This window comes from Tamandua tetradactyla, chromosome 2, assembly GCF_023851605.1.
Source record: "Tamandua tetradactyla isolate mTamTet1 chromosome 2, mTamTet1.pri, whole genome shotgun sequence".
Classification (NCBI taxonomy): Eukaryota; Metazoa; Chordata; class Mammalia; order Pilosa; family Myrmecophagidae; genus Tamandua; species Tamandua tetradactyla.
The window spans coordinates 139,318,287-139,390,375 of NC_135328.1; the positions used below are offsets into that span (position 1 = coordinate 139,318,287).

The 72,089-nt window shown below is 42.1% G+C and overlaps 1 pseudogene across 1 annotated transcript; it reads left to right on the plus strand.

Annotated features, from left to right (window-relative positions):
• The first annotated feature begins 25,601 nt into the window (after positions 1-25,601).
• Positions 25,602-54,076, plus strand: LOC143673989 (cadherin-15-like; annotated as a pseudogene). Its single transcript, XR_013170811.1, has 9 exons — positions 25,602-25,828; positions 26,865-26,973; positions 49,253-49,351; positions 49,723-49,908; positions 50,593-50,847; positions 51,197-51,339; positions 51,424-51,622; positions 51,841-51,968; positions 52,131-54,076. The product of XR_013170811.1 is annotated as a cadherin-15-like (transcript).
• The last annotated feature ends 18,013 nt before the right edge of the window (positions 54,077-72,089 follow it).

Sequence of the window (72,089 nt, forward strand, 5' to 3'; positions counted from 1 at the left end):
AGAGTGGCATTTACTGAACCCATGCTGTCATGGTCAAGTTCATGTGTCAACTTGGCCAGGAGCTGGTGCCTGGATGTCTGGTAGGGTAAGCACTGGCCTGCTATGGGGACAGTTCATGGACTTAAATTGTGATCACATGGGCTGCGTCCACAGCTGATTGCATCTGTAATCAACTAAGGGGAGTGTCTTCTTCAATGAGTGATGGTTAAACTAATCACCAGAAGGCATTTAAGAGGATTCAGAAGAGACAGTCACTCTTCCTGCTTCAGCTAGTGAGCCTCTCCTGTGGAGCTTGTCCAGACCTTTTCATTGGAGCCACCAGCTTCAAGCCTGCCTTATGGATTTTGGGCTCTTCCATTCCCATGGCTGCCCAGTCAGATTCTCCTGAGAGTTCACTGAGGATCTTCATTGGAGTTGCCAGTTTGTGGCCTGCCTGACAGACCTTGGACTCTACATCCCCATTGTTACATGAGACACTGAATATTTCCAAGCCTCTTCTTTTAAGCTTCCCAATAATGAGCATGCTGATGTACCTTTTCTCAGATCTTTCCTCAACATAAACCAATTCAGGGTGGGACTTATTCATTCTTGAGTGATTTTATCTATTCCATCCCTATTTAGAGCAGTCTGTACTTTCCTTCTTTTTGTGCATTCTCTGCCCTACTTTCTGCTCCTGTTTGCCATGGAACTTGTCTGGCTTAACTTAACTGAAGATTGGGCTATTCTCTGTCTCACATGCATGCTGTACTTAAGGGTTTTGAATGGATTAATGTGCAATAATGTTTTAGCTCTATAATTATGGAGGTTGTGTAGCAAGATATGTATTTGTTGAACCATAAGTTCCCTATGGGAAGCTCATATTCTTCCTAAGTTATTCTATTTGAACATCAGAAAATTAATCATTTTCTTGTCAAGTGATCATTTCACATTTGAGCAATATCCATAGTGCCATAATGAATTTTCCAATTATAGACACATATAACAAGGATGTTTAAAACATCTGAAAAAATTCTGTTTTAGTGTTTCCAAAGTGAAACTTGGGAGATGTAATTTCCAAATGCAAATTTATATAGTTAAGTATCACATACCTGTTAAATTGTAAATAAACAAACAAAAGTCCTCCTGTGAAAGCTTTAATCTAGAAAACCAATCAACTGCTTCTAACCCTTGTGGGGAAATGTTATATATCACTTGAAATACTAGTTTTTGAACTTTCTTATAAATAGGAAACAAAACAGTTGAGGAATCTATGAAAAATATATATTTCCCTGCCAGACCTCCAAAAATCTAACATAGTAGATGTCTGTATTGAATCCCAGGCTGTTCATTTCTCCTAAACCCCAAAGGTAAAGAAACAATTTCTTATGCTATCTCTGTTATTCCTTTCCTCAGATCCTTAGCTTTCCTTCACTGCACTAAACATGCAAAATAAATATTTGAGTATAGAAGCATGAACTTAAGGAGTCTTTAGAAATCATCTAAAATTAGTCTTTCATTTTAACTATGAGGAAAGTGATTCCAAGAAATATTAAAAATGCCCACTCCTGTGGAAACTGAGTCAAGACCCAGGTCTCTTCCCTCATTCACTTGATGCTACATCACAGATAGTTTCTTTGTGAATAAAGTTAATAAAACATCCAGGGATTTGTTCCAGTCAAGATTGTGATATAAATGGAATTCAGAGTCTCTAGTCTTTTTCTAATTTTTTTATACTTTCTCTTTTCCATTCAAAGTGGTACCCCTCCAGATATGTTCCTTCCAGAAATCAACAGTCCTTCCAACATAAACTCATCAACAATAATCATTTTTCAAAGAAGCAAATCTGGATTTCCTCTTATGTTCAAGATTCAAAGAAATGATGCTAATTATTCTATGCAGTGTGAATTGTTGTAAAGTTGAAAGTTACATTAAAGTTAATGTCAACATTTATACTAGAGACATATTTTTCTGATCATCTGTTATGATTATGATCTTTACTGGATGCTTTATAATTATCACTCCATTTATGCCTCAGTACAGCTCTGCAGTGAATATTTAACTATTGACAGTATCTAGATGAAGTCACTAAACTTTAGAGAGCACAAAACTTTCAAAAGAATCTGCCAATGCAAAAAAAAAATGCTTTTTTGCATTTTCATTAATTTTGGGACTTGTAAATTGCTCCTCTTAAAGTTGTAATGGGGAAATGAGAAGATATTCAGCCCAGAGGCAAGGCCTTAAGCTCCTGGTAAAAGAGCCAGATTGATCTTTATATGTTATTATTATTTATTGAGAAATTTGTGCCTGGAACTCTCCCAGATTCAAGTCTCAAACTTTTTTCCCAGTGCTGCCTGGTGATGGACTGTGGATCCAAACTTCGGGTATTTCCTGTGTACAGAAGTTTGTCTCTTGAAGCTTCACTTGCCTAAAATTTGGTCCTACAGGGTTATAGTCATTATCATCCATCTCTGCCTTAACGTTAATTTGAGCCCAATTGTTTCTTCATCTTCTTCTAACTTTAATTTCCTTTCTCAATTCTAGGTTTTTCAATAAATGTTTATAACCAAGACCCCCACATAGTCTAATTCCATTGTTTTGTGTATAAAGAAAATGCCCAACCCATAATATATTTTAGTTATTTAGCCATCATCAACTTTTAATAATATATCATCTCCCTTCCAATTTTTCAGCACTTAAAAAGTCATCTGGGCGGGCCGCGGTGGCTCAGCAGGCAAAGTGCTTGCCTGCTATGCCGGAGGACCTCGGTTCGATTCCCGGCCCCAGCCCATGTAACAAAAACGGAGAAACAGAATACAATAAAACAAGAAAATGTTTAAAAATGTTTCCCTTTCTTCCTTCCTTCCTTCCTTCTATCCTTCCTTCCTTCTCTCTGTCTTTCCTTAAAAAAAAAAAAAAAAAAAAAAAAAAAAATTAAAATGGATGAACTCTCTCCTGCTTCTGCAAAATTAGTGAGTTCTTTTTCATCCAGGAACATGGCTCTTTCAATGTACTTGCTTTTTACTTGGGGGATTAAAGGTGTAGAAGAAACATATTTCAATCCTGCCTGCTCCTGACTCCCTAAACACACCACTTACTGAATGTAACTTGTTGGTCATTCTGCTCTATGTGATCACTAAATATTCCCCCTTTTCTCCTCAGTACTGACTGATGAGCACAAATAGCACAATACACAGAGTAGTTCACCATTCATAATAGTAATAAAGATGATACATATTTATAAATAGCTCATTGTTCACTATAATTTAATATTCTGCAAGCTTTACTGAGATGCTTTTGAGACTGCAAATTATGGGTCCAGATTAATTTAATTTGTGAAATGAGGAAAGAACATTGGTATTCCTGTCGCTTATTGGGATTATGTATTCGATGTATAAATAGCAGTCACTTCCCAACACCATTTCTAGATGCAGGTATCTACAAAACTTTATAAATAAAATCCATTAACTTCTGCAAATGGTAATGTCTTTCTGTTTTCAAGTCTTTCCAGCCTAGAAAAGAGAATCTATTTTTTTTTCCTGAAGTCTAAGGTGGACAGGGGAACCACTACACTTGTTAATTTATATTTAACTGAGCAAGATTACCGAGATTCAGGACTCCCTTGCATAGTTTTTCCCCTTACATTTTACCTCCATAATAACATGGGTATCTTTAAGCTTTGACCAAACATCCCCATTCCACATAGAGAAATTAAATTCTATCAGCACAGTATCTGCAGCTTCAATACAGAGGGTTCTACTCAAACTATCACTCATATAAGACACTGAAATGTGTGTGGTGGGGGGTGGGGTATGGCTTGTGAGTAAGACAGGAGAGTATGGAATGGGTGTGAATTCTCAACTACAGAGAAGCAAACATGAAAGAGACTAGTGTTCTCAAATATGCAGTCCTAGAAATTCAACAGAATTTCAGTTTTTGATGTGTAAGAACTAGAAAATATATGATTTTGAGATTATATGTGTCCGCATGCATATAATATAAAATTGTAATTTTTTTCTGATAACAGGCTTGCTTGCTCTTGCTTCTTGGCTTTAAACATATGTAGTGATTACAATTTCTACATAGTATATAGAAGGCTAGAAGGAGCTTCCTTTCTAACTTTTATATAAGAAATGCTGGATAATTTACAAAAGTCCCAACCTTATTCAACCCAACAGAGACCTGAGGTCACAGGAAATTTCAGGAAAGACAGGCACTTCTAGGGAGAGACATGATGCAAACATTTACTTATCTGGGGTAGACATGGTACCACATACAATCTGGTTAAATAGAATTCTACTAAAAATTTTAGTGAATTACTAAAAGCCATGAATGTATAACTGTAAGAGTAAAAAACCCATAAGTGCTTGTTCTAGTTTGCTAGCTGCTGGAATGCAATATACCAGAAACGGAATGGCTCTTAAAAAGGGGAATTTAATGAGTTGCTAGTTTACAGTTCTAAGGCTGAGAAAATGTCCCAATTAAAACAAGTCTATAGAAATGTCCAATCGAAGGCATCCAGGGAAAGATACCTTCGTTCAAAAGGCTGATGAAGTTCAGGGTTTCTCTCTCAAGTGAGAAGGCACATGGCGAACACAGTCAGGGCTTCTCTCTTGGCTGGAAGGGCACATGGTGAATACAGCATCATCTGCTAGCTTTCTCTCCTGGCTTCTGGTTTCCAGTTTCATGAAGCTCCCCAGGAGGTGTCTTCCTTCTTCATCTCCAAAGGTCGCTGGCTAGTGGACTCTGTGTCTCATGGCTACTTTGTTCTACTCTCTCTGAATCTCTCTCTCCAAAATGTTTCCTCTTTTATAGGACTTCAGAAACTAAGAATGACCCACTCAAATGGGTGGAGACATGTCATCCCCCAATCCAGTTTAACAACCATTCCCAACCAAATCACATCAACCAGGGAGATGATATCATTGCAGTTTCAAATATACAGTATTGCATAAGGATTATTCTACCTTTAAGAAATGGGATTTATATAGAAACATGGCTTTTCTTAGGGGGCATACTTCCTTTCAAACCAGCACAGTGCTTTAGACACAAGCATAGTGGGGTATCTAATCCCAATTTGGACCTTAGTTATCATGTATTTGGGTTTGTTAAAGTCACTTGAAATTCAAAATTTTTCACAGGATTTTCCTAAGATGGCTCAGCATGTGCCTCATGAGAAATAGTGGAGAAAGGGTGAGATTCAGGAGAAACGTTCCTCTGACATGCGGGTGTGGTAGAAGAGAACAGCAGCACCCTGGGAAAGAGCCATGCCTCAGTAAGACCCTTCTCTTATCTGTCCTGTGTTCTGTGTTATACCAATCAAAATTGCTGGGAAAGGGCTGCAAACCTTTCTTCCCAGTGAATACCTATTGCAGCTGCTTTAATAGAAAAGAAGAAAGGAAGGAAGGAAGAAAAAGAGAGGAAAGGAGGAAAAAGAAGAACGGAGGGAAGAAAGAGCAGATGAAAGAAAAAGGACTATTGCTGTTTCTTGGGGACAACTCCTACCCACAGACACTCTTGAAGTCCTCCCTGCTGAGAACCAGGTTAATGGGTCTGCTTAAGACTGAGGTTGAACCCAAACAGGAGAATACACATCTACTTCTAACACCCCCACCAGGTTTTTCAGCGTCAAGAGCAGTAAGAGTGCAAGATCAAGGAGAAAGAGTCTATGAGGACTCTCTAAAGCTGAAAGTGGAAAACCTCCATTAAACTAGTCGAGACCCTAAGCATAAGGTCACCACAAAGGAACTTGAATACTGCAATGAATGAGGCTGGCCATAGTAACAACAAAGCCCCAACTCAGCTCAATTCATTATAAGTTCCATCCAATTTCTCACATAAGACCTTGAAAAGTGTGCCCAAGTCAAAACATAAAATATTATTTTACTTCATTTCTATTTGTTTACACAAGATATACAAGTTTCAACAACAACAACAAAAAATATGAAACATCAAAAGCAGAACAATTAATAACACCAGACTTGATTATGACCCAAGATGATGAGTTATCAGACAGGGAAATTCAAATAATTATGATTATTATGTTAAAGGCTCTGGTGGAAAAGTGAACTACATGCATGAAAAAACTGGAAGTTCCAGAAGAGAGATGCAAGTGATAAAAAAGTATCAATGATAAATGGCATAAACAAAGACCATGGAAAGAAAGATGAATAATTCCTTAAATAGATTCACAAGTAGACTGGACACAGCCAAAAAAATAAATGATGAACTTGAATGAATAGAAATTACTCAACACAGAAAATAAAGAGAGAAAAGGAATAGGGGGAAACAAAGACAGAGCATCCAGTAATTCTTGGACAATATCAAACCATCCAGCATACATGTATTTGGTACTTCCCAGAAGAGACACTACAAGGCAAGAGAGAGAGAGAGAAAGAGATTTCCAAAATTAGGCAACTTACCAAATTCCAAATTATATATCCAAGAAGCTTAGGGAAAATCAAGTGGGATAAATATAAAATAAGCAAACAAATAAAAAACACCAAAAAATAAACAAAACAAATCATAACATATTCAAACTATGGAAAACCAATATTAACAGATAATATTATAAACATCCAAAGGAAAACTAAAACTTATTGCACACAGAGGAGAATTTTATGCCTAGCAAAAAAAAAAATATTATTCAAAAAAGGAAGGAGAAATAAAAATTTTCTAATACAGTCAAATACTGAAAGGATTCATTATGGTAAAGCTGCTCTGAAATAAATGTTAAAGGAACTTCTGTGGCAGTTGGAATATGATACACACAGGAAATTAGATAAATGCATAAAAACACTGTGCTGGTTTGAAAATATTATGCACCCCAGAAAAGCCATATTTTAATCCTGATGTAGTTTTGTGGGGGCAGCCTTATCTTTAAATCCTGATTCAATATTGTAAGCAGAAACTTTTTATTAAGTTATCTCCATGGAGATGGGCACACCCAGGTGTGGGTATGACCTATGATTAGATGGAGATGTGACTCCACCCATTCCAGATGGATCTTGATTAGTTTACTGGAATCCTTTAAAAGAAGAAACATATTGGAGAAACAACAGAGCTGACAGAGAGCCAACAGAGAGAGAGAGAGAGAGAGAGAGAGAGAGAGAGAGAGAGAGAGAGAGAGAGCTGACACAGATGCTGACACTTGGAGAACAGAGAAACAGAGGTTTGGAGATACCTGGAGACTGGCAGATGTTGCCATGAGATGTTAAGCAAGTCAGGACCTGGAGAGAGCCAAAGATGAAAGCCAACCCAGAGAAGCAAAGTGAGGAACCCCCACAGGAACAGAGGCTGAAAGCAAAGAAGCCCAGGAGTAAGGGAGTAGCAGATGCCAGCCACATGGCTACCCAACTGACAGAGGTGTTCCTTACCCAGCAATCCTCCTTGAGTTTAGGTACCTATACCTGGATGACTTAGTTTGGACATTTTTGTAGGCTTAGAACTGTAAACTTCTTACGTATTACATTCTCTTTTATAAAGGTCATTCCAGTTCTAGTATATGACATTACAGCAGCTTGCAAACTACCACACACACACACACACACACACACACACACACACACACACACACAAACAACAAAAAAAACCAACTGCAAAGCACCCAATTGTGTAGATGAACGCAAATATAAAATTATTTTTCTTAGCTTTAATCACTCTATTGAACCTCTATATCAAAAGGAGTAGCAACATACTGGGTGCTTACAGAACAGTGAAAGTAATGAACTATATATATATATATAACAATATATAGTTATAACAGAAATATAACAAAGAATGTGTGAGCAATTAAGAGGACATTGATGAAGGTCCTTATTTGTACATGTGAAGTATTATATTATTTGAAGGTTAACTGTGATTATTTAAAGAATTACTTTTTAAACTCTATGGAAGTCACTAAAAAATAGGAAAGCAGATAAAAGTAATAAATAAATAATGAAGATAAGAAAGAATCATAAAATAATACTAGAAGATAAAATAAAAGAGAAAAAATAAACATGGAAAACAAATCACAAGATTCACAATTTTATCCAATCACAGAAATACTGTATTAAATGCAAATGTTCTAAATTCACTGCTATAAAGATTGATTGTCAGATTGTATTAAAAATCAAGACCCAAATTTAATAAAGAAATTCACTTTAATATAAAAATATATAATAGTAAACTAATGTAAACTGCAGATACTGTGAATATTAATCAAGACAAAATTGTAGTAGCTATGTTTATATGAGAGCAAACAGACTTCAAATCAAGGATTAATACCATGGTTAAAAAGAGACATTACATAATGATAAAGGGACCAATTACCAAGTGTGCCTAGTAATCCTAAATGTGCATTCACTTACCAATACAGCTTCGAAATAAGAGAAGTAAAAAAGCGATAGAGATGAAAGGAAAAAAAGGTATATTTGGGATCTTAGTACTCTTAGACAGTAAGTCAGCAATTGTATAAAAGATCCAACACTAACAAACAATTTGACTTGACAGTTATAAGACACATATACATCAAAAACAAGCTATGCATTGTTTTCAAAGCTAAATGGAATATTTATTAATGTAAATCGGGCCATAAAACAAAGCTTTAAACATTTAAATAATGGACACCATAAAAGTATTTCTTGGACCATAACAGAATTAAGTTAGAAAATGATAACAGAAATATATGTGGACAACTATATTTATAAATTTAAAAACACAGCATATTCAAATTTGTTAGATGTAGTTACAATTCATCTTAAAAAGAAATTTACAGCTTTAAATGTTTATCTTGGAAAAGAAACAAAAAAGCCCCAAGTCAATAATCTAAGCTTGTACTCTGACAAACTACAAAGAACAAGACAAATAAGCCAGAAGCAAGTAGATAAAAGAAATTTTAAAAGGTAAAAAACAAATCAATGAAAACAGGAAAAGTAAAACAATATAGAGAAACAAAGAAACCAACAAGCTAGTCTTTGAAAGACCAAAACTGATAAAACTTTTGGCAGATGTGCCAAGAAAAAAACTGAGAATATGTAAATTACCCAGACCCCGAGTACTAAAGAGGAGACACTGTGTACTGTTATCTGAGGGGCCTGGCTTCTTGCCAAACTTGGATGCCACAGTTCCGGAGGGACCACAGGCCATTACAGAGACTTCACCTCCCCCGCCTCACGGGAGAAGCTGCCCCGCCCCATCCGACACGGTGAACGGCCCGCGGATCGCAGTTCCTGAAAGGATTTGCAGTAAAGGACTCAGCTCCCGGCTGATCAAGCCCTTACCCATATCCAACTTCCTACCTCCAGGCCTTTTCTGGTCATCTCTGCTGAGTCCGTGTATGGGGGGAGGAAAAGAAGAATGAAGACATTTTTCTCCGCTCAGTGTATTTCCACTCCAGTGTCTGGGCTCGTAAAATTGCAGAAGCCTTTTTTCAGGTCTCCCACATCAGTGAGCCTCCCCACACCTGTGCGCACCCGCGGATTACCCAGGAGGCTCCATGGAAGGGAGGCGGATGGAATGGGAGGAACCAGGACTTTTTCTCCACGTTAGCCTCTCCACGACAGCCATGGTTACCTGCAGCTCAACTGAGCTCTTGACATTATTCATTAAGAGTATAAGAGAATGTTTTATCAACTTTATATCCAGAAATTCATCAATTTAGATGAAATAGAAAATGCCCTTGGTAGACAAAATCTACTAAATCTTACTTATGAAAGTAATAGTTGTACATTTATTATAAAAATCAAAAGTATGGTAAAAAAAAAAAAAACAACTGGCCAACAAAGAGAACTCCATGGCCAGACGGCTTCATTGGAAAGTTCCACAAAACATTTACAGAATAAATTATAGCAAGTTACACAAACTCTTGAAGAACAGAGAATAATTCATTCTATGAAGCCTTGCATTACTCTGATTTTTAAAAATAAGCATATAAATACATTTTAAGTAAAGAAAACTACAAACTAGGTTTCCTTGAGACATTAACATAAAATTCCTCAAATTTATTTTCAAAAAGAATTCAGCAATATATAAAAAGGATAATACCTCATGACCAAGTGGTATTCACACCAAGCATGCAAGACTGGTGCAACGTTAGAAAATAGATCAATGTATTCACTGTATCATTAGATAAAATTTAAAAATAGCTTATAACTTTTTTACTAGATGTAGAAAAGTCATTTGACAATTTCCAACATCAATTGCTAATAAAAATCCTTAATCCTTAATCAGAGTCACAAAAACAAAATTTAAAAAATATAGTTTTATTTTTTTTCATTCTACAGGGTGAAAGATTTAATGTTGCCTTCCTAAAACTTAGATCAAAGAAAGGATGTTAATGTCACAACACCTATTCGACACAGTACTAGAAGTCTTAGCCCACACCATAAGGGAAATGAAGCAATAAAGACATATAAATTAGAAAGGAAGAAATGAAACTATCTATATTCACAGGTGACATGATTTTCTTAATAGAACATCCTCCTCCAAAAAGCAGCACTAAGAAACTACTGGAATGAATAAGTCATTTCAGCAAAGTCACAGGGTACAAAGTCAATATACAAAATCTATCACTTTTCTATTTTCTAGTAATCAACAAGTGAAATAAGACAATGAGTATTGAATTTTTTTAAATCATGTATCATTTAATATAGAACCAAATAATAAGAAATAGTTACAAATAAATAGAAAAATATGTGCAAGTTCTGCATGTTGAAATGTAAAAAAAAAGAAAAAAAATGCCCAACAATATGAGAAATCTTAAAAGACGCACATATGGAGAATTATACTGGTATTCATATTTTAGAAAGCTCAACATTGTTGTTATGAAATATTACTAAACTGATCTATAGATTCATTATAACTCCAATCAAAACCCCATCATAATGTATAATTTGACAAGCTATTATGAAAATTTATGTCAAAAGGCAGGGAAACATTAATCAAAACAGCCTAGAATGGACAAAATGTTGGATTCACACTATGTGATTTCAAAGCTTAATACAATGGTTCAGTAGTCAAAACAGTGTAGAGTTGGAAAAATTATAGCTTAGTGATTAATAATGAAAAAAATAAGAGAATTCACCTATCTACTGACTATTTTCACCACAAACACAAAGTTACTATAATGGAGGAAGAATAGTCTTTTTAATATACAATAGAAGAGTAAGTAGACATCCACATATAAATTGTTAAACATCAATCCATATATAATATCATATAAAATTAACTCAAAATGGGTCATAGTCCTTAATGTAAAATTATTTTTATTCATAAAGCTAAACATATATTTATCTTATAACCCATCATTTATATGACATACTTGAAAAGGCAAAGCTCTGAGACTACAGATCAGTGGTTTTCAATGTCTGGGATTACGGAAAGGGGTTGACCAATGAGAGACACAGGGAAATTTGTTGGAGTGATTGAACGTTCTGTTTCTTGATTATAATGGTTACAGTTAGGCAATTACACCATTTGGTGAAACTTACAAAACTGTCCATTATATGGACAAACTTTACTGAGTACCAATTATACCTAAAAATACTTGTGCACTTTGACTCACAAGTGTAAGTTTTCACTAAACATATCCCCCATTTAGTTTATAGTCAGTCTTTGATTTCTGTAGGATCCGTCTTGAGAGACCACCAATTAACATGCTTTCCTCCTTCCCAAATTATTCACCATATAAACTAATGGTAGCTTCATCTTTCAAGTTAAATCTCCTATAAGATTTTTTTCTCCTTGATTCCTCTCTTTCTGACATGTCCCATATCCCTTCTGTTCTGATGTTTTTTATCTATTGACTCTATATTCAAAGTATGTACAGAATCTGATCACTTCTAATCCAGCCCACCATTAGCAGGCTAATGGACTCCACCACATCTAATTCCTGGATTATTACAATAGCTTCATCTTAACATTCTCCAGTTTGCTTGTTTTTCTCTGTTTGTTTGCTTTGCTTTTATATTTTCCCACTACCCAACAGCCATAGTTGTAGTATTAGCAGAAGAGATTGTCATCACTCTTCTAAAACCCCCCACTCTGGCTTCCTTTACATTGAAAACGGAAGCCAGATTTTCCCACTGGCACATAAGACCCTTGCATTCTGGTAACTCCCTCTTCTACCAGCACTTTGCTGAGCTAGCCCTCCTCCCTTCTCTCTTCACTCCCACCATCCTGGTTTCCTTTACTCACTGAGCATGTTCCTGCCTAAGGGCCTTTGTTTTATCTTTTTCTGCTTTCCAACACTTTTCTTCAAGATGCCTGCCTGCTCACACCCTCACATCCTTCCAGTGTTTACTTACCTGTTACTTTTTCAGTAGGGCCATTCTGTACACACACTTCATGTTGAACCTCTTATACCATGGGATTCCTGATTTTTTTTCTCCCACTCTTCTTTTCTTTCCCCTAGCACATGTTCTTTGAAATTGATACTGTCTCTTAGTATCCTAATACTAAGCAACAAATAAATGAAAAAATAAGTTATCAGTAAATAAACTCAGTTGCTTCCTATCATGTCAATTAGATTGAAAGAAAATTACTATGTTAATTTGAATTTGTCTTACTGGTGTGAGTACATGCCTCAACTTCAAAGTTGGTTCATCTTGCATCAGGTTTACTTTCCTAGAACTTGGGAAATAATTCTGAAACTTTGAGATATTTCCAAGGGGAATTTTACAACTTCTCTTGTAATATAGTAGGTTTTGCCAGTTTTGTTTCTTTAAACTTTTTGCTCAAGAAGATTTCTTGTTATGCTATCTCTAGGTACACTTATAGCACAATAGCAGAACTTATTTTCCTTCTTCTCAGTGCTACATATTTTATTACCCATTTTACCATTATCTGGAAAGACATTTATTTCCAATCTCATCCTGATGAACATGTTTACCTTAAATTTATCTTAAGTCATTTTCATATTTCAGGGGGTCTATTATTTTCTATGATATTTTCCACTTCATATGTGTTGTCTTATATTAATTTTATTATAGGCAATTTAAAATAAACCATTTACATTCTTACCTTCTCACCATTTCATTTGTATTATTATATCATTTAATGAGTTAATTTTAATTAAATATACCAGTAACAACAGCTTCATAGAAAAACAACCTTTTGAAAAATTATCTCTGCTACAATTGAAAATATATTACTTATGTATTCAAAATATAATCTAATTAAAGGGAAACAAACTATTTTTAAATGTATGCATTTAAATGCTGGATACGGTAAATACCACAAGAATGTTGCAGAACAATTGCAATGGAATAAAGCAATAACTTTTTTCTTTGATAATCTGGAGAATGGAATAAGATAATCAGTTCTATTTCTAATAATGTGGAAAGATATATCTGATACAAGTAGCATTTACTGTCAGATTTAAAGGGAGAGGGAATTACTTGAGGCAGAAATAAAATTGAAAGAATGAACCCAGGCCAAGTTTATAGACAGGAATATAAAGAGTGTATTGAACAAACTATGAGTAGACCAACTGTGCTAGATCAGTACACTTTCAAGTAAAGTGAGCAATGCTTAACATAGTATGGATGCATATTAGGTAAGTGCTCAAACATATTTCATGGAGTACTTTATAATAGGATAATATGTTAAATATGAGGAAACTTTTAGCATTAATCCTTTGGAAGAAAAGGCAGAAAGAGATTGGCAACCTTATAATTTCTGTAAGTGTTGAGCCAATCTTGAACTAGTTCAGTGTCAAAGGCATGGAAAGGAATGTAAGATTGAGCCATTAAAGAATTCCACTCTCAAACCAAAAGCATGTAAAACCAATTGTGCACTTTTTACACAAGCTGCAAAATCTCTGAAAAAATATTTTTGGTTATCGTTTTTCCTTTAGAATTGTGATCAGGAAAACATATGCCCTCTATACCTTGAGATCTAAAGACTACCAGCTTGGCATAATTTTCCAGTCCAAATTATACTCAGTGCAATACATTTAGCCAGAAGCCTACCTTGGAAAAGACCATTCTACTCAACCCATTGCAGCATGTGCATCACATTATACTATTGATTTTTCAAAATTTCCGCAAAAAGAGAAGATTAAGAATTAATGTCAAAAGCGCAGAATCAAGCAATCATGGTGTACATTAAGTTAGTGCCTATTAAAGTGTCTAGGAAAAGAGTCCATTCTGAAAAGGCTTAAAAGAAACACTGTAAATATTTCTTTGATTCGGGTTCCTTCATAATACCTGTTTGTATTTACTAAAGCTGTCAGAGTAGAATATATCAGAAACGGGTTTGTTTTTGCAGTGGGATTTATTCGCTTACAAATTTACAGTTCTAAGCCTATGAAAATGTCCAACTCAATGCATCAGCAGGACAATACTTCTCTGAAGAAAGGTTGCTGGTATCTGGGACACCTCTGCCATATGGGAGGGAAGGCACATGGCTGGCATCTGCTGGTCCTTCTGTCCCAGGCTTCCCTGCTTTCAGCTTCTGACTTCAGTGGCTCCCTCTCTGTTTCTGTGGGTGTGTCCCTGTCGCCCAGCTTCTCTGGGGCTTCTGTCTAAGCCCTTTCTGGACTTTTTCTTATCCTCTCAAAAAGGACTCCATTAAAGGAATAAGACACCCAGTCCAGGGAATGGACTGGGTCACACCACAACTGAAGCAACCTAACCAGAAGTTCCCACCCACAGTAGGTCTGCACCTCTAGGAATGGATTAAAATAACATGGCCTTTTCTGGGGTGCGTAACAGCTCTAAACCACCAGAGTACCCAAGCAGTAGAGCTAGGGATAGGAATATAGAAAAACCAGAGTGAGGCCACCAATTGAGGTGAGAAAGGAGAGACATTATATGCCAAATTGTTCCAACTTCTCGACAAAACCAATGACGTTCTTTTTTCAAGTAAATCTACAATCTTGGATGATATGACCACTAATAACACTTTATTTGTAACATATTAAGATGTGATCATTTTAAAGAAATGACAATAGGAACATGATGAACTTTGACAGTATTAGAAATTACTTTGCACCACAAACATATTAACTCCTTCTTCTGTGAATCATATTTTACCTAAGGGACACTAACATCATCCAGGAAGTTGTCATCTACAATCCAAGTATTTCAGCAATAGCTTTTCAAGTAGCAAGATTTGTTCCTATTTGCATATCAAAATAGTTTCTTATTAAATTAGTAATCTATGTGAATCTTTAAATTTAGCTGTATTTTGATCAAATTTAATTGGTTATGAATCCAAGAGAAAATTAATGAACCTGTTTAGCTGCCAAACCACTCTTAATTTGCAGTATACCCTATTCAACCTGTTTCTTTTTTTAAAAATGCCTTCTATATTCCAGGTCTGAAGAAGAGAATTGATGTATAAAATAGTTATGCTTCTTGCTGCCATTGGCATTTGAGTATTATTGGGAGGGGAAGATATTAATGAAAATAATCAGTCAAATAATTCAATATGATAAAATGCCATGAAGAAAAAGCATGAAAAGAACACAGATGTAGAGGCAGGATAAGAAATAATGTTATGCTTGGTGTTCCATGAGAATAAAAGGCATTCATATGTATCTGAGGACAATGTCAAGGTTCCATAGCCTAGCACTGGACTGACAGCAATGTCAGGACCACTGGTGCCCCATAGTGCTACGTCTCATGTCAATGCAAAACAGGGCACTTTTTAAAGTGCTTTAATGTGAGATATTAAAACTGGGCAAAGCTGGGTGAAGTGTACATGGGACTGTCCCAGCAACATAAAAAGCCTGAAGGCAAAGCTATGTTTTAGGGCTCAGTACCATTAGGGAATCTAAATATATTTTTCTTAAGATACATGCACGTGTATTAACCTTGATTTTGTTTCCCTGAAAATAACCTCTCTGTAGCTATTTCAATTTATCAGAAGTAATTTTTTGAAAGTGTTAGAATAATTTTATTAGAATTCACTGTTTTATTGATAAGACTGTACTCCAGAAAGATGTGTGGAAGGAGTGTTCATAGATTAAACCCATACAATTGAAATCAGTGCAAGATAAACCAAAGACGCTTTTAATATCCTTACTTTTCTCAGATGTTTACAATATTTGACCATCTGGTTGGTCATCAATGATTGCTCAACAATTTTCAAAATTCAAAGCTATAACTGCAAGACACTTCCTCTAATCCCAAAGAAATTAGCTGCAAAATATGGTTTTAAAATCCTTGTTTATAAATGTTAAAAAAAAGCACTTAAAAATAACTCATGCCTCCAAGGAAATTTATTATGGTGATTGAAAATGTTTATAAAAAATAAAATAAAATATTACACATCATAAATTAGGAGATTAAGTAAAAAATATAATATTCAAAAATGAATATTAGCACACATACATACATACACAAGACAACATGTAAGAATTATTGAAATCTGAATAAGTCTGTAGTTCATGGTATTGTAGCAATATAAATTTTCTGATTGTGATATTGTGATGTTGTTATGTGAGATATTAAAACTGGGCAAAGCTGGGTGAAGTGTACATGGGACTGTCTGCACTATTTCCACTCCTTCTTGTGAGTCTCTAAGTATTTCAATTTTTTAAAAATCTGATATTACAATAGGAAAGTAGCTTAAATATAATATACTAAGAATAAAGCTTAAATATTAAACAACAGAATAAAACCAAAGAATTTAAAAAAGAAGTAAAAATGCATATGTTATAGTAGGATTAAATGAAATAGAAATTAAGATTCTATGTAGGATTAACAGACTCAAAAGTTGAATGTTTGAAAAGGCTACTAAAATTGAAAATTCAACATGAAATTGGAAATTACATACAGGAGAGGGTGCACAAATAAACTACTTTAAAAATAAAAATATACATTATCTGCAGATGCTAGACACTACAAAGAAAATACCTATGGGTCTAGTAATATATGAAAGTTTAGTAGATTAAAAAAAATCCTAGAAAAATATAAATTGCTAAAATAAATTCAATTAGAAATAGAAAATCTTCAACATAATTGAATGTTTAAAAAATCACATATTACAAAAAATAAACTCTTCTGGACAATTTGTATATTAAGCTTTATTAAGATACAATTTTCATATAATTAACATGTACCCATTTTAATCCTACATTTAGATGATTTTTGACAATTACATACACACATGTAATCCAATACTACAAAGCAATATAGAATAGTTTCATTGTCTTCCAGATTTTCTCACATTCTTTCCAAGTCAATGACTGTACTTTCCTCATTCCCTGTCCCCTCTCCTAACCTTACCCATATCTCCCCATCACTGAACCCCACCCCAGCTCCACTCAACCACTGATCTGATTTTAATCACCATAGTTTGGGTTTGTCTTATTCAAAGTTTCAAATCAATGAAATCATGCAGTATGTACTATTTTGTAATCAACTTCTTTTTCTGAGTACAATGCTTTGGAAATGTTCGATAGCTTGCTCATTTTAAATTGCTGAATATAGTTATACTACACAGATATAGTGTCTTTGTTTATCAATTCACGTGCTTTGGACATTTAGATTGTTTCCATTTTAGCTATTATGAATATAGATTGTTTTCATTTTAGCTATTATGAGTTGAGCTGTTATGTTCACAGATGGGTCTTTTTGTAGACATCTATTCTCATATTTCCTGGGTAATATCTAGGAAAAAATGAATTGCTGAGTGATAGTGTAAGTATATATTTGCATTTATTAAAAAATTCTAAAATTTCATATATGTTTCTACAATTTTTTGCACCTTCCTTCAGTGTATGAGAATATGGTTTCTGCTGCACATTCTCAGAAACCCTTGATATTACCAACCTTTGAAATTTAGACATTTTGGGGGATGGATAGAGATATCTCATTATGTTTTTAATTTGCATTTTTCTAATGACTAATGGTTCAGAGCGTATTTTAATGCACTACCTAACCATTCACATAATTCTTTTGAGAAGGGCGAACTCAAATCTTTACACCATTTCTTTTTGATTTATTCATTCTTGGTACTGATTTGAATGAGCTCTTTACATACTATATGCAAGTCTGTTGTGAAATATACATATTACAAGGGTTTCTCCCAGTGTGTGACTTCTAGTTTCATTTTTTTTAACTGTGTGTTTTGACTAGCAGAAGTTTACAATGTCAAAGGAGACCAAATAATCAATATTTTTATTTTATGCTCATGTGATTTTGTGTCCTAAGACATCTTTGCCTAGCCCAGGGCCTTGAAAAATGTTCTGATGTTTTAGTCTGTAAGTTTTACAGTTTGGGTTTTATATTTAGGTATATGATCAATCTTGAGTTAATAATGTTTGTGCACTGCAGCAAGTAAAGATTTTTTTTTTAATTTTCCATGTCTTGAACATGCTTTTCTTTCTATCATTAAATTATATTGCCAGTTTTGTTGAAAATCAGTCAATTCATGTGTGAGTATGCTTTTGGACCTTTTATTCTGTTACAATATTCTTTGTATTGTCTTGACATTTGGTTCGATTAGACTTGAAATCAGGAAGCTAATTCAAGGCCCTCTGAATTTTCCAATAAATTTTAGAATCGGCTTATAAATTTCTCCAAAAGAAAACAGAAAATTCTGGAGGAATTTTAATTGCTCTTTTATTGACTCGGTAGGTCACTTTGAAGAGAATTAATAGTACAACAATATTCAGTTTTTAATGCAAAAACATCGTATATATGTCTACTTAGGTGTTCTGTTTCTTTTAGCAAATTTTAAGAGATTTTAGGGTGGAAGGATTGCATATGATTCATTTTCTGAAAATAGGATATCTACTATTATGTATTATTTTCACTATTATAAATTATCTTTTTAAAAATTGAATTTCCATTTATTGGTTGCTAATGTAGAAGTAAAACATTTTATCATGAAATGCCTTATATTCTGGACTTTGATAAATCACTTATTTAATATTAACTTTTTTTGTGGACTTCCTAATGATTTTTATGTGCACAATCATTTCATCTATGAGTAGAGACAGATTTACTTTCTACTGTTCAGTCCAAACAACTTTTATTATTTTTCTTGCCTTGCTGTATTGGCTAGGAATTCTAGTACAACACTGATTAGAAGTGATAAGTAAGAAAATTACAGTTTTGTTCTTACTCTGAGGAAAACATTCAGTTTTTCACCATTAAGTATACTGTTTACTATAAACATTTCATAAATCTCCTTTACCAGGTTGACATAAATCTTATTTTATTGTGGAATTGACTTGCGCCCCTCTCCCTTGTTCTCTGGAGACAGCGTTTTCTAGGTCCATCATATAGCATTTGTGGTTTCTCCCCAAGTCAGACTGATGACCATCCCTCCACCTAATTCTTGAGACATTAGCTCTAAAGGGATCCTTATGTAACCTTCCACCCATCTGCCAAAATCACATCCTAGGAGAAGATTATATTTCATGTCTTTGCCACTTTCCCTGACTGATCTCTAAGTGTTTGAGAATCCTACTAGGCAAGGGAAGCAGAGAGCTAATTCTCCTGTTGATTTTCAAGAAGTAAATGTGGCTCAGACTTGAGGATGGCCGCTAGGTGATGAGTGATCCCCAACTAAAAACCACCAAGGAAACACAGGCCTCATCCTTACAACTGCAAGGAATTAAAACCTTTCAATCATCTAAATAAGCTTGGAAGAAGCCTCCGACCTCAGACGAGGCTGGCCACCACTTCACTTTCACCCTAGTGAGAAACTAAGCAGAGGACCGAATTAACTTGTATTGGGATTCCTAATCCATGAAAACTGAAGAACATTGGATGATAATAAATGTTGTTGTTTTTTAATCCATTATGTTTCTATTGATTTGTTATCTAGCAATAGAAAAGTAATAAAATATCCCTACATCCTCTGCTGTTCTACATTTCCTAATTTCTGGAGGAACATCACCAACATCTATGGAGTGCAATGCTCATCTTGAAATAATATGAAAATGCAGTTCTGGGTCTTGTATAAATTTAAATTTTAGATAATGAGAAATGACTTATTGTTATAATTTCTTACAAAATACTGTAAATTAAGTTAACATATGCTTTCTAAGTTGATGTTTCATACTTATTTTGAGACCTTAGCAGTTCCTGTTTTACATGTGACATGTGTTTTCTACTACTTTACAATTCACGCACAATGTCCTAATCCAAGCATAGAATAACAAAATCAGCATTTCCTATTATTTTGAAATTCCTGAGCAAATTTAAATGATAGGTGTAGAAATTGCATGACTGATTCAGAGAATACAAGATGGGAAGCTGTATACTAGTTGGCCCATAAGATATTTTCATTTCATCCGATTCAGATGGCATAGCCTTTAGAAGCACCTTTTATTAGCAAAATGTTTTAGACTGATATAAATTTGACTAAGTGGCAAAGCAATTTGTCATAACTCAAAATGCTTTTCTCCCTTCCTACTGAGACATTGAAGAACTTCTTGGATGTTTATCATCATTAATTTCACTCTGTAGTTATACCATAATGCGATAAAACATCAGGGAACCAAAATACCATATTGGATAAGTACTTAAAACATTTGCAACCTGTAAATTGAATATTTGTTTAAATACACTTGTCTGATTACAAAAGAGAATAAATGTTCATTGTAGTGAATGTGAAAACTGCAGATAAGCAAAATAAAGGGCAATAAGAACTTCTTAAAATTCAGTTTTAAATTCTTACACTATTATAGAATATATCTACAACACATTTGGAAATAAGTAATTGACAGGGTAAAAATAATGGTATTGTTCACATATGTACATATATATATTTGAGTAGTAATAAGTTGGTATTTTAATAAAATATAGCTGTTATGCATTTTTATTTTTTTTCTATTTCTAGAAATCATTTTTCTCTTAGTCTATTTGTAAATATGTTTAAACATTTTACTTTTTCCTAGTGGGTATCCATCATCAAATATGTTAGAATATTTCCTACTTGATTTTTACTATTACTTTGTGCTCATTGTTTTAACTTTGTGTGTTTGTGTATGTGTGATTTGACATTTAAAGGTTTTAAATATTCATGCATTTCAAATTAATCAATCTATTGCATTTTGGTTTTTGTCTTTGTTTTCATACTTAGCAAAACTTTCTCCCTCACAAATGTATATAAAATATTCTAGCATTCCCAGAAAAGTATGAGTAAATGGAAATCCCTGAAAGACCTTCAATTTTTTTTAGCCAGTGAATTCTTCAGTCAATCTTTGCAAGATATTCTGCCTCAGTGTCTCTGATGAAAAGGAAAGGGTTACAGACACACTTTTAACCTTTATCTTCGCATGCATGTACCTTATTTTTGTAACCTTTAAGTTGTTGATAAACCAGGAATTCAATGTGTGCCCTTTTTTAGTAATAAACTAGGAGTCGCACCCCTTCCACCAACATGTTTCTTATTTTTTAATTCTTTTTGTTTGTTTACTGAAAACTTGAATTCTAATTTAAATTCCCTAAGCATTACTTAAACCTTAATATTCAGATTTTCTATTTCTTTTTTTGGTAAATTTTCTTACAATTTCATTTTGTTTTTGTTTTTATTTATTTTTTATTACAATTTCATTTTAATCACCAATAAGTATAAGGGAGAATCAATGAAAACAATGCCAGATGGCTGTGTTCTAAACCAGAATTTTAAGACAAAGAAACATCCCATTTTTTGCCTCCATATCCCATCCTCAGAGCAGAGGCCAAATGGGTTTCTACTGGCCTAAGACTCAAGAAAGGAACATGGTCACTGAGTGATCAGTGGGTCGTCACAGCACTGTTTCACTTAAAAGTTATTTATCTCAATGTACTCACTGTAAATATGAAACTCTAGACATAAAACCCTAGAATACAGTGAAAAATCCATTACAATCTTGCCAACTAAAGACAAACATTCTTAATATGGGCTGGTCTTTGAGAAGGCAGGAAAGGCAAGCTGTCACACAACGTTTTATAAAGGGTGAAACAATAATAGAAATTATTTTTACTATCATTTTCATCATTAAAATGTATTTGTCATTCTCGAGAATCCTATAATGAACAAGATAAAACATTTCAAAAATATTTTCAAAGCTTTTATTGTTTAAATTCATCATTATATACAGGCTACCATGTTCCAACTTTTTAAATCAACACCCCCCTCCCTTTATTTTCCATCATCTCTGCAGTTCTAAAAACAGTTTCTTACTTACAAAAGGTGCTCTAGATATTTATAAAAGGAGGGATCATGTTTCATAATTTTTGAGAGTTTTCTAATCTTAGAGAATGGCCATTTGTCAAGGGACATTTGTACAAAAGGCAGTATCTGTTCTTTTTTTAAAACATAGATGTATGAATTAATAAACCTTTGAAAATATTATATTGCAATTTAGCATAGTTCAGAGGAAAGAAAATATCTACTGAAGTGAATCTGTGATAAAACAATGTTTAATCTCTGTGGTGCTATGGAAGATAAAACAGAAGACTGAACTGATCTTAAACTTGTACCTGTATTATGGAGCATGTCTGCTATTTTCATAAATCTTTTGAAATTTGATTATGGATTAGTGGAAATAAGGGTCTCCAATCCTCTAAGCATAAAATAATCTTGTTTTTAATGATATGTTGCTTTCAATAAAATCTCATTAAAATCAAATGGCATGCATTCACTTAGAAGTCAGTAAAACAACAACTTTGAAACTAATTCCTAATTTGAAAGTTAAAAAAAAAAGAGTAGAAAATGACTACTATAAGTCTGAAAATTCTCCCTTATCTAATGAAAATTTGGTATTAAGGATAATAAGAGCAAACCACTTCAACCATGTAGATATAATTTTGTGAGGTAATTTGTCACTAGTTCTATGATGGTCATAGAGATTACTGGGCTCAGATTCATGAAAACTGGCATTAAATATGAGATGTATGATAAATCTTGGAAAAAATCAAATTTAAAATGAATTTCCTCCTGAATAAACCAAATTTGAATACTCTTACATTCATTGGTTCTTAATTTCCCTCATTGATTTTGCAGAAATTAGTCTCTAGCAAGCAAACCAGTCATTCAACTGCTGTTTATGAAAACTGACAAGGTCTAAAAAACTAGATTTCAGGTACCCTGATCCCCAGATTAGACATGGCCTTTCACCCCCGTTATATGTAATTCAGGCTTCATCTCTAGCAACTTATGTTTTCCATCTTTGGCCTCAGATATCCTAAATATTTAGGCTGAGCCTTTTGCTTCACTGACTGAATTCAGCAGCAGTAACCTACTTCTCCTCCCTCATTTGGAGAGTTAGTGTTTAAATGGAAAGATGTGAAACAATTACAGATATGGGGCATTTACTAGTCGTATGACTTCAGCAAATCTTGTAGCCATTCTTCATGTCATTCAATCATTAATTTACTGATTTAACAAATGTGTGTGCATGTATGCATACTTGCACACATAGTACACAGACACGTGAAGAGAGAGAGAGAGAGAAGCAGGTATTTTATACTGTGTACACTGCTGCCTTGGAGATAAAACAGTAAACCAAGCAGATAAAAACACTCATCCTCATTGAGCATACCAGATTTATTGGAACTCACAATTGTGACCTAAATTATCAGCTGGATTTCACTTTTCTAAGTAACTATTTAGAAGAATACCTAGAGAGATTCTTTAGCCCTGATGATTCAAGTTGCAGAGAAGGAGAACTGATTGAGACCCACACATAAATTTAAAAAAATTTTTGTAATTTATTCTGCAGATATCTGAAACATAAAAATATGTATTTTGCACTGAATAGTACATACTACAAATTTTTACCCTGAGATGAACTTTTAATCCTTTTTTATGAAGAATTAAAACTCTAAGATAGGTTTGCAAAGAAATATCTCCTCTAAAATATTTATTTTTGATTTTTGTGTACTTGGTTAATAAGTAGGATCTACCTTATTGATTATGGGGAATTCTCAGTCTTGTGTTCTGTAATAACTTAATTTAAGACTTCATATGAGGACTTTTAAGAAAATGTATTTATTTTACTTTCTCTAGAACAAATGGGATATTTCTATTATTTTAAATTTATTATCCCTAGCATACAACTTCCAGCTCTGATTCTTGATCTCTTATATGAACATTCTGCGACTTGGCCCTTTGTTTGAATTTAACAAGCTGTACATTTGATTGGAAAAACAAGACCCATGTTGACTTTTAACTCATAAAGCTGTCCCATTATGACAGGAGTTCTACCAATGTTTTTCTAATGGAACCGCAGCTTTTGCTATCATAACCTAATTATTATCATTATGGTCTCACTTATTGTCCAGGTTTGTGTAATTTTATTAGCTGATTTATTTAAGAAGGGAGTATAAATGTTTAAACTTTGTTTGAAAAATGAGAGGGGATATTTGTGATATGAATCTCAGGGATGAACCTGACCCTGGCACTGTGGGATCAACAATGCCTGCCTGTCCAAAAGGGGGAAAATAATTGTAACAAGTAAGATATCAGCAACTGAGAGTTTAAATAGAGCCAAAAGGTTACTCTGGAGGCTATTGTTATGCAAGCTTCAGCTAGACATTGTTACTTATAGTTTGCCAAACCCCAACCAAAACCATTCTTGCCAACCCTAAAGAATACCTAGGGCTCTATCTAAGAGTCTACAAAAGTTTCCATCCATTATGATTACTTTCTGGAGACCTACAATCTATAGGTGGGTTCCTAGGCCAGATAAATCCTGAATCCCAGAGGGGCCAGCTTCTCCAGAACATCAACTAGTTCCGTCCCCCATCCCATATAATCAGCAGCCCTTTCAGACATGAAAAGGTTAGAATGGGCATAATCCAAATACCCCTAAAGATTGGGAGAAAGATCAAAGGAGAAGGAGCAGTTATAACAGAGAAGATAGGATTTAACAAATGAGTATGATTGCTGAATCATTATATTTCTAAAAATGGTCTTTAATGACATAAATAAATATAACATTTATTGGTCATTTTTGGATATAGTTTCTTTTCTTTTCTTTTTTCCTTGGTCAGGGCACTGGGAATTGAACCCAGGTCTCTGGCACGGCAGGCAAGAACTCTGCCTTCTGAACCACTGTGGCCTACCTTGGACATAGTTTCTTTAGAAGCATGTTCACTCCACAAATTATGCTCCAATACATTTTTCTACTTTTCTTACTGTGGCTGTAAAGACAGTAGAGCTTATAGAAATGAGTACAGACTTAGGGAAACAAATTAGGTTCAAATTTGGCACTTACTACCTAGGTGACATTACACAAGTTACATCATCTCTCTGTGCCTCAGTTTCTTCGAGTACAATATTGGGACATAAATTGAAACAAACTTGTAGGTGATTGCAAGGATCCAATCAGTTATTATTAAGCCATCTTCGGCGATCTCCGGCAATGTCCGGAGGTCTGGGGGTTCGCGCCGCGCCTGCGCACTCTGCCCGCCTGCTCCGCTGAGGCCCGGCTGCAGCCCAGTGGCGCAGTGTGCGGATCGCGGTAGTCGGCGTTTATCGCGGCTCGGCGGGCGTTGGCGCCGGTAGTTGACCCTCAGGGAGCCGCGGCGGTTCAGTCAGCGGCGGGGCGGCCTGGCCCGTGGCCCCGGGCGCTTGCGTGGGGCCGGGCGGCCGCAACCGAAGCTGAAGGCGGACGGGGAGCCGGAGCGGAAGCGGCGGGGGCGGCACGGAACCCGGCCGTGGCCAGGTGAGCGGGGAGCCGGGCGCAGGGCCGTCGTCGCTGCGTTTCCCTTGCGGGTCCCTCGTGCGCGCCCTGGCGCTGCTGGAACCCTCGGGAGGGGCTTCGCCGAGACCGTGAGGAAATTCAACAGCAGGAAAGGGCTGAACGGTCTGACTGCCGGATCGTCTCGGCCGCGCAGCCGCCGCAGCCCGCACCACCCGGCAGCCGCGAGCCGGAGATTGCCGAGATGCTGCAGGCCGAGCACTTCAGCTCTGCAAGGTGAGCCGGGGCAGGCGCGCGGGTGGCGTAGCGCGGGGAGGGAGGTAGCGGGCGCGGGTGGCGGAGCACACGGCAGGGCTTCGTGCTGGGCGGTGTCGGGGTGCGGGGCAGGGGAAGTAGCGCGGCGCGGGTGGTGAGGCTCGGCCTGGGAGTGGGGTGGTTGGACAGGGGAGCGGGGCGCCGGGCGGGGGAGCCGGGCAGTGGGTGCAGGGAGTGGGATGCCGGGCGCGGGAGTGGGGCGGCGGAGCGGAGTCAGGGAGCGGGGTTTTAGATATTTCTCTGTGAGGGCTTGGGCCTGGCGGGGTCTTCTGAGTTGCTCCAAGCACCTGTTAGAGAGGAGGGGGTGCTGGCCTCACATATAGTGAGCCCCTTTGCCTTCCTTTTATTTTTTATAATTTTTTTTTACTGTGAATATGACATTTATACAAAAAGCAATATATTTTGAAGCAGATTGTAAGAAATAGTTATCAAACAAGAGTTTGATATGGGTTACAATTCCACAATTTTGGGTTTTCTAGCTGCTCCAAGACGCTAGCGACATAATAGAAATACCAATATAGTGATTTAGCAGTCATGCTCATTTGTTACATTCTAAATTCTCTGTTGTAACACCTCCTTCTCCTTTCACCCTTCTCCCAATCTTTAGGGATATTTGGGTTCTTCCCTTTCTAACTTTTTCATGTTGCAAAGGGGTATCGGCAATATAAGATAGGGGGGTGGAACTAGTTGATGTTCTTGGAGAGGCTGGTCCCTCTGCGTTTCAGGGCTTACCTGGCCTAGGAACCATCTGGAGTTTGTAGGTTTCTAGAAGTAATCTTAGTGTGTGAAGCTTGTGTAGAGTCTCTGATAAAACCGTGGGTGTTCTTTAGGGTTGACAGGAATGGTGTTGGTTGGGGTTGGTAGACCATGGTAATTAGCAGTATCTAGCTGAAGCTTGTGTAAGAGTAGCCTCCAGAGCAGCCTTTTGACTGTACTTGAACACCCTTAGCCACTGATACCTTATCTTGTTACATTTCTTTTTCCCCTTTTGTTCCAGAAGGCATTGTTGATCCCATGTGCCAGAGCTAGACTCATCCCTGGGAGTCATGTCCCATGTTCCCAGGAAGACTTTCACCCTGGATGTCATGTCCTACAAAGAGGGAAAGGTAAAGATTTTACTTGTTATGTTGGGCTTAGAGAGAGAGGGGCCACATCTGAGCAGCCAAAGAGATGCCCTGGAGGTAACTCTTCGGCATACCTATAGGTAGGCTTTGCATGGCTGCTACATACATGAGCTTCACAAGAGCAAGCCTCAAGATCAAGAGCTTTGCCTATTGACTTAATATTCCCTAACGTTTCAGACAGTATCAGGGGTTTCCTTCATGGCAAAGCTTAATAGTTCCATATTTTTATCTCCCGTTCCTCGAGGGACTTTACCAATACATTTTACTTATCTGGTCAGCATACTCTGGAATATATCTGGCGTTATATAAAGCTGTACAGAATCACAAGACCTCGTTACCATCTGGACTCTGTGTGCTTGGGTTGTTTAAATGAGCTATCTGTACATGTTGAGTTAGATTGTGTGTTGCAGAAAATTTAGGTTTTGGACAGAATAAACTTCTCTTCCTTTGATCTCATATAGTTGGTAAAGTTCTGAATACAATGCTGTCCTTACTCGTGTATTCTGATCTACCTTATTCCTGACCTGGTTGGCTTCGTTCTTATCTCTAATTCAAACCTGATCTCTTTTTCAGTTTCTTTAGCAGTTGTTGCATGTAGTAATGCTGACTTTCAGAGCTACAGAAATCCAACTCTGAGTCTTAGGTGTCACACAGGTAGCCAAAGTTCCAGGGAGGTGCTAGATTCTACATATATAGCACAGCATCTCAAAATCTAGGTATAACGTTTGTAGCTCCTGACTAAATGTGACTACTATAAGACCTTAAAATCCACACCCAAATTTTCTTATGAATATTTTCTAAAAGAGACCATACAATATTCTTTGTTTTTCTCTGGCTTATTTTATACAACATAATGTCCCCAAGGTTTATTCACCTCGTTGGTTGCCTCACGACTTCATTCCATTCTGTAACAGCACAGTATTCCATCACAAATACATACCAGAGTTCACCATTCTACTTCTCAGTGTATCTTTCAGCCAGCTCCTTCCATTGGACATCATGTATAATGTCCACTGTCAACAATCCATCTCTCACATTATCTCACTTAGTTGTATAATCATCAGCACTCTCAAGCTTTGACAATGTTCGTTGCTGTAAAGAGAAAAATAACAGATAAATGTATCCTTACCAATAGAATTTCCAAACCTCCCCTTAACTCTTTTCCCTCCCTCCCAGTTGTTTAGCACTGGTATTGCTGTGGTACTGGTGATGTCTTCCTGTTAAACATATACCACAGTGTGCAATAGTTGTTTTTCCCTTGTACTCTGATATTATTTATTCTTTGAACAAGATTCATACCTTTGGAGTAGTTCATGCAAGAACTTATTTATATGTATAGCGTCATCACTAGAATACATGGCTCTATACAACCCCTTTGGATCATGTTCACCTTCAATACAGCAGTATTACTTACAGACCCACTAATGAACTGCCTTCAGTTCTGTCTGTTCCTTACATTTAAGTTCAGCCTCATTAGCTAACCATTCACCCATCTCTGGCTTCTGTGTATCTCTAGGTCCCCTATATTCTATATTATAAGCCTCTGAGTTTATCTTTACCAGGGTCATAATCGCGGAATAATAAGGTATTTATCCTTTTGTGCATGGCTTATTTCTTTCAGCATTGTGCCTTCATGGTTCATCTAAGTTGTCATATGCTTCAGGACCTCATTTTGTCTTATGCTGCATAATATTCCATCATGTGTATGTACCACATTTTGTTCATCCACTGGTCTGTAGATGGAAGCTTGGGTGGTTACTATCTTTTGGCAGTTGTGAATAATGCTGCTGTGAACATCAGTGTGCAAATATCTGTCTGTGCCACTGCTCTCAGTCTTCTTTGAAACTTCCTTAACTGGAATTCTATCATTTTGCAGTAAATGTCCAATAGTATTTGAAAAACACAGTCGGTCAACTGCTTCTTTGCCTATTTTATAATTGGATTGTTTGTTCTTTTCTTGTTGAGTTGAATGTTTTCTTTACATATACAGTATATCAAGCCTTTACCTGATACACGGTTTCCAAATATTTTCTCCCATTGAGTTGGCTGCATCTTCACCTTTCTGACCCCTTTGCTTTCTGACTGTTGCCTGCATTATCCAAGTCAGAGGCTCCACAAGTGCAAACTCCTGTGTACCAAGGCACATTATCGTCATGGGTATTTTTTGATCCTGTGAAAAAGCATTTTCTTTCTGGTGAATTATAATAAGTACGTTAATGAAAGTGCTTGATTAGGTACCTTTGGGTCTATTCCATGATGATACGCCTATTAATGAAGTAATCAGCTTGTTGGAGACCTACACTTTGTAATTTTATTTGAAATAGTTTGCATTTGTACATTTTCCTTAATATTTTCATTGACGCAATAGATAGCTTTAAAGATAAAAGTGGATGTGAGTTTATTTTTAAAATTGTGGCTTTGTAGATGTGTGAACATTTTGGTAAAAACACAACAACCTTATTTTCACTTATGGAACAGAAACAGTTGAAAAATGAATTATATGGGTAAAAACAACTCATCAGGCTCTTTAATGCCGAATCCATGTGCACGGTGTCTGCTTTGGAATTAGATTATCACATGCCCCTTCTGGGCAGATAGGCGTAGCATAACTTCATGGAAAGTGTTGTCTTTTAAACTTCTAGGAAAAAAATATAGTTGCCCGTCTTTGCATTGTTTTTCAGTATCAGCAGGTATGGGTATAACTTTATTCAGTGAACAAGACTAATTTCCTCTTGATTCTGTTCTCTGGGCTCCAAATTAGTCCTTTTGGAAGTTGTTTTACAGGCAGACGATGAGAGTGGTGACGTGGGGAGCTTATGGCATCGGATTTATTGGTGCCATGATGCAAAAATGCGTCAATCCACTATAATTTATAGCCACCTCAATGAGGGAGAATACAGTGTGTTTTAAATAGAAAATAGCTATTTTTTATTTAAAACTTTAGGTTTACTTAATACACTATGTTCTCTGTAAATACATAAATATTCCTCGAAATTGTGTGCTTGTTATAGTGAAATAATGCTTTGTGTTTTCTTTTATCCTTTTTAAAATTAGGGATTTTTAAAAATAGCTTTTGATCCTGTTTTCCTTTCAAAATAAGTACCATCTGGAACTTGTGTGGGTTGGCTCCCAGCTGAGGCTCCTGGTGCGCGGTGACCCCACCCATGGCCTCTTGGAAGTGTGCTTTGTGTCCTCAGGAGGGGTGTCCCTGCCTCCCACAGGGCTCTGCAGCCATGGCCTCGGCTGCAGCAGTGCTTCCTGCTGAGGGCTTTTCCTTTGAGTTTTCTTTTTGTCTTTTGACAAGGGAAAATAGTGTTGAACCACATTTTTCCATCTATTTAGCCTTCATACTATATTTTTCATAATGCTTTATTTTCTTTTAAGATTCACTTTGCTGTACTTGAGAAAACAACTTAACCATTAGGCATCTGAGAATGGATGATGGGATAAAAAATAGATTTAACTTATTTCATCCCAGTTACTACTCTAATTATATATTGGTATACATGCCACAGTTTCTTTTTCATTTTGAAGCTTGCTTCAGTCACATTAAAAGAAGCAGTTGACTGACCTAGTTTTTAAAACACTATTGGACTTTTATTGTAAATGTTAGAATAGAGTTCTTGTTAAGGAAGTTTTAAATGCTGACCTAAGAATTTTTTGCAGTTATTCTTAGCATTTTGTTAAGTTCCGCTGTGGGAATAGTGTGCAGTACAGTTTCTCTAGGGTAGTAGGCTAGCGGAATGTTAAGGCTGTGCGTCAGCAGCAAAAACAAAGTATAATCCCTTATAACCGTGAAGTGTGACTGACTTTTTTATTAATTAAAAAAAATTTTAGTTATTAAAACCAATCAACACAATATGAACATTCATTTTTTATCACATAGTTGTGTATTCATCATCATGATCGTTGCTTAGAACATTTGTTGGCAACAAAAAGAAAACAGAAAAAAACATTCATACATACCATACCCCTTACCCCTCCCATTCATTGATCACTAGCATTTCAATCTACTAAATTTATTTTGACATTTGTTCCACCCATTATTTATTTATTTTTATCCATATGTTTTACTCATCTGTCCATAAGGTAGGTAGATAAAAGAAACATCAGACACGCGGTTTTCACAGTCACACAGTCAAATTGCAAAAGCTTTATCTTTATACAACCATCTTCAAAAAACATGGCTATTTGAACATAGGTTTACATTTTCTGGCACTTCACTTCAGCCTCTCTGTTATACTTAACTCAAAAGGTGATATCTATTTAATGCATAAGATAACCTCTAGGATAACCTTTCAGCTCTGTTTGGAATCTCTCAGCCACTGATGCTTTATTTTGTCTCATTTCTCTCTTCACCCTTTGGTAGAGAAGGTTTTCTCAATCCCTTGATGCTGAGTCCCAGCTCATTCTAGGATTTCTGTCCCATGTTGCCAGGAAGGTCCACGCTCCTGGAAGTCATGTTCCACATAGAGAATGGAAGGGCAGTGAGTTGTGTTGTGTTGGCTGAGAAAGAGAGGCCACATCTGAGCAACAAAAGAGGTTCTCTTGGGAGTGACTCTTAGGCCTGTTGTTTGTGGGGTTAAGTTTTGTTCTACAGGCAAAAAATACATGATCTTCAAGAAGAGGTTTTAAATTGATACTTGTTGAGTGGGTGAAATTATATAATAGTTTCTCAATTCTGTCAATATACTTTGTTACTGACAAAGGTTTCATATTGCAAAGGTATTCAGAAGTTGTAATATACAAAATGGAATGCCCTGCATGATATTAAACTTTGGTAAAGATGTTAAAGTATTTTGAGCTATACCTTTTGATTCAGTTAGAAGCTAGTTCAGAGAGGAGTTGCAGATTGGAATGTAAGACCTGTGAGGAGATATCAAGAGAATTTACAAATGATAGATTTGAAGAAAGGAAGTCTGAAAATTACTTTATGAATCTTTTATATATAATGCTTAATTATATGTAGGCCTCCAGTGTTGTCAGCATTTCTCACCTGTGACTGTGTGTTAGAATCTTTTCTGGAGCTGAGAAAACAAAACACACGCACAGTGTCTGCACATGAGCTGGAGTTCTTCTCTGAAGGTTGTGGCTCAGCCAGCCTGGCAGGGCCAATGTCTGCCTTTTTGTTGCCAAACCTCCATGGACGCTCCTGACGCAGAGCACAGGTTCTCACGGGTGGGTGGTGGGTGTGAAACATGGTGGTGCAGTGTGTTTAGAAGGAGGGGTCCCTTGTAAGCAAGCCTGAGACTGCACATCTCGAGGATGTGGCCACAGGGAGGGCCTGATGCTGTGCCCTGTGCCCCACCGGGGAGTGAGGCCCATATGACTGGCAGCCTGGGACCTGCTGGCACTGGGGGCACCAGGCCTGCATCGCGGTGCCCCTTCTAGCCGAGTGCCATGGCAGTGGGGAGAGCATGTGCTTCATTCATTACTGGACTTTTGGAAAATATCATCCTTATTTTCTTCTTCAACCCTGGCAGCATATTACTGTACTTTTAGAACCTATGCAAGATATTAGGGTTTTCAGTCACTTCTCATTTTATATATATTCCGAGCTTCCCAAAACCGAGTTTGTCACTTCTTTAGAGGTTGGAAAAATATCATTACTTTCTTTGTCTTCATCCTCATTGACAGGAATTGACGAGTAGATTCTCTGAGGAAATGCGTAATCTTTAAAAACTTTTAAAGAATTCAGTTAGTACATACTGAGACTGCGATCTGATAGCATCGCATTTCCCACAGCTGCAGAGGTTGCCAGTGTGTGTGTCATATTTCAGGCATGCAGTGGTGCAGATAGCCAGGTGTCTAGGAACCGCAGCCCGCTGGGGACAGCTGCCCTCTTTACTGTCACTGCTGCCCCGCAGGGCAGCGTCCTGGCCAGAAGGGAGGATGTGCGGTGAGGCGCTGTTGCTGTGCTCGACTGGCCTGGGGGTGTAGATCCCTGGGGCAGCAGGGCTGCCAGGGACCCTCCGAGGATCTCGTGCCAGCCCCCAGGGAGGGGCTGAGAGCAGGGCCTTCTGCCACCCTCTCACGTTGGCTTTCAGGAGGATGGCCCTGCGCTCTCACGTGCGGCTCAGGTGCTCAGCGCACAGGAGCCCTCGTGTGCGGTGCTGAGTGGTCCCACCAAGGCGCTGCTCTTCGAAGGCGCGTGGTGTCTGTTTCCTTATGTTATTTCTCGGCTGTTTTCTCTTCGCACTTTTGTTGTTTCTCTTTCTTCCAGTGTCCTTGTTAGAAGTCTGCTCTTCTGATAAACCGTTACATGGTGTATCTTTGCTTGCTCTGTGTGCCCCCTCTCTTTTTACGGTGGGATCTTGGAAGGACGTGGCGGCAGAGTTACTTGTTCATCTTGCCATCTTGAATCAAAACCTCTTTTCCCTAGTTCTAAATCCATATATAATATTTTTAATTGGGATTTCCTGAATAATTTTCGTCCACATAATTTGTGGATTAATGTATATTTTAAATTATTAGATGGAAACATAAGTGATCAAATTTAGAAAAGGAATGGTATGTTTTTCTTAGGATTTTAATTTATATTTTTTTCTTGAAGATATTTCTTTATATAATCAAAATTAACTTAAAATAACCCTATATGTTTTTTGTTGTTTTTCATCTTTTAAACACTTCCTGTGTTTAAATTTTGAGTGAAGTGAAAATTTCAGTCTGAAAATATGACAAAAGGAAATAAGGAGTTTACTTGCAAAAGGCTGAACTGTAGTCATATTGGGATAAAGTGTAGTCCTATTGGGTTAGAATACCAAAACTTCACTGTTTTAAAATATACAGGTTAGTGGTTTTTAATATGTTCAGAGTTGTGCAGCCACTGCCACAGTCTGATTGCAGAATATTTTTGTCCCTCTCAAAAGAAGCCTTGTCCCGGTTAGTAGCTGACCCCAAGCATCTGTCCCCCCCCAAAGCAGTGTAGATATCCCCAACAGTCTGTCCACACCCAGGGCAGCATAGCTGTCCCCAAGTGTCTGTCCCCCCTCAAGGCAGCGTATCCGTCCCAAAACATCTGTCCCCGTTCTTCCCCCATCCAGGGCAGCATAGCTGTCCCCAAGTGTCTGTTCCCCCCTCAGGGCAAGTAACCATCCCCAAGCATCTATCCATGCCCCAGAGCAGCGTAGCCATCCCCAGGTGTCCGTCCCCCCAGGGCAGTTATGCTGTCTGTGTGCTCTCTGTGGATTTGCTTGTTTGGGGCATTTCTCGTACAGGGAATCGTGCGCATTAGATGACCTTTTGTGCCTGGTTTCCTTCATTTACTGTGATGTTTCCAGGACCCACCAAGCAGCTGAGGGGTTTTCCACCGCATGGGTTTCCATATTGTCCACTCATCGGGGGACAGGCATTTGGGTGGTCTCTACTTTGGGGCTGTTGCAGTTAAAGCTGCTGTGAACACTCGTTATGTCACTTTGTGTGGACCTGAGATTTCACTGCTCTGGTGGAATAGTCATGGCGTGGACGGCTGCAGCATGTGGTGACCTCTCAGCTTCCCTGGGGCGAGCCCCTCAGCCATGGGCTTAATCCTTTCCATCTGTCCATGCCCTGTAATTTGTTAGCATTTTGTTGCAGATTTTTGACCCTGTTCCTAGGGGATTTTCCTTAGTTTCTTGCAATGTCTCTGAGGCTGGTGATCTTAATTTTTTAAATGCTTTTTAAGATTGTATTCCCAAGGAAGCATGTTCTTCCGCAGTGGTATTTTCCAGGTCTCACCAGTTCTTTCATATGTGTTTCATATTCAGTTTTTCGCTTGCAGACACCACTGTGGTTGCCATTCTTGCTGCTTGGCCTTTGGACAAATGTGCACAAATGGAATTGATAGATTATGAATATATCTATAAGGTTTTCAGTACGTTTTTCTGAATTATCCTCCAAACAGGTTGTAACAGTTTGTATTTACCTCAGAGTGTCTGAAGGTTCAAAGGACCCTGAATCCCTATGGATATTATTATCATTTAGAAAAACAATTGTCAATTCTTGAACTCCTTTTCCATTTATCCCTCACCTGCTTCTGCACTTCCCTCTCCATCACTCCCCCCCCGACCCCCACCGCAGAGGCAGGGCTTCTGCATCTGTCTGTGCTGTCTCACGCCTGCTCCCTCTCTATCTGCCGAAGTTTAGGAGTTTTTTAAAGAATGTCTCCTGTTTCCAGTCTTTAATGACTCCAATTATAGGACATCCCTTTTGTTAAACCTCTTTTGGCCATTGTCTTTTCATTCACTGCCAGGTTATGTTGTACTCTTAGTAGCATTATTTGTATACGTATTATTTTATAGCATTTATATATACTGTGTATATTTTCACAATATTTTGTAATTATTTTTCCCACTCTGCCATTGTTCAGTGAGCGTTTTGAAGATAGGGGTATTTACTCATTCCTGTTTCATATTCGGCATCGCCATGGGCTGCCCCTCACATGTCACCTTAGGCGCTAGAATGTGGCATCTCCCCAGTGAAGACTCTGCGCAGAGCTGCCCTAGGACCAGCACACGGCTCCAGTGTTCCCTTACCCTGCCTGGGAGGAGCTCTTTATTGTGAAAATTAATATGCTTTTGGTACCACAGCTGTCATGGAAAGTGAGTTCTAGAATAATATTTCTTTGATTGGCATTCCTTTTGCCACCTTTTTGGTTTATGTTTACTTGCTACTAAAAATCATATTTGGTCTAGTTTTTTTAGTACCATTTTAGTCTTACACCAATCTGATTTTATTAAATACTCATGCAAAATATTGATTGTAAATGTTTCTTGTATGTTCATTCTCCAGTTTTAAGAGGACTTAAATTAAGGCTGAAAGTGACATTAGCGTATGAAAATTGACTCTTAATATGTTTTTCTTTGGTGCATAGTGAGGCTGGTGGTTTATAGTGTGGGTTCCAGGGTGGATCTGCCTGGGTTCAGAGTCCTTGCCCCCCCACTGACTGGCTGCATGGCCTTCTATGAAACTTCACCCCATTAGACCTGAGTTTCACCATTTGTAAAACCAGGACTTAGAGTTGAGGGGCTGTTGTGAGATCCACACACACAGAGTGCTCAGCTCACCTCACTGTGGCAGCTCGAGAACGCTGGTGTGCTAAGCTGCCTGCCCCTTTCTCCATCTCCTCCCACAGCAGCCATTTCAGCAGCAGGGTCAGTGCTTATTTCAAGTTTGGTGGTACAGTATCATAAAGTGAGTCGTTTTCCTTCCCCTGCTCTTTGTTCCTGCTCATCCATCCTCTACTCTTCCTGATTATTCGTCATTAATTGCTGGTTTTGTTGTCTTATTTCTTTCCTTATGTAATTCTTTGTTCCCTGTGTCGTTCTGAATCTGTGGTGGACCCCAGAAAAGCCATGCCCTTTGATCCTCATTCAATATTGCTGAGTGGGAGCAGTTTGATTGTTTCCATGAAGCTGTGACACACCCAATTGTTTTTACTTCTATCTGCTCTAAGATACTGGAGACTAAAAGAAATATCAATTAATGATTCAGCAGTCATATTTGTTTGTTAAACCCTACCTTCTCTGTTTAACACCACCATCACCTTTGATCTTTGTATTCCACTTTTTAGGGGTATTTGGGCTATGGCCATCCTAACTTTTTCATGTAGGAAGGGGCTGTCACTAATATGGGGTAGGGAGATGGAACTATCTGATGTTCTGGAGAGGCTGGGCTCTCTGGGTTTCAGGACTTATTTGGCCCAAAGACCCATCTGGAGGTTATAGGTTTTTGGAAATTTACCCTAGTGAATGGAACCTTTGTAAAATCTTATATATTGTCCTAGGTATTCTTTAGGATTGGCTGAAATGGTCCTGGTTGGGGTTTAGCAGGTATGATAGGTAGCAAGGTCTAACTGAAACTTGCATAAGAACAACCTCCAGAGTTGTCTCTCCATTCTCTTTGAACTCTCTCAGCCACTGATAGTTTATTAGTTACACTTTTTCTCCCTTCTGGTCAGGATGGAATTGTTGATCCCACGGTGCCAGATCTGGATTCATCCCTGGGAGTCTCTCCCACGCTGCCAGGGAGACTTTCACTCCTGGATGCCATGTCCCATGTAGGGGGGAGGGCAATGATTTCACTTGCAGAGTTGGGCTTAGAGAGAAGAGGCCACATTTGAGAAAAAAAGATGTCCTCCAGAAGTAACTCTTAGGCATACCTATAGGTAGGCTAAGCTTCTCTGCTAACTAATAAGCTTCACAAGAGCAAGCCTCAAGATAAAGGGCATGGCTTATTGAGTTGGGTGTCCCTAAAGTTTGACACAGTATCAGGGGATTCCCTGTAGGTAAAATTTAATAGTTCCATATTTTTTCTCCCATCCCTCAAGGGACTTTGCCAATGCTTTTTGATTATCTGCTTAATGTATTCTAGGATGTATCAGACATTACATAAAACTTTTTAGGATTAAAGGACCTCTTTCTTATTCTGGTCCTCCTGTATTTCAATTGTTCAATTGAGCTATCCAAACAGGCTGAGTTAGATTATGTGCTACAGAATATAAACCTTTCTTCCTTTGGTCTCAAAGAGTAGGTGCTGTTCTAAAATATAGACAATGTCTTCCTTACCCCTGTGTTCTTAATTATCTTAATCGGCTTCATTCTTATCTCTGAATTCCAGGTTATAGATACACGAAACAGCCTTAAAATCCAGAAATAACAATTACCAGTCCAGGCTAAATGTATCTGCTATAAGAGCTTACAGTCTAGGCTTTTAATACACATTTTCTCAATGAGACCATGCAATATTGTTCCTTCATTTCTGGCTTATTTTGCCTCATTAGTTGTCTCACTGGTTCATTCACATTGTTGCATGTCTCATCGTTCTGTTCTGTGGTCGCACAATATTTGATTACATGACCACACCATCGTTTGCCAATCTCCTCCTCAGTCAGTGCCTCCCTCAGCCACCTTCACTCATTAGGCATCAGTATAATGCTCAAAGTCCACAGTCCATCACATTGTCAATTTTAGATAATATCATTATTTCCAAGAGAAAGATAACCAATAAACACACCCTCACCAAACAGAAAATCTAAACCTCCCCTTAGCTCTTGTCCCTCCCGCATTATTTCCCTCTGCTGTTGCTGTTTCCTGTTGAATACAGCCCATAGCAGGCAATAGCAGTTTTCCCTGTTAAACTTTAGGGAAAATCATACCTTTGAAGTGGTTCTTGTAAGAACTTGTTTATATTTGTAGTGTTAATCAGTGGGACACGTGGGTCTGTACAACCCATTTCAATCAGTTCACCTTCAATATGGTAATATTACTTACAGACTCACTAAAGAACTGTCTTCACTTCCATCTGTTCCCTTGATGAGTTTACTTTGAAAGCCGATTTCCTTCACTCATCTGAGGTTTTGTATTTGTTCTTGTTCATCAGTAATTCCCCTTCAGACCAAGGCCTGGACCTGAGGCAGGGATGCAACTCCACAAGGACCCGTTTGGAGCGGGCAGGCAGTTTGCCAGCCTGCACTTTCCACTTTGTCCCAGCAGGTCGCACACTTGGGCCGCCGCCGCCTCCTCCCCCTCCTCCCCCAGGCCAGTACCTGCAGGTGAGCTGGTTGGAGACCATGCAATTCCAGCCAGGTCCCTGGTCCTGGTGTGCACCAAGAGCGGCTACCCCTGGGCTGTGGGTGAGCAGGGTTCACGTCCACAGAGTCCACTGGTGGGCCCGATGGGGCTGTGGGCACCAGGCTCTCTCTCTTCAGCTGACTTGGTCTCTGGACTGGGTATGTCAGCTGCCCCGAGCACAGCCAAACCGGATGTGCCTGTGGGGCGTGCAGCCGGCCATGGGGCGCAGGGCTGGCGCACTTCCCTGTCCTCACTTCTCTGTCCGTGCATTCCTGAGGTCTCTGGTGTCTCCCGTGTCTCCCTCTCCTTCCAGGGGGAGGCCCCCCACCCCGGTCTCTGCCAAAACCGAGACAGGGCGGCCTGTCTCAGGGTGGGGCCCAGCACCTTGCCCTTGTGCAGGGAAAGCAATCTGCTGCCTTCCGGGAGCCCCCCAGCTGCAGAGCCAGGAGGGATGGGTGCAGGGACACCCGCTCCTTTCAAAGCCACACTTGCCTGGGCGCTGCCACTTATCCTGAGTGGAGTCGTGATGCACTTGCTCACCCTGTTCTCTCTGGCCCAATCTCTCAGTTTTTTGTCCAGGACCTCCCTGCCTGCTATAGACCTTCTCTGGTCCCTCATGCCCTGGACTGAAGCCCAAGTCATTTTTCTATCATTTCTCCAATTGTTCCATGGAGTGGGGTGAACTCAGCCTCCCCTATACCACCATCTTCCCAGAAGTCAAGAGAATTAAATTGTATCACTGCATGTGGAGCCTGTCCACCGCCCCGTGGGCTCCAGAGGCCGCAGTTGCACTGCCTCCAGCCACAGTGAGCTCAGCCCCTGGCCTCAGGGTGGGGGTCCACAGCAGGGGGTGGCCTGAGGAGGACCTGGGCCCTGCCCCTCAGCAGTCACCCTCCCCCTGGCCACCCCGCAGCAGCTGCTGCCCATCCAGGTCCTTCTAATGCCAGGCAGGTACAGTGATGGCAAAGCATCACATTTCCCACATCTTGGTGAAAGCTGCCACAGGCCAGAGATTCAGGAGGAAGGAAAATGGACCCGGCTTCATTGGGGTGACTTCGCAGCCGTGGCCACCTGTGTCCCCCATTATATTTATTTCTCTATTTCGATGAGCCACTCTTTCCTTTAGGCCTTCCTTTTACTTTCTCTGCCTGTATTCTTTTCTCTCTCATTGACTTCTTAGAGTGAATATTTAAATAATTAATTTTCCCCTTTCTTCTAATATAGCCTCATAAGTATAAAATTTTCCACAAATTATTGCTTTAACTGCATTTCAAAAAGTTTGCTATATTAGTATTTTCCTCCTCATTGAGTTATAAGCATGTTTAAAGTTCCATCATCATTTCTTCTGTGAGCTATGAGTTTTTTGGAAGTGTGGTTTTAAACTTCCAGTCATATGGCATATTAGCAGTGTATATCCTTGGAATTTAAGAGATAAATCCACCAATTATGTATATTCATTATTTGGATCTTGATTTGATCAAATTAAAAAACATGTTATGAGATAATCAGGGAAATTTGAACACTGACTGGATACTTGATGATTTGAGGAATTTTTGTTAGTTTTAGCTGGTATAATGGTATTGTAGTTGTTGTTTTTTAGAATAGTACTTCTTTTATGGAGTTAGAGACTTAAATATTTATGGATGTGCTTGCTTCAGAATAACCCAAATGGGGTGATGAAAGAAAGGTTGGTCTTTAGGTGAATAATTGATGAAGCTACTTGAAAGGTGCGTGAGCCCCCTGAGCCTGCCGTATACCACTCCATCTGCATTTGTTTGTGTTAGGCAGTTTTCATGAGAAGTTTAAAGTTTATCTCTTTGATAATTTTCTTGATCTAATTGTACCAAAATCAGAGAATATAGAAAAAAGTGAAAATCAATGTATTTCTCAATTTATTGGGACTCCACTTTTGCTTCATGTCTTAATATTTTCAATTTTGATAAACGTGTCATTTGTGCTTGAGAAAAATATTTAATCCTTACATACCTATTCTTTCTGCCCTTCCTTCCTACCTGTCTATCTATCCAACTATTTATCATCTTTGCTGTATATCCATTAAATTAGGTTTGGTAATGCAAATTTTCCATGTTTTCTCTCTGTGTTTTTCTGCTTGGCCTATCTGAAATGCTGAGTAGCTTTGCAGGGTGGCTGCGATGCTGAGTCTGCATGACCTGGAAGGAAACCTGTGGCTTGGTAGAGGGGGGCCAGCACTGTCAGCACCCGCCCTTTTCCTCTTGTGAGTTGTAGAGTTGTCTTTTTGGTTATGCTGTTGTGTTCTCTCACCACAGTACGTGCAGGCACGGACACCTGCCGTTTTCTTTCTAAAACTTTTCATCACTGGAAAATCCTCAGCCCTTGTGCTTTTGAATATTTCCTCTCTCTCATTGTGTCTATATGTCTTTCTAAGATCTCCTCATACAGTCTTTGTGTCTCTTTATCTCTGTTTTGCATATTGCATCTTCTTTTCTCTGTCAGCTTCATTCTGTGTATCTCCTAACTCTCTCTTCAGCTCTGTCTAAGCTGCTAGTTTGCACCTCTAGAATGCTTCTAATTTCAATGAGTACAGTTTTCATCTTTTTATCTTTTGAACTGCCTTATCATTTTAGAAATTATTTCTTCTTGGCTACTTCCTTTCTAGAATTTATTATTTATTCTTTTCAATTTATTATTTGTAATTATTTTATACTTCATATCTGGTAATTCTGCAATTGGAAGTTATTAGGGGTCTAAATACATTGCTTATGTTTTATTTTTTTGATTAATACACGGTGTACTATTTCCTTATATGCTTGAACACTTTTAATGGCAATCTCATATTTAATTAAATGTAAAGAATATGAATTTGTAATGAATTTCAGTGTAATGAATGATTAAATTTGATAGTGTCATGTTTAATTGAATGTGTGGCTCCTGAGATTTTTAATTGGAAGTATTTTCCTTTAGAGAGGATGTGACTCTGGTTCTGCTGAGTGCCAGTGCTGTCACTAACCATGAAGGTCCCAGCCTAAGGTTGGGGTTCCAGATCCTGGGCCCCCACCTTGAGCCACAGTCAAGGCTTAGTATCCTGGTTTTTTAGTATTGGCACCAGTATGTACCCCAGGATAACCTCAGCTTCTGCTTTGTTTGCCTATTGTGCCCATGTCCGGTTTAACTCACTGTTATTTCTCTCTGCCCCTGGTGAGGCAGCCCATGGTGGTTTGCCTTATTTCCTTCTTGATCCAGAAAAATATTTTCATTATCACTATAGTTTATGTATGGACTGAATGGAACTCTCTGGGCATGGCAATTTCTTTGACCTTCTGTTGCTTGATTTGAATTATGGTCAATATATCTCTTAATCAGATATATCATGGACCATATCTTATAGAATTTTCTAAAATTTTCTATCCTTTTAAGGGAAACCTCCCATATTTTCAACACAGATATATATATTTTATCCTTAAAGCTTTAGCTTCTTTTGTTTGGTCCTTTCCATAGTTATAGGGATACAGAATTGTCAAACACATGGGAGCATCTAGTGTTCTTCAGATTGGAAGTCCATAAATTATTTTTTAAAAAGAAGGCTTGAGGATGAAGTTCTAGCTAAAAGGCATAGAAGTTGAAGTTGAATTTAATATTGACGGATTGATGGGTAGATGAGGTACTTCATGTTATATTTATCCAATACGTGAAAGTCATCAGTCTTTTCTCATAGAATAAAAACAATTTGATGCTAACATCAGAGAAGGGTGGCAATTAAGAGTGTATGATTGAGTAAGGAAGGGCTGGGCTGAGGGACACCAGGTTAGAAGCTCTTTATCGATCCACCAGACGTGAGGGACAAAGGGGTGGTTAGGGTAGTGACTTAGGGAAGGAAAGCAAAGCTGCTATTAACAGATGTAATAAGTTTTGGTCTCATTTATAAAGGATTGAGGGAGCGTGAGGGAAGCGACGTGCTGCGAATGAGTATAAATGGAGAGGCGTCATTTGGGGTGGGGAGGTGTTCATCAGAGCTCTCTAGAGAATCAAAACCAACAGGAGAGATCTATAAGTATGAGATTTATAAAGGGTCTCACACAACTGTGGGCATGCAAGAGTCTAGAATCCGCAGGGCAGGCTGTGAAGCTGGCGGCTCTGGTGAAGGGTCTGGACAAACTCCACGGGAGAGGCTCGTTGGCTAGAGAAGCAGTGAAAATTCTCTCTTCTCCTTCAAAGTCAGTTGAGTCACATCCACCTTTTTGGATCAGCTTGTCTGCAGGAGGTAAGCCCACTTGGCACAGGTGTGTCATCAGCCGCAGCTGCAGTTAGCTGACTGATGACGTCAGAAACCAGCCCCTGGTTACTCAACCAGCCACGATTATCCAGCGGCCAGGCCAGGCCAGTGCTTGCCTGACCAGACAGCTGAGCACCATCGCCTGGCCAGGTTGACCCCAGAACCTACCATCACAGGAGACCTGGGTGTCCACACGGGCTCTGCCTCTTATGAGCCATGTGACCATGTGACCAGTAGAGATTTGCTCAACTTTCTCTGGGCCTTAGTCTTTCTCATGTGTGTGCTGACGATTTAATGTATGCTTTGAGAAGTTATTTTGAAGGTAAAGAAATGTATATAAATCCTGTAAAAGCCTCAGGGGAAGGGCCCTACCTCACCTGACCTAGCGTCTCAGCTGGGTGAGTGCGGGCGTTTCTGAGCACATGCCACATCCCTGACTGGGGGGAGGGCCGCGGGGTCCCCACGTGGACAGCCATGGACAGTGGGCATGTGAAGGGTACATGGCAGGAAAACAAGACGGGCTGGCCCAAGGACATGCACTGTGCCTAGATGTGAGCCCCTCAGTCTGGGCAAGCCACGCCTGAGCCCACCATCCCACCAGGCCCTCTTGGAGAACCAGGGGTGATGGGCCTGCCACCTGCCAGGTGACAGCACTGAAGGGGAAGTTGTTAAAATGGGACGAGCAAGGTCAGGAGCTGCGCGAGCAGAGGGGCAGGACTTTATCAGTGTGGAAGGCCCAGTTGAGATTGGACAGGTTCTTTTACAGCCAGGCTTTATTATTTGGAGTTTTGAGGGGATTATTTGGGTTTTTGAGGGGATTGAGGATAATTTCATTGAATAGTTTCTCTGGAACAACATATATTTGAGAATAATGAATTCAACATAAAATATACTGTCTGTAAAGCAGTAGACATTAAAATACTATGGTAGTGACACAGAATTAGAAAAACTAAGGGAACCAGAATAGGGGACCTTGAAACAGCCAGGGATCTCTGGGAAATAAATATACAGAATACTAATGGTAGGACTTATTGATCACTGGGGGAAAGCCTGAATTGAGTATTTAATAAATGGGTATTTAGGAAAATTGGGACATTCAGAAATAAAAAATTAAATTTTTACCTCATATATATAAATAAATACATTTTAGATGAAAGCATTGACAGATATTTTGGCAGGGAGATAATAAATCCTGATTAAAAAAAGTTGATTTTTGTGGTGCCTAAGAGGTAGCTTACTGTATCTACCAAAAAAAAAAAAGGAAGAAAGATAGATGTGAAATGATTTTCCATTCCAATTATGGATATATACCAGAATGGATTTTTTTTAATTCACCAGGTAATACTAAATATTTTATTACTTTTATTATTCAGTAATTTTTGTGTTACTAGTTACTCAAATGTGTTCATTTGGCTAAGGACTTTTGAGTATATGCTGCACATTTTCCCGTATACTTAGAGGCTGAGTTAGGTACTTTGTAAGTGGTACTCTTTACAAGCATAAAAAGTGATAGACCAAATAAAAAAAAGTTAAAAAAGAACTGATAGACCATTGAGTCTATAAGCTACAGATGTGAATGTCATTTTTCTCATGCCTTTTTGGAAGACCTTATTCAAGTCAGGAGTCTAATTTTAGGCATCATTTTGTGTTCTATGAAATGAGTCATGGAAAGTCCCTTACTGCTCTTTATAATCCTTCTCTCACATTGTGCCTAAGAGCTATGTTGTAAATAGGGCTGATGTAAATTATTCACCTGCCCTCTAAACATTGGAGTTCCATTTATCTTATTTCTTTCTGTGGGAATGCCTCCAGTATCTTGACCTACATTTGGTTAGAAGAACCATTGTTTCTAGCTACTACTACTAATGTAGTTCAGGCTATGGAGATTAAATAGACATGGATCTGTTACATAGTTTGAGTTGTCTCTTCCTCTCCCTACCCAGGCCTTTTCCTTTGATTACATGCATGTTTTCAAAGCAGTGTGGTATAATGAAATTTATCAGAAATGTGCAGTGTTTTCTTAATGTTCTAAAAATATATATTTCCTTTATCCTGGCCTTCTGTCTAGCTTTTCAGCCTTGTCTCCTCTATTCTTTCTTCTTCAGTAGTCTAACACTGCAGCCGTATATAACTACTCTCTTCAATTTGTACCTTTGGTCATGCTATTCCCTCTACATGGAATTCCCTTCCCAACCGTATCTACAGGCCCAAGGCTCCCCAGTCTTTAAGGATCAGATAAGTGACTCTTTTATTTGAGATGTTTTCCCCTTAATTCTCTCAGTGTGAAGTTGTCTCCCATCTCTACACATTTCTTTGAATAGCTCATTTGGCCCTTGTTCTAGTTTACTAGCTGCTGGAATGCAACACACCAGAGACAGATTGGCTTTTAATAAAAGGGGATTTATTTTGTTGGTTCTTCAGAGGAAAGGCAGCTAACTTTCCACTGAGGTTCTTTCTTATGTGGAAGGCACAAGATGGTCTCTGCTGGTCTTCTCTCCAGGAATACGATATTGCTTTTGATTTACTATTTTGCTTGGTAGGGGCAGTTCTAGTGGCTTCCACTTGGCCTTTCCCACCATAATAGCCCTCACTGCACGAGTTAAGAGAACCAACGTGGGGATTCTGCCAGTTGCTCAGTATGTCTATGCCAATTATACATTCCGGAACTGGGCCAATTATACATTCCGGAACTGGGGAAATAACTACAGGATGGGTCCGGGGGCCCACTGGACCCACTGTGAGACGGACCTGAGCTAAAACTCCATTGATCACCTGGCCTCCATAAGCCCCCACTCTGACTGGTGGTCCAGAGTGACGTTTTGGGTCCCCTGGAATTAATGTCACTTCTGAACCGGTGTCTAATAATCCCCAAAATATCTGATCATTTCCTTTTCCCCAATGCACAGTTACCCTGGTAAAAGGCCGTCGGTCTCCTTGGAGAAGACTTAGAGGAAGGTTAACAGTATAAATTTGTGGCAGTGTAAGAGGTTTCTCCCCCATAGGGACCTGGCCTCCCCTTCATTCAAGGGGCTCAGGGTCTGTAAACTGTTTCAAGTCTGGAAATTGATTAAGGGGCCTTGACTCTGTGTTTTTGTAATTCAGGTTAGACTTCTGTTCCCTTGACCTAGAACTCTTTTGTTTATACAGCTCCAACAAGAATTTAGTAGACTGCCCTTCTATTGTATTTCTAGGCACCCCATGATTTACTAGCCAATGCCACAAATCTCTGCGTGTCATATAATTTTGGTGCCTCCTTTGAGTTTGTTGTCTGTTATAATAGCCGCGTCTACCCTGTCTTTGGTGATTAAGTGCTGCCACCTGGCTTCTGCCAACTCAGGATCCTGTCATCCCCCTTGTGTTTAAGGATGCCAGCTCAGTGACAGCAGTTCCTACAGTAATATCTGACCTACAGAGAAGTGCAACCACAGAGCTCTTGAGGGATGATGGTGCTAGTCTCACAAACTTATTTCTCACTGTTCTGGTAAAAGGTGCATCCTCTGGACATTCCTGGGGTGTAAGAGCAGGCTTTGCATGATAAATCCACTCTAACATCCCAATCTCTCTAAGCCTCTGGATCCCCTCATCTACATTATACCAGGGCAGTTCTGGCATTTCAACCTCAGGTAATGTTTCAACCAACCACCCAAACAAGCTGTTAACACCTTTTCTAACTGCTCGAGCTATAACATTGAATGCAGAATCTCTGCTTAGTGGGCCCATATCAATAAATTCAGCTTGATCCAGCCTTATATTCCTCCCACCATTATCCCACACTCTTAAAATCCATTGCCACACATATTCCCCTGATTTCTGTCTATATAAATTGAAAAACTCACACAGTTCTTTTGGAGTATAACGTACCTCCTCATGTGTGATACTTTGTACCTCACCTTTAGGGGCCTGTTGGGACTTTAGTCTAGTTATAAGTCTAGAAGAAATGAGGGGTGGTGGGGGTGGGTCATGAAAAGAATTAGAAATATCTTCCAAGTCATTTGCTTCAGGGCTTTCATTTGCAGTTTCATCTGGTGAAACAGGATTAATAACTCTAGGGCTAATCCCTTCAGGAGGAGGTTGGGTGGCCAATTCCTCAAGGCAGGCTGGAGGTGGGGCGGCTATGTCCTCAGGGCAGACTATTACAGGGTTATCTAAAGAAGGCTCAGCATGGTCTAGGGTTTCAACCTCACCCCCAACATCATTATCAATCCATATGTCACCATCCCATGTTTCAGGGTCCCACTCCTTTCCAATCAATGCCCTCACTTTAACGGCAGACACCATACAAGACTGAGATTTCAGTTTACGTTGTCAAGTTGCTACTCTAACAATAAGATTCTGAGTCTGATTTTCAGAGATCTCAAGTCTACGGCTACAGGAGATAAGATTTTCCTTCAGGATACTCATAGAAACCTCTACATCTTTCAGACGGTGCTTAAGCTTCTCCTTTGAAGCCTTAAGCCCATCCCTTTCACCCTTTAATGTAGACAGTGTATCTAACAACAACCAACCAACATCTCTATAACTCTTATTTCTGCAAAACTCTGTAAAGGTGTCAAAAACATTATCCCCCAGAGTCTGGCTTCATACAAGCGAAGCATTAGGAGAATCGAATGATGATATTTTGACTATCTCCTTTGCCAACTCAGTCCATGGATTGGCAGTGTCATTCTGATTACGGGAATCAGAGTTCTTAGTGTCTCTGAATCCAGTCAGAGTAGAAAACCATTCATAAAAACCCATTTTTAAGATTCTGTTCCTTAAGAACCACTCCTGGTACCAAGATGTATTAGTTAGGGTTCTCTAGAGAAACAGAATCAACAGGGAACACTTGCAAATACAAAATTTATGAAAGTGTCTCACGTGACCGTAGGAACGCAGAGTCCAAAATCCACAGGGCAAGCTGCGAAGCCGATGACTCTGATGGATGGCCTGGATGAACTCCCCAGGAGAGGCTCACCAGCCAAAGCAGGAATGGAAACCTGTCTCCTCTGAGTCCTCCTTAAAAGGCTTCCCATGATTGGATTTAGCATCACTAATTGCAGAAGACACTCCCCCTTGGCTGATTACAAATGGAATCAGCTGTGGATGTAGCTGATGTGATCATGACCTAATCCTATGAAATGTCCTCATTGCAACAGACAGGCCAGTGCTTGCCCAATCAGATGAACAGGTACCACAACTTGGCCAAGTTGACACCTGTCCCTAACCATGACAGCCCTTAACACTTTTTTATATAGTTATTCACATGTCTATTCATGTCGCATTCTGCATAGGAAGTGTCTTCAGAAACGGTGATTTCTAATTAATTGTTGTATCCCTTTAGTTCCTTATGTTTAGTAACAGTTTCAGTATTTATTAAATGAAGATGTGAATGTGAAGAGCTGGGAGCTCGTTTTTATCAAACATCTGCTATGTCTCAACTACTTGTTAAAATATTTGTCATATTGCCATTTTATTTCATGCACATGGTAGCATTATCTCTATTTTATAGCTAGGTAAATGACAGTTAAAGTTTAAATAGCACCCTATTCTTCAACAATTGATACATGTTAGAATGATTTAAACCTGGTTTCCTGACTTCTTTATCCAGTAGCCTATTCTGAACATCCAATAGGCACCAAGAAACTGAGCTTGTGTAAAACTGAATTCCTGATTTCCTTTGTCTAGCCCCAAATTTGTTCTCCCAGCATTTTTCCTCTTTTTACTCAGTTCCATCCTTCTGGTTTGTTGCTCTGGTCAAAAACCTTGGTGGCATCTATTCTACGTGCATCTAACCTATCATCAAATCATCATCACAACCTGCTTTCTTTACTCGCAAAACATACCTCAAATCACTTCTGATCATCAGTGCTGCTGTGGCCCTGGTCAGTCCTCCATCCTCTCCTGCCTAATGTTAGCTTCCTTATTCCCAATTCCTAGCACCCCACAGTCTTTGTGCAACCCAGCAGCCAGAATTACTTCTCGGTAATTCAAAACTGAGTTACTTCTCTGCCTAAAACCCACAAATAGTTTTCCATATCACTCAGATTAAAGCTGGTATTCTCATGGCACCCTGGTAGATGAGACCTGGTACCAGTGCCTTCAACTTCTGCTCCTATCCTCTTTCCTTACTCAAATTCAATCACATGAGCCTCTTCAAACATGCCTGTCAGACTTTTGCCTATGGACTGTTGAACTTACTGTTCTGTTTGCCAGGAATTTCCTTCCCCCAAACGTCCACATGGCTTTCTCCCTGATATCTCTGTTTAGATGTCACCTTCACGCTGGGGCCAGTTCCTACTAATGTCCTGGCACTTTCTCTTCCTCTTACCCTGTTGCTCAGGGATGCTCAGACTTGGGGGCCTCAGGACGCTTGCAGGGCTGCCCTGGAGGGACTGACCCCCGTATTCTGTAGGGCCCCTAGCGCCCTCTCATGCCACCACCTGTCCCCCAGGTGGTCACTGTGTACAACCTGACCCTGCAGGTGGCCAACATGTCTGGGGACAGCCTCACTGCCACGGTCTCTGCCCTTATCACCCTTGATGACATCAATGACCACATTCCTGAGTTCACCAGGGACAAGGTGACCCCCAGGGCTGCCCTGGGGGAGGCGCAGAGTCCCAGTGTGGGGCCAACGTCGAGAGACTAGAGGGGTGCCTGGGAGCCCTGGGGGCCGCGAGCAGGGGCTGGTCTTCCCCAGGCCCCTGCTGTGGGGTTGGGTGCCCTGCCCCCCAGGAGCAGGGGGCGCCCCAGAATCTGCATACACAGGGGCTCATAGGGCTGCCCGGAGGTGTGGAGAATATGAGGAAGCAGTTAGGGCGTCTTCCCTGCAGCATGGGGGTGCAAGGGGAGCTGGGAGAAGGGGATCCGGACCGAGGTGAGTGACCCCTGGCACCCAGGCTGTGGGAGGCCTCCACTCTGTAATCCTGCAGGTAACCAGGGTGCCTTCCTCAGTTTTTCTTGGAGGCAGTGGAGGCTATGAGTGGCGTGGACGTGGGCTGGCTCAAGGTGCAGGATGCGGACCTGCCAGGCTCCCCCAACTCAGTGGCCAGCTTCTCCATCCTGGAGGGTGACCCCAATGGCCACTTCACCATCCGCACAGACCCCGGGACCAATGCGGGCATCCTGTCTGTGGTAAAGGTGGGGGGCACCCCATCGTCTGTGGTGTGGAGGGCAGGGGCTGGTAGGGACCCCCATTTCTGGGTTGCCAGCAATGACCCGAGGAAAGGACTCAGGGGTGCAGATTCTGGGTGTGACCTCAGGAGGGGGGAGAAGGTGCAGCCCCAAGACCTGCTCCCCCCACCACTCTGCATGTGTTGCCAGGTGGAATTGACATAGGTGGGCCATGCCGCACACCTCTGCAAGCAGGGCTTGGCCCAAGGCACAGCCAGGGACTGCTGTGTGTGCATGTGTACACACACATGCGCAGACGCACATGGACACATAAGTACACACACATAAAGGGATTTGCTGTGGGGAATGGGCCTGGCGATGGCGGGGGGCAGGCGCGGTTGGGGCGCAGGCTGGGCTCTACCTGCGAGCTGGTGACTGCTCAGAGCCTCAGCGCACCTGTGCAGCCGCCCGCCCAGGAGCTGACCTCGCGGCACCCAGCAGACTTGGTTGGGGCAGTGGCTACCTGTCCTATTATTTTTACCTTTGTGCACACTTTTTATTTTTCAAGGTTAGAAGGGGAAGGAGGGAGTGCAGGGCTCTCAGCACAAGTCCAGGAGCTGTCGCCCTGGGCCTTGGCCACCTTGGGCCTGCCCCGGGGTGAGGTGGTGCCCGCGTGCCAAGTGGACGCCATCAGCCCTGCTCTTCCCACAGCCCCTGGCCCATGAGAGCTGCGCGCTCCACCAGCTCTGCGTGGCAGTGCAGAACGAGGCCCCGCTGCATGTGGCCGCCCCGAAAGCCAAGTGGGGCCAGGCTACGGGTCAGCGTGCAGGTGCAGGATGCCAACGAGGCCCTCCAGTTCCTGGAGAACCCACTTCAGACCAGCCTGGCTGAGGGGGCGGCCCCGGGGACCCACGTGGCCATCTTCTCTGCCCGTGACCCCGACACCCAACACCTGCAGGGGCTCAGGTGGGGGCACCTGCGTTTGTTGGGGCAAGGTGGTGGGGGGCGCAGATGGCCGCACCCCTCCTTCCCGGCCAGGCCCGGGACCCTGGTGCCTGGGCAGTGGGGGGCATGTGGAGTGCCGTGGAACCCCGGAGCAGGACGGGCTCCGTCCACAGGGGCCACCTTGGCCAGTCAGTTCCTACCAGCCAGACTGTCCGAGCTGCGTGGGCACCCACATGGGGGTCCTGGCCGCCCCCCACCCCCACCTCCCCAGGGGTACCAGCGCCAGCTGAGGGCGGAGGGGGGTCAGCCTGGGGGGCTGCAGAAGACGCCGGGGTGGAGGGAGACTCAGGGCTGCACCACCCGCCCCCAGCCACTCCAAGGACTACAACCCCGAGGACTGGCTGCAGGTGGCCCGAGCCACGGGCTGGATCCAGATGCTGCACGTGCTCAGCCCTGCCTCCCCCTTCCTCAGGAGCAGCTGGTACTGGGCCATCATCCTGGCCAGCGATGACGGTGAGTGGCCGCGCGGATGGGGCGCCGCCGGGGCACCCCCTCAGGGTGGGGCATGCCGAACCCAGCCGGTGCCCCTGCCCGCAGCCTCCCCACCGCGCAGGCCACCGGCACCCTGCCCATGGAGATCCTGAAGGTGAACGACCACGCGCCCATGCTGAGCCCGCCAGCCGGCAGCCTCCTGCTCCGGGCCACGAACGAGGACCTGCCCCCGCACGCGGCCCCCTTCCACTTCCAGCTGAGCCCCGGGGTCCCTGAGCTCGCCCGCAACTGGACCGTCACTCAGGTTAACGGAGAGGCCGGGGATCCGGGGACCTGCCCGAGGGGGCGGCGTGGGGCAGACCGTCCGCTGACGGCGCCCCCCGCAGTGAGCCACGCGCAGCTGCGGCCACGGCTCTGGGTTGTCAAGGGGCTGCACCGCCTCGGCCTGCTGTTCCGCGACTCAGGACAGCCGCCCCAGCAGCGCGAGCAACCCCTGAACATGACCTGTGTCGGTGCGCCCAGGATGGCACCTGCCTGCCCGCCAACACCGTACCTCAGCCTCGGGGCTCTTCTCATCGCATTGGCCACTGGACGACCCATGGGACAACGTCCTGGACCTCCACGAGCAGAGGGATGGGGAGGAAGACCAGGTGAGAAGCAGGGTGGCGTGGGTGCTGAGTCTGAGGAAGGGCTGCCTCGAGCTGGCCAGGAGCTCCGGGCCAGTCCTTTCCTGGAGCCCATTCGGGCTGCCCAGAGACTCAGCATGGGGCCCCCGCCTGTGGTCCAGCGTTTGCTCCTCTCTCTCCCTGCAGCACGCCTATGACATAAACCAGCTGCGCCACCCGACAGGGATGAGGGCCCCAGGTGTCCCTCTGGGGCGGCCACCCCTGCGCTGTGACGCCCCGTTCAGCCACAGCCCCCCGCAGCCACCCCGAGAGTTGCCCAGCAGCCCCCAACATCACTGACTTCATCTGTGAGGTAGGTGCTCCTGGGAGCCCACCACCCCGGACCCCCAGCTGACAGCTACTGGGCACCCAGCCAGGGCTCTGGTGGACACAGGCAGCTGAGGGTGCATGTTTGGGGCACCAGCACAGCCTGTGGGGCCACCTCTGTCTCTGGGGCCCCTGTAGAGTGGTTCTGGCATCTTCTGCACTGCCCTAGGCAGCTGGAAGACTTAGGGTTCTACACCAGCCTGTGTTGAGGATCCCCTTTCTTTCACCAGCTTTACTGAAGAATAACTTTTGGAGAGTGAGAGGGGCACAAAAGCATGGTTCAGAGCCTCTGGTGACATGCCCTGTGCTCAGGCACCTGCTTCTGGAGATGGCCAGAGGCACAGGGTCTCAACACTCACCCACCAGGGGCAGCATTATGACTGGACGCTAGGCTGTGGTGGAGACAGTGCTACTGGGGCTGCCCTTCCCCCTCCCTCAGCAGGCTGCCCCCAAGTCCTACTCAATCCCCTGGCCTGTCCCCTCAGTCCTTCTCCCAAGGAGTGTCCAGTCACACCCGGGGCCCTCTGAGTAGATACTCAGCCAGAAAAGCAAACAAGAAAGGGAAGGACATGGAGGAGGAAGGACAGATGCTTCCTCAGGCATGGGCCTGGGGGTCCCCAGATGGAGGGGCCGTAGGATGCAGGCAGCCCTCAGGGTGCACACCCTGCTTCAGGGACAGTGTCTGTGGTCACAGCCCCAAGGAATGCAGCATCCTGACTGGCCAAACAAGTGAGCCCCACTGCCCTCGGCCTCTCATGCCAGGCTCTGCCCTGGGACCTTGTGCCTCCTCGAGGAAGCAGGACACCAAGCAAGGGCCACATGCTGGGACGTGGGTCATTAGACTTGGCAGGGGGCAGACAAGAGGACAGGAGGACAGAGGGCCATGATGTGCCAGGTCACAACCACTTGGGGTGCAGACTGCCCAGGGCTGTCCTGACCCTGTGGGTGGCTAGACGAGCACGCCCTTGCAGGCCTCAGCGTTTTCTCTGCCCCGCTGTGCCTGGAATGGCTTGGCACCAAGGGCTGTGAGGTGGGCCAGGAGATGGGCCCAGCATTTTTTCCAAGCCCTCGTGGGCCGCTCCGTGCTGGAAGGATGGGCTGGGAGATGGGGCCTCGGTAGCCTTGATGTGGCTGCTGACCTGACCAGGCATCACGCTGCCTCTGGGCACAGCCATGCCCTGCTGGGGAGCCTGGCTTGATATGACCACTTGGGGCTCCTCCAGTGAGCTCACAGAGACACGGGCACTGCACAGGAGGGCTGCAGATGGGCGCATTGTATCGAATGGCTGGTGCGCGTGTCCACTCTGCTCCTCATGGGAGCCCTCAGGGGCTGGGGCAGCTCCTTTTGACCCCCAGGAAGAAGAGGCTGGGAGGACAGCCAGTTGAGCAGAAAGGGGTTTGCACCTGGCCTCACCCCTCAGTGTTGGCTGCCACAGGGAGCCACCCAGAGTTCCTACCAGGAGTTAAGGGACACTGAGCATTAGGGGTCTGGCCTAGCAGGAGGGGGTGACTGTCACTGACTCCTTGAAACTGTCTCGGAGCTGTCGTGCTGGGCTCCAGACAGAGCCGAGTCAGCACGTACTCCACTCGCATTGGCTCTAAGAATGGCCGTGCTATGCTGCTCCCTGCCTTGTTCTAATGCCTCCATGATTCAGAAAGCTTCACGTCTTGTGGCAATTAGACACTAACCTGTAGTCTAGCTTTTGGTGGGGTTGCCTGGGGCCCCGGTTTCCACGCAGTAGGACCAGCCCCGTGATACCCAAAGAAGCACGCCCAAGTCATGAACCCAGCTGCCAGTGCATGGGCAGGCACTGTCACCACTGCTCCTTCCCCAGGGCAGCTGCACCCACCCAGACCACAGCAGGGACAGACCCCCAACTCAGAGGGACCAGGTTTGGACTTGACCCACGAGCTGAGCCTGTGGCCTGTTCCTTCTCACATTCATGTGTTTATTCATCAGACTATTGGGCCACGAGTGCCAGGCGAGATAGGGCTCGGATGGGCAGAATCTGCTGCTTAGGGGGAGGTGGGTGCTGTGAGCATGGGAGCCAGGCAGGGCAGGGCAGTGCAAGGGCAGCAGTGCAGATGGCCAGGATGGGCCCTGGCAGTCTCCCACAGCCCTCCTTTCCTTTCCTTTTTGGCTCCTGTGGAGACTCCTGCCTCTGCACACACAGCACCTCCACTTCCCCCTGAGCCGGTCCCTGCCTCTACAGGGCACCTTCCTGTCCCTGGGCCGGGCTACCCCAGCCTGGCTGCTGCCGGTTCAGCCCTCTGGAGACCCTTCCACAATACTACTCCCGTCACACATCCATGTCAGGCCTCAGCCCCGCCTCCCGGCCACGGCAGCCACCTTGCCTTTTGCCTGGTCTTTCTGGTCCATCAGACTGCTTGCTGTGCCCCCTCCCTCCTCTGGGGCCCTGTGGCCCTAAGGCCAGGCCTCCTGGCATGCTGAGCAACACCCCAAGCCTACCTCCATGACCAGCCTCGAGTAGCACTGATGGCACATCCCATGGGCTGCCTGGACACTGCCTGAGCCACCCTGGGGGTGAGTGTGCCTCTGCCTTGCTTGCAGAGGAGACCCCTCACCCGCCCGACCTGCCCAGCAAGGCCCCTGCCTCTTGGCCTTCCCCTCCCCAGCCCTCAGCATACGCCACTCACCAAGAAACAACGGGTAGACTGGGGGAAAAACTACAGGCTCACTTCCTGATGTTGGAGGCGCTACTACACCTTTCGTTTTTCAACAAGGGACTTCAGTGGAGGGGCGGGTGGCTCTGGGGAGTGTGGGTGCAGATAGGGGTGTAACTTGCAGCAGAGACTCTGGACGTGCGGGTGAGTGGGGACTGCGAAGCAGCAGAGACCAGCCCCAAGTGCAGGCGGGGCCCCCAGACCACCCCCAGCCGTGCACCCATTCACAGCAGGCAGCCCAGACCCACCGAATGGTCCCTGCCCTGGCACAAGCGCACTTAAGGGAGAGGAGCCTCTGAGCCCAGATTGCCAGCTCAGCCTCTGAGCCCAGATTGCCAGCTCAGCCTGGCTAGTCTCATTAGCTTAGCTAAATGTGGCTTTTGCCTGAAGAACAGAATTCTTTATGTTGGTTTTTAGGAAAATCTGAAAATAGCCTAGGAGTCTTGATTTGAGGAATTTCCCACCCCCTGCTGATGTGCCAGGATTCTCAGGGTGCTTTGGGGGCGGATTTCAGGGCAGCCCAAGTGGGCCCTGGGGCCGCACAGAGGTGCACCTGCGAGCACAGCGTGCAGCCTCCCGGGGCCTCTGCAGTTTCTGGACCCAGCCGGGAGGCGGAAGGAAAGCAGCAATTCGACATCACGCCTTCTGTGGGACAGGGACAGTTGATGCGCCAAAGGCTGGGACTGTTCCTTAATGTTTATGAAAGCTGTTGTTACAGCAGCCGTGCGGCACACGTTGTCCAGCCCTTTTGGGGGGCTGTTTCCTTGTGGCTGCGCGGGTCCTGGGAGGGCACCACCCTGACTGCCGCCCTCCCTTGCATGCATCCGCGGCTGGCAGGCCACCCTGGGGAAGCTGTTGGCCATGCACTCGGAGGCCCACACGCTGCTCTAGGGCACCAACCCCCTCAACCGGCAGAAACTGGACAGTGAGAAACTTCCAGGGATTTCACGACCTCCCTCACACGCAGTACAGGTCCACTTGCCCCACACGGTGGGTCCAGGGAGGACTCTCGGTGCCTCAGGAGAAGATGGGGCCCATCTCCCGCCAGTGACATCCTCGGCCGCGGCCACTGTGGGTGCTGACCTGCACGGGCTGGCAGGCAGGACAGCTGTGTCATGAGGTCTAGCACTGGGAGGGCGAGGCTCAGCCTGAGAGGTCTCGCAAGCCCTGGGTTCTGATCGGTGGCCTCTGGGCAGGCGAAGACGTGAGTGCCACACTTCAGGGGTGCCTTGGGCAGCAGCTCGGGTCCAGGAGGCTGAGCAGATGACTCAGACCCCAAAGCCCTGCCCAGCCACACTTCCCCATGCAGGGGCTCCCCACTACGCTGGCTCTAAGGCCCGCAGGCAATGCCGAGGGGGCCCACGAGGGTTCCTGCATAGCCAGGCACATGGTGCTCTCCCTGAGGTGCACCTCAGCTCCAAAAGCAGAAAACTGGTGTTTCCAGCAGGCAGCCCCTCAGGTGGGGGAGCGGGGAGAGAACGCTGACAGAGGATGGTGAGCACTGGAGGGCAGGGCCTACTCACCTCAGGCACAGGCTCCAGGCACCAGCAGCTGGCTGCCCCCTCTCTCCTGGGATGGACCAGAACAGCCGTCCATGACGGGCCTCCTTCCCTGGCTCCCTGCCTCTGCCTGTGCTGACCCTCCCTGCGCACTTGCCAGCAGGAGCAGAGAAGGGGGTGCAGGACCACAGCAGCTGTGCTCCCAGGGCCGTGGAGGGCAGCCGTCTCTCGTTGGCACCCACTTCACTGCCGCAGGTCTGCGTGGGCCATGGCACCACCCCCGTGGCACAGCCCCCACACACTTGTGCCTCTGCTGCCTGGGACCCCTGCCTCGGAGCACAGCGGGCTGGCGTGGGGCTTCGAGCAAGCCCTGTGGGGCCAGGCTGCCATCAGCTGCTTCTGGAGCCCCCCTACTCTTGCTGACATGGCTCTGTAAAGGGAATATAAACCTGCATGCTGGAGGGAAAGAGATAGGAGAGCAGGAACAGGCTTTTGAAAAACGAAGTTGGAAAGCGCATGGACAGGTGGTACTGACTCCAGAGCCAATGCCAGGAATACCAACCCCCCCCCCCACACACACACACCACACTCACAGATGGGCAGAGCCCCAGGACCTGGGCTGAGGGGCGGGAGAGGCCTAGGCAGGCTACTGAGAAGCTTTTAGTTCCTGTGTCCATCCTGTGGCCCCGTGGTCCTAGACCACTGCTTCCTTGTTTCTTCTCCAGAAAGGACAAGTCAGACGTGCCTGGATGTGTCCGGAGAGATCATGGGCACCAGGCCCACCTCTCCACCCCCTCCCCTTTGGCTCCAGCCCACTGACCTCTGCCCTCCAGGTTGAAGACTGCGACCTCTCCAGGGGCTTAGCTTCCCACAGGAAGCTGACCTGGGATGTCCCCAGTGGTCTAAATTGATCTCCCATGTTGACACTCTTGGGGTCACCAGAACTGGAAAAACACTCCCAACAGGAAGTGGAGATGAGGACAAGGCAGAGCAGAGCCTCCAGGGGCACGGGCCAGCAAGACACAGTGGTCACAGCACCACTGCTCATGTCCTCAAGGACAGGAGATCCACAGCCTCTGAGCATGATCGGTGCAGTGAAAAAGGAAAAGGTGCAGGACGCCCAGAGGAGATTATAAGTTCAAACTCAGGAGCAGAGAGGGTGGAAGATGCATGCAGGGGCTTTCCAGGGCTTTCAGACCCATCCCACTTGACAGGGATGCTACCTCCCTGCCATCTCACCACTTCTGGCCCAGCTTTAACCTCTCATATCCTGATGACCACCCTGACCAGAGACACTATTACTAGTTTACCTACCAGAGTAACCACTGCTGACCTCACACTTGGTTAGCAAAGGGCCTTTGGGTGACACTGCTCTCACAGCACACTGCAGATCACTGCCCACCAAAGAACAGCTGAGGGCTCCACGAGAAGCCTGCCTCCCTTGCCATGTCGGTCAGCCCACTGCCCCCATTCCCAGGCCTGGTGCCTCTGCAGCCTGGTCCTGGTGACTGTGTCCAGCCACAGGAGGCCCCTGCTGGGGCACTCGGGTTAGGCAGGCTGCTCTCTGCACCCACCATCTTCACAGGGGTTCAGCTGCCAGAGCAGCCTCCCTGTTTGGACTCCCACAGCCCACTGTCCAGCCAGCACATGGAGGTGTGTGTTTGAATATTTGAAGCCCTCCCTTTTCATAATTTAGATCATTGCTTATCACAAAACAACAGAATGAAAATAGGTGATTGGTGTTTCAACAGCAGCATTATCAGTTCTAAGGTTGGGGAGTGAGCCCCAGCCTTCCCTGGGTGGACCCTCCTGCACTTGGGGTTCTCCACACCATGTCAGTGAGTCTTGTACACACTGCTTTAGGTGGGTAGAAAGAAATGGGGTCCCTATTCACATGCTGGGTCCCCCTGCATGCCTGAAGAGCTGCTACTGGGAGAACTGGTCGTGAACCCCTTGGACCCCAGCTGGCTGCCTGGGATCTGGCCACTCTCTGAAGGCAGAGTCCCATCTGAAAGCAGTGGGAGCTGGAATGTTCCTTAATAAACAAACCATGTGTGGAATCTGTCACAGGTGGTGTGCGGGCAAAGTAGGGAGCAGTTGTTTGGGGAGACCCACCCTTCCTGTCCCAGCCCTCCCCCCCAACTCCCCCCCATCTCTGTCCCCCAGGAACCTCCAAAAGGGTTTGAAGGGAGGCAGAGCCAGCCCCATTATAAACCACCCTCCCTTGGCAGCTGCATCTGCAGACCCATGTGCCCTGCCTGCTCATTCCCTCAGCAGATCTGCTCCTCATCACTGCTTGGGCAAGGAATTGGGGTACAAGGAGGGCACGGAGAATGGGCACTGGCCTCGCAGTAAGGTTAGGCTGGAACCTGTGCCTCTGTTGGGGAGCAGCTGATTGACAGTAGTGCACACTGCAGAGGCAGCAGGGGCAGGGGGAGGCCATGGTGGGGACGAAGGCTAACCTGCCAACTGCAGCAGGAGGGCCCCCGGGTGGTCCCTGAGCTGACCTGTTGTTTGGCCCTTCCATGATCCAGGCTGAGAGGTGGCCTGAGTCGGGCCCAGGGCCTCTGGGGTGTCTGGCCAGCATGGTGACACAGCACAGGCCATTGAGGACCCCAGGACACCTGCTCCTTCAGCAGCACACCAGCATCTTCTCAAGGGCATCCTGTTTTTAAGTGGACCCTTGCACCTGCAGCCTCGCTTCGGAGCAGGCATGATGTGCCCCCAGGCTGCAAGTTTCTCCAGTCAGGCAGGGACACTTTTACCTTCTGGAGGCTCCTGGGGCCTCTGAGCCCATCCTGCCCCCCTGCCCTGGAGCGTGGCCTGGAGGGCCAGCCCAAGTCTCTGACCCCACAGCCACCTCAGATGCAGAAGTGGGCCTGGGCTCTGGCCAGGGACGTTGAAGGGAGCACAGGATGTATGTGTGGTTTGAGAGAATGATGCCTACACTCCTGGGCTAGCTCCTCTGCGGCTCTTGACATCACAGCTGCTCATCCACAAACCCTGGGATATGGAAGTGTCTTTCAGAGAAGATGCGGCCTTCCTCACTGTTCTAGTTTGCTAGATGCCAGAATGCAACACACCAGATATGGAATGGCTTTTTTAAGGGGGAATTTAATAAGTTGCTAGTTTACAATTCTAAGGTCGAGAAAATGCCCCAGTTAAAACAAATCTATAGAAATGACCAATCTAGGGCATTCAGAGAAAGACACCTTGGTTCAAGAAGGCCAAAGAAGTTCAGGGTTTCTCAAGTGAGAAGGCACATGGTGAACATGGTCACAGTTTCTCTCTCAGCTAGAAGGGCATGTGGCAAATGGCATCATCAGCTAGCTTATGGTTTCATGAAGCTCCCCAGGAGGCGTTTTCCTTCTTCATCTCCAAAAGTCAATGGTTCATAGACACTCTGCTTTGTGGTGCTGTGGCATTCTCTGCTCTCTCGAATCTCTTTCAGTTTCCAAAATGTTTCTCTTTTATAGGACTCAAGAAACTAATCAAGACCCACCCACATGGGTGGAGACATGTCATCACCTGATAATCCAGCTTAACAACCACTCTTGATTAAATCACATCTCCAGGGAGATGATCTCATTACATACAGTATTGAATAGGGATTATTCTGCCTCTATGAAATGGGATTTTGATTAAAACATGGCTTTTTTAGGAGACACACATCCTTTCAAACCAGCACACTCCCCAAGGTCACCCACCAGCCAGCAGGCAGTGGAGGCCAGAGCAGTCCAGGCCACCAGCCCCACGCCATCCAGCCAGGAGCTGGGATTCCAGGTCAGGCAGTGGACACAGCCTGGCCAGATCAAGAAAGGCCCCGGGCTGGGTTAAGGAAGTTACTAGAGCAATGAGCTCATCAGCAGCCTGTGTCTCGCAGAAGCAGGTGGGACCCCACCATGTAGATCTGTCCTGGGTGCACCTGGAAACCAGAGGAGACAGAGTCAGGGCCTCCTCCCTCCTGACGGGTCTCAGGCGTGTTGCCTTGTTCAGCCAACCCTGGGATTGCACTGAGGAAGCTGGGATTCTGGGACCTCATGGCCAGGACTGGCCTCAGCCTGCCATAGCTTCCTGGCAGCTGTGCAGTCTGAGAGCTTAACATGGGTGTGAACAGGGCCAGAGGGTGGCACAAGGAACACACCTGAGAGCTGCTAGTGCCCAGGCCTCACCGCAGATATTTGATCCTACACTCCTGCTCCTTGTTTGTAGCTAGAGGGGCTGCTGGAGACCCCACAAGGTACCTATCACATATTATTGACAGGCCCTTCCAACATGAAAAAGTTAGAATGGGCATAGCCCAAATACCCCTAAAGGATGGGAGAAAGATCAAAGGTGATGGTGGACTTACATGGAGAAGGTAGGATTTAACAAATGGGTATGATTGCTGAAACATTATACTGGTGTCTCTTTTATTCTCCAGTACCTTAGAGCAGCTAGGAGTAAAAACCTAAAATTGTGGAATTGTAACCCATACCAAACTCAGAAATCTGTTCTACAACTAATTGTTGTGATGTACTTTGAAATTTATTGCTTTTTTGTATATATGTTATTTTTCACCAAAAAACAAGAAAAAAGAGGCAGATTATAACAGAGAAGATAGAATTTAACAAATGAGTATAACTGCTGAATCATTATACTGACATTTCTTTTGGTCACCAGTGTCTTAGAGCAACTAGAAGAAAATACAAAAACCATGGAACTGTAACCTATACCAAACTTTAAAAATCTGTTCTATAACTACTTGTTAAAAGGACCTTGGAAATTTATTGCTTTTTTGTATATATGTCATATGTCACAATTTAAAAAAAGTTTAAAAATGCAAGTTGGAAACACCGGGCTCCATGCAGGTGCTGCCTCCACAGGCAAAGGCCACCTCTGTTCCTGTGTTGGGGACAATCTGTCCTCCTGATCACCTCCTTGCTTTCTTCTCCATGTGACCAGTATAGACAGCATAAATGTACAAGCTCCTGAAGGCAGAGCCTGCACCTGGCTTGTTCAGTCTGGCATCCCCATCACCCAGTGCCTGGCAGAGAAGATGCTCATCCAATATTGGCTAAATGAATGATGGTACCCAAGGGCACATGGCCATGGAGTGGTGTTTGGGTCAGGGCCACAGCCTGACCTACACAGCCCATCACTGGGACTCGCCGGCACTGTGGGGGCCCTGGGAATGCAACCACTGCCTGTTGAGGTGGCCACAGCTGATGGCCACTCCAAAAGCAGGGTAGGGAGGAGAGAGGGTGAATGAGGCGACCTGACAAGAGGCAGCATGCCCAGACAGGTAGAAGTGGGGCCCTCGATAACACCACAGAGCAGCTGGCTGGGCCTCCCCAAAGGACTCCCTGCCTCTGCCTTGGCAGGTCACACTTCTATTTTTCAGTGTGAGTTGCGTTTTCCATTACTTGCAACCACAGGTCTCCTAGATCACAGCTCCACTGACCCTGTACTTTTCTTAGATTTATAATGGGCAAATGAAAGTTATAGATTGTATATGCTATGGATCAAACCAAAAACTCCTGTTTTGTGGATGATGTTTAACAGACACCTGCCCCCTCCCATCCCAGCCACTGTTGGCAGTCAGCTCCTATCCTTACCCCCTGAGTCCACAGGTCAGTACCAGTTTGGGTGACCCAGGATGGGCTTGATGGGGACAAGGCTGTCTGCAGAGCATGTGACCTGCAGCAAATATTTTGTGGGGGACCCTGCCTAGATAAACAACTTGAGTCACTCCAAACCAGTAGGTCAGCACCATTCTGGCTGCCCAACACTATGTGACCCCAGAAACCCAGCACTAGTCCACAAGAGCTTCTCAGGTTCTATGGGGACATGGGCTGGGGGCCCTTTCCAGGGCGTGGTGGTCTGGGTTTGTCTCTGGGCCTTGCTGAAGCTGTTTCACTCAGTGGCCCAGGCCAAAAAGCCATGGTCCTCCGGGGTCTGCTCTTCTTGTGGGCATTGTCAGAACATAAGACTCAAGCCCAGCCATGCAGCATGGACCAGGCCTCTGGTACCCCATGGGTCAACCCGAGTCTAGTGAGTGATAATATAAACATTGACATCTGTCACCCATTCATCCAATTGGCATTTCTTAAAGGTCAAGGGCTCAGTGCCTTGATAAGCCTCTGCAGTCCTGCATATATCTACAGTCTAGGAGAGGAGAAGGCATGGGCACCCAGTTACAGAGCAGTGAGCTCAATGCTATTAGCAATGTACTAAGCCTGTATAGAGGCCAGAGTCTATTCTAAATGCTGTGTATATGTTAACACACCTAATGTACCCAACAGCTCTCTGCACAGAGGGGGTTAGGTGCCTTACCCCAGACCACACAGCTAATTAGCAGCAGTCAGGACTGGGCACCAGGCAACCTGCCCTGGAGCCTTCCACCGTGGTTACCACACCACAAACTCAAAACACTAATGCCCATCTTGTAAACAAGTGTTTGCAACATTTTATTATGAATAAAGTATTCGTTTGCCTAATGAACCAATGAGAAAATATTTATAATAAAATTGAAAATGAGCAAAGCATATATATATACATGTATGGTTAGTTTCTACCATTCTCTCAAATGCAAGTACAAATAGCTCCCAAACATATGAAAGAAAAAAAAGTCCTTTCTCAAATTAAGATACCTGCAAATTTCAAGTATTATATTGTTCACCTGTCATATTGACACTGACCAAAGATTTTTTGGTGAAGATAATGGAGAAAGAGACCTACTCTTATATTGTGGCTGGGAATCATAACGGTAAGTTTTTTGAAGATACATTTCTCAATATTTATTAAAATTAAAGTGCAGCTCTCCTTTGAGTTGGAAATTCCACTTCAAGTCATTTATCTACAGATAAACTCATGCATATACAAATCCATACAGACAGGCTTTGCAGGATTTTTTTTGTAATAGCAAGCTAGTAGGATTATAGATAAAATGGATAAAACTAGTTTAAATCCATTATGAAACATTCCTTCTCTAGCAGCTGTTAAAAAGGATGAGGTGAGTCTTTGGTACTGGCATTGATACATCTCCAAAATATACTAAGTGAAAAAAAAAGAGGAGGGATATTGTGCATAGGAGGCTATTATGTGTATAATTTACACTCACACTGTTCTCTTGCTTAATTCTAGGATCCCACCAATCCTTGCAGAAAGGGGGTTCCCAGCTTTCGGCAGACATGGTAAATACATGTCCCTTAGCTTCCAGCAGAGGCTTTGTATTGCTCTGGCTGGACACTGGGGCTGTCCCTGCAGTGGGCTGGGCACCTTGCCTGGCAACAGCATCACCATGTGACATCACCAGGGGTTGGGGCCACAGGTTAGATTCTTTCCCTGGCAGCAATCACCACAAGTATGGAAATTGACTGTGCCCCAATTCCTTTCCTGGAACTGTGCTACCTGCTCTGCACAGATTTTTTTTTTTTAATTTCACAGCAAGAACAGCATTATGAGGTTGGCTTTATGGATAATGGACCAAGACTCAGAGACAGCAAGGGACTTACTCAATGTTCCCAGCTTGCAGTCTTTGAGGGTTGTGGACTAAGGTGGGTCTGGTTCCACCAGCCATGCCACCTTGTCCTACATTCAACAAATATTTAGTGGTCACCCACATGTCCTGGGCACTAACCTTGGTGATGAGAATTCAGAGATGACTTCAATGAACTAGCAAATCAGTGGTGGGGGACGGGCAAGCAGAGAGATGGCATTACACCGCCTGCATAGGACGTGGGACAGCTAAAGTGGCTCTTTAGGGGGGCGTTTTCACACAGATAATTTTGATGCCACTGTTTTAATGTTAGTGGTGACAAGATGACGCTGTCAACATGTGAAATCACTGATTTGTAAAATCTCCCCAAAGGCTTGTAATAGACATTTGTAGCTGGGGTTGTACTATCACCCACTCTTGCCAAAAGGCACTTCCATTTTTCACACTTGTAATTTCTGTATTGTTTCCTTTCCTTTACCTTGTTTATTCCTGAGAAGGTATTACTTCTATGATCAGAAAAGAAACATTTTTAAAAAAAGTTTGTTAGAACTGGACTCACATCTAAGGCATGTCAATACATCACCTGACATGCTTTTTTAAAGGATTTTAATGATATTAAACATGTCACAAACTATGGAAAGGACATTCACACACTGTATTGAGGATTTCCTCTCCATTGGGAGCTCAGATTAAGGGACAATTTTGTGTCACAAAATTCTTTTTCTTCTAAACTAGGTCCCCGTGGCTAAAATGAATATATATTCAATGAGAAGGTGAGCATAGCGAAGAAGCCCGCACAAAACAGGGGCTTACATTCTCTGCAATGGGTTATTTTAATTGCATTCATTATTGATTTTTTTTTTAGAGGAACTATTCACAAGGTACAATGCTCAGAAAATAAAGGCAATGTGAAATCTCTCTTTCCAGTATACCAATGCCTTTCCCTGAAGGCAACCAAGGCTTACCATATCCTGCCAGAGGTATCACACATATATACAAGCAAATAATTGCATGCATGTGTGAATAGATATGTATGGACATATAATTTTATATATATAAGAAAAATTATGAATATACACCATATATTTTAGTGCAAATTTTGGCAAATATACACATTGCTTCATACTTTGTTTTCATGGTCTTTTCCAAATTATGCCTTAATGAATGGTTTTTACAAATCAATTTTGTCTAACCTAAGATGCTTTAATAATAAGATGCACTATTATACTCCACTAAGGGAAAAATGTTGCCTACTAAAGCATCCATCTATAAGCTTCATCTCAATATCCAAGACTTTAAAATATGCAACTGAAGAATTGACAAACTATAACATCATTCAAGGTTGTAGGATAAATTCCAAGAAATTGAATGGCAAATTCAAAATGCAGCTTTATTTACAAGTTCTAAAGATCTGATTATCCCCATGGAAGTCATACCAAATTGTACTTGAATGCACCAATGTATGAAAATGCCACTTTCCCTGCATCTTGTCAAATTCAATGTGTAACAACCTTTTTATTCCTTTTCAATCTGACAGTTAAAAAGATGGTATCTCAGTATTGTTCCTTCTAGCATTTTTTCTTATAAAGAGTGATAGTGAATATCACTAAAGAACCATTTCAATGTCCTTCTGAAAACTGTTGTATTCTTTGCTCATTTTTTCTATTGACTTGCCATATGGCTTCACAGGTGCTTTTTTCTATTTTCAAGAAGTTCGTCCTTTGTCTGTGATATGAGTTGCAAACAATTTTTCACAGTTTTCCATTTGTCTTATACTTTGATTATCATGTTTTGCAGTACAGATTTAAAATATTATGAATTCAGATTTATCCATCCTCTATTTTTATGGCTTTTGGGCTTGTGTAATATTTTAAAATGGCTTTTTAAACTCTAATATATATTAATTATCCCTGTTTTTTTATGACATTTTTATGATTTCTGTGTCTTAAAACTTTGAAAAATTATTCTAGAATTTGTTTTGATTAGAGGTTTCAGATATAATATATTTTCTTGGATGTCTATCATTTTTCCCTTAATGTCACCCTAAACATATCATAAAGTCCCACATGCATTTTTTGGACTTTTATTGTTTTATATTGGTTTATTTATCCACTTATATGCCCATGCCATGCAGTTTTAATTTACAAAGAATTGTTTCACTTTGATGTTACCTAGAGATATATGCCCTCCTTATTATACTTTTCAGAAGTTATCTAATTATCCTTTCTTATTTATTTTTCCATATAAAATTTCAAAATGTATATATTAGTTACAAAAATATTCTCTTTGAAATTTTTTGAGAATATGAGGTTAAGTCTTTGTGTCTAAGACATTGTAGGCTGTGGTGACTTAAACTCCAGAAAAACATGTTTTTAAGCCTAATCCAATCCTGTGTGTGTGAACCCACTGAAAGTAGGACTTTTTGATGAGGCTGTTGCCACATTAAGGTTTGGCCCACAACAATTAGGGTGGGTCTTAATCATATTACTGGAATCTTTTATAAGCAGAATAAAATTCTGAGAGAGAACCTACAGGTAGCAAGAAGCTAAACATTGATGAAAGACCAGGAGATGCCACCATATGCCTTGCCATGTGTCAGAGAGCCAAGGATCACCAGCAGCCAGCCCCAGAATGCCATAGGCTTTGGGAAGAAAGCATTGCTTTGCAGAGGCCTTGATTTGGGCTTTTTTCCCAGCCTCAGACTGTGAGTGAATAAATTCTCATTGTTTAACCTGACCCATTTCATGGTATTTGCTTAAGCAGCCCAGGAAACTATAACAGAGGCCTTCCCCATGTTTAAGTTCTTTATCTCCCTCTGTAGTATTTTAGTGTTTTCTTCACATAGATCTTATACATTTAATGTTAAGTTTATTCCTAGATATTAACATTATTGTACAAGTTAATATTTTACTGATTTTTTCTTCCATTGTATCTTCTATGATGTTAATGTTTGTACATATGACGGCTATTGATTACCAATAGTTAACTATTTACTTGTTTAGCTACTAAATTCTCTTATTGTTTTATTTTTTAAATTATTTTCTTGTCTCTTCTATGTAAATATTCACAAGTACTATAATTTCACTCTTTCCTTTAAATTTTTTAACTTGTCATTACACATTTAATTGCTTATGTATTTATTTTTTAAAAATCTTTTTATTGTGGCAACATATATGAAACTCAAAATTTCCCCTTTAATCACTTCTGAGTATAGAATTCAGTAGTATTAATTACAATCACAATTCTGTGCTACATCACCATATTGCTTATCCCAACTTTTTCCTCACCCCATCAAACACGAAGTCTCTTTTACTCTCTTTGCCTAACTCAGCAACTGGCAACCTATGGTATACTATCTGTCTCTATAAAATTTATTTATTCTAGGCATTTAATATAGGCAAGATCATAGAATATTTGTCTTTTTCTGTCTGACTTGTTTCACTCAACATGATATCTTCAAGATTCATTCATGTTGTAACATGTATCAGAACTTCATTCTTTTTTATGGCTGAATAATATTCTATTGCGTGTATATACCACTTAAAAAATATGTTCATCTGTTTCTTGATGGACATGCAGTTTGCTTCCACTTCTTGGCCATTATGAATAATGCTACTATTTACATTGGTGTACAAATACCTGCTTGAGTTCCTGTTTTAAATTCTTTGGGATATATACCAAGAAGTGGGATGGCTAGATCAAATGGAAACTCTATTTTCAACTTTCTGAGGAACTCCAAAACTGATTTCCACAGTGGTTCCACCATTGTACAATGCCAACAAAATTTATAAGAGCTCCTATTTTGCCACATCCTCAACAAAACTTATTTTCTGCTCTTTTTAAAAATAATAGCCACCCTAGTAGGTGTGAAGTAGTATCTTATTTTGGTTTGATTTGCATTTCCCTGGTGACCAACAGTGTTGAGCATCTTTGTATGTGCTTATTGGTTATTTATATATCTTCTTTGAAAAAATATCTATTCAGGTCCTTTGCCCACTTTTAAATTGGATTATTTGTCTTTTTAATGTTTTTGATGTTTTCAAAGAAAGGATGCTCAATGTTATCAATGATTCTTCAGCATATATGAGATAATCATATGATTATTCTTTGTGATTAATTAATGTTCTAATTATATTTATAGATTATATCTTAAACTCATTTATTTGTAACCATAATTGCATCTGCAAAGTCCTTTATGACATGTAGCATAACATATTCATGGTTATAACATGAGGGGTTCAAGTTATGGGGCTCAAATTCAGCCTACCATAGTCCACCCTCTGGCCCCCAGGATCTCCATTCATCTTACTTACCTCCTAAAATCCTTAAAAGTCTCATCCCAATACAGCATCAACTCAAAGACCAAAATATCATCAAAATCCCATCAGTTCAAAAGACCCAAATCCCATCTTCTAAATCAGGTTCAGATGAGTAAACCATCAAGTACTGCTCTGGGGCACAATCCCTCTCCACCTGAGGACCTACAAAAATAAAGAGATGAGTTATCTCCTCCCAACATACAATGGTGGAACAGGCACAGGTTAAAAGTTATAGATATTCTGTGCTGGTTTGAAATTATGTACCCCAGAAAAGCCACGTTTTGTTTCATAAGCCAATATTGTTGGACCAGACCTATTGTTCAGGGTGGAAACTTTTGATTAGATTGTTTGGATGGAAATGTGACACACCTAATTGTGGGTGTGGCCTTTTGATTAAATGGAGCTGTGACTCCACCCATTCAAGATGAGTCTTGATTAGTTTACTAGAGTTCTTTAAAAGGGGAAATATTTTAGAGAAACCTCAGGTGCAGATGCAGACACAGATGTTTGGAAATGCAGAAGCCTCAGGAGATGCCGGCAGCAGAGAGAGTTGATAGAAACTAGATAGTAGCTTCAGAGCCAACATATGGAGATGCTGGGAGTGCCAACAGAAAGAGCAGATGCTTAGACATGAATATTTGTAGATGCAGAGCCCAGCAGACGTTGCCATGTGCTTTCCTATGAGATGCTAAGCAAGCCAGAACCCAGAGTTGAGTCCCAGAGGAGCTAAGTGAAGGCCCACAGACAGAGAGAAAATCACGGGCATCAGAAGCTGGAAGCAATGGAACCAGGAATAAGGACCAGTAGACGCCAGCCACATACGTTCCCATGTGACAGATTTCAGTCTTTCTTGAGTCCAGGTATCTTTCTTGGATGCCTTAGTTTGGACATTTTTATGGACTTAAAACTGAAACTTGTAACTTAATAAATTACTTTTTTAAAGACCATTCCATTTTGGGGATATTGCATTCTGACAGCTTTTAATGAAACAAAATATATTCTCATTAAAACTGGGGAGAAATGGAGGGCAAAAAAAAAAGTCACAAATTCAAGGCAATTTTGAAATCCAACCTAGCAAACTCCATTGTTTCAAGACCTGGGAAAAGCTCTCTGTGGCTCTTGGCACTATCCTCTGGGCTCTTTGCTCTTCCTCTAAACTTTCAGCTCTTTCTCATGAGTCATCCTTTTTTCAGGAAAAGTAGCATGGTTTTCAAATGTATCAATCTGCTACTTACCAGCTAAAATTTGTGGGGTTTGACAGCCTCCTTTCACTTTGTCCTCTCTCTTTCCCTTTCAGTTGAAGGGTCTTGCTTGTACTGATATAAATTTTCCAAGAAACTTGCTGGACTCCTGTGAAAGCATGGAGGTTCACTCCATTAGACTAAAGGCACATCAAGAGACCCCCCTCATCCTAAAATGCTACTATCAATTTTAGAATTATTACCATTGAATTTCCCATGTAGAATGTTTTTTATTCTTTGCAATATTTTAGTCTGTAAATCAAGAGTGAAACGTGAACTCAGTTGTTCATTTGCCATAAGTAAACTTGATCTCTGGAAATCTGATTTTAGAAACTTATGAGTGTAATTATTTGATTCTCATTACTCTCATGGTAAGGGAATTTGAAAACTACTAAAACCATAAGCCCCTGCAAGTTCATTTTCTATTTTTTATCCACAATTGTTGACCATTTCATATTATAGATAAAAATATTACAAAATAGTTCTCACAGTTCCACTTTGGGGATTACTGGTTGCAGATAAATAACAAACTATCACTTATATCAATTAGATAGACATGAAATTGATTTACTCATAATTAGCCCTTCAATAGACACTCTGAGATTTGAAATAGGTAAGCAAAAAGCAAAATGAGAGGAACCCAATAGCAAGGAAACATACAGCCATAAGAAAGAATAAAGCAGCAAAAATTTAATAGGGGTATTAACAGAAAAACAAGAAATTTAACAGAACAACAAGATAGGTAAATATATAGACATTGTTTCTAAGTAACTTTTAAAAGATGGTCTACATTCTCTACTTTGGCCCTTAATCAGAATTTCTTTGAGAGTGAGGAAAATTGCAGTGTAAAATAATTGGAAGCTCTGTCAGTTTGGAAGGATTTGTGTACCCTAGAAAAACCATGCTTTAATTCTAATCCAGTCTTGTGGAGGTAGCCATTTATTTTAATCCCTATTCCATATTGTTGGATGGAAATGTGATTAGGTTATCTCTACCGAGATGTGACTCACTCACTTTTGCCTATTAACTTTTCATTAGAGGGAGATGTGACTTCACCCATTCCAGGTGGGGCTTGATTAGTTTACTGGAATCCTTTAAAAGAGGAAACATTTTGGAGAGAAAGCTGGCAGACATCGCCATGTTCACCATGTGCCTTTCCAGTTGAGAGAAACCCTGAATGTCATCAGCTTTCATGGACAAGGTATCTTTCCCTGCATGCCTTAGACTGGATGTTTCTATATCCTTGCTTTAATTGAGACATTTTCATGGCCTGAGGACTATAAACTAGCAACTTGATAAATTCCCCTTTCAAAAAGCCATTCCATTTCTGTTATATTGCATTCTGGCAGCTAGCAAGCTAGAACAGAAGCCAACTTTTGGTTTCTTTTAAGGCCAACCCTCTTATTTCCCCCAATATTGATTAAGAACACCTAACCTGAAATGTTGATTCTGTGATTTCATTAGTGCATTTGAGCTGAAATCTCGACTTGGACACAAGAATGAGGAAAAGGCCATCTTTTATTTTTGAGGAGACAACATCAAGTCAGCCATTCATCACTGCATTTCAAGAACCTGGGAAGGCTTTCAAATTAGAGCTACAAGACCATTCCAAAGATGTTTATTCCTGAGATCCTGACATTCAAATTGTCAGCAGTTCATAGTCTTTGTGACAGATGACCACCAAAAATACTGTGTAAATTAAGATAGATTGTGACTATTTCTTGCCATCAGTATAAGAAAATATATTCTTCTGAATTGCTTAGAAAGAGATTTATTTCTTCGTTTTTATGGGGGAAAATGCTACAGATATCAAAAGAGTTTCCTCAGACTTTTCCTTCTCTTGCCTATAAGGAGGATTCTTTTCAAGCCTACTAAAGAAGGAAGGCAAGTGTCAGGAGTCCAGATTCTCTGGACCAATTCCCATAGCATAAGACAAAGAAATAGACAGGGAAGGAGAGGAAGAGAATAAGAAAAGAGCCAGTGTTGGGGTAGCTGGGTGGGTGGGTGAGACTTTTGTGGAGTTTGCAGAGAAAAACAAAGGTGTTGAGGGCTACTGCTCTACAAGGATAAATTCTAGGTATGGGTAGAGTGGGAGCAGTGAGGGAAAATGAGTTTTAAAAGTGAGCACACCCTTTAAAAGACAGTTTAATAAATCTGCTGATTTTCAAGAGCTAAGAGGACAGTTAAATAGAACTTTTTCCTTCATGAAACTTACATTCTGTTTCTAATGTGAATTACCCTAAAGCAAAGGCCCAAATATGCAACTTCTTGTGTATTACGTTTTGGGGGCTTACCAGTGATTTTGACATCATATACACATCCACCCTGCTGTCCATTTTGCTGGACTGATGAGCAAGAGTTCAGGCTGACCTAGGAAAGCTGTGGATGTTTGGTGGCATCACAGAAGAGCTAGTAGAAAACCACAAACTTCTCTGAGCTAGGCATGGCAATGCTTTAAAGAATGCACTGCTCAGTGAGAGAGTTCAAATAGAGTCAAGAGGCTACTCTGAAGGTTGCTCTTATGTAAATTTCAGTTAGACATTGTTACCTATCAT